The sequence below is a fragment of the Callospermophilus lateralis genome, chromosome 16 (assembly GCF_048772815.1).
Source record: "Callospermophilus lateralis isolate mCalLat2 chromosome 16, mCalLat2.hap1, whole genome shotgun sequence".
In the NCBI taxonomy this organism is placed as follows: domain Eukaryota; kingdom Metazoa; phylum Chordata; class Mammalia; order Rodentia; family Sciuridae; genus Callospermophilus; species Callospermophilus lateralis.
In genome coordinates this window covers 51,828,719-51,900,807 of record NC_135320.1, presented here as the reverse complement: position 1 = coordinate 51,900,807, position 72,089 = coordinate 51,828,719, and the positions used below count along the sequence as shown (strand labels likewise).

Below are 72,089 nucleotides of genomic sequence, written 5' to 3'. Positions count from 1 at the left end.
GTTATTCATGCCTGTAGATTCCTTTGTGTTTCATAATCATATTTACATAATCACAAAAGTAAAAGATGTAAAATGTTAACCATGTTTATCATGTTAAGATGGCCTCAAAAATTGACCAAGTCCTATACGAACTTTTTCTTTAACTTTTATTTTAATTGATGTAGCCTTTCCACCAAAACAGGAAAAGAAGAAGAAGAAGAAGAAGAAGAAGAAGAAGAAGAAGAAGAAGAAGAAGAAGAAGAAGAAGAAGAAGAAGAAGAAGCAGCAGCCATGTAATGGAATTTATCATGTTTTGTCAAACAGGTTTCAATAGCTGTCAATTTTATGAAGTCCCTTAACACATTTTACAGGATGTGCTTTTACTCACTAAATGTTATGGGTCAGTGTGCATATAGACAAAAGAAAAGAAAAAACATACTGCAAAGTGATGCCGGCAAGACTGTATAATGATATGGGGGATACAATATTAATTAAAAAGAGCACAGGAGGGCTGGGGCTGGGACTCAGTGGTAGAGCACTTGCCCAGCATGTGTGAGGCACTGGGTTTGATCCTCAGCACCATATAAAAATAAATTAATTAAATAAAGGTTAAAAAAAGGTTAGAGAAATAATCTAAAAAAAATTTTTTTAGGGGCTGGGGATGTGGCTCAAGCGGTAACGCGCTCGCCTGGCATGAGTGCGGCCCGGGTTCCATCCTCAGCACCACATACAAACAAAGATGTTGTGTCCGCCGAGAACTAAAAAAAAATAAAATATTAAAAAAAATTTTTTTTAAAGTGCAGCACAAACTATAATTTCAATTCTAAATTTAAAAAAAATGTATATTAAATTAAAATCTTAGAGTCAGAAAGTAGAATGGTAGTTTCCAAGGTCTGAGAGGAGGGGTCAATGATGAGTTAATATTTAATAGTAAAGAATTCCTATTTTGTAAAACAAAGAGTTCTGGTGGTGATGGTTGTATAACAATGTTAATGTACTTAATGAACTTTTAAAGGTATATATTCAAATTTAAGAGATTAGAAGAAAATGCAGGAAAACCTCAGGAGTTGTCACTGTGGTAGAATTACATATAATTTATTTTATTTATACTTTTTTATGTTTTCCTAATTTTTTTTTTCTTTTGGAGACAGGGTTTCACTAATTTCCCCAGGCTGGCCTCAAACTTGTGATCCTCCTGCCTCAGCCTCCCAAGCACTGGGATTTCAGGAGTGTGCCACTGAATCCGGCTCCCGGTAAGATTTCATAGAATTAAGAAACTGTATTCCAAGAGAGTCCAGTTTCACTCTCTTCTTGTAAAATGGTTGAATCCCTAGGTGTGGCCACTGTGCCTTTCAGGTTCTTCAACGTGGACTCTCATGTACCTAATCTCTCTGCACTGCTTCCCGTGACCCCATTGATGGTGTAAAGAGTTGTGGTGACAGAGCAGATGTGGTTTCACACCTTGCATCATGATGGCCTTCAGTTCATCATCTCATTGTCCAGTGCTTTAGACATCACTGACTATTCAAGATGTAGCAGTAGACATGAAGGTTTTGTTTTGTTGTTTTGGTTTTTTAAACTCTTTAAGAAATTACTTTGGGAGCCAGATGTGGTAACACACACCTGTAATCCCAGCTACTCAGGAGGCTGGGGCAGGAAGATGGCAAGTCTGCGGCCAGCCTGGGCAACCTTCAGGAGATTGCCTCAAAATAAAATAAGACAAAACGGACTGCAATGTAGCTCAGTGACGGAGCATTTGTCTAGTATGTGTAAGATCAAGGGTTCAATCCCCCGTATGGCCAAAAGAAAAAGAAAAAAGTACAATAATGGACTTCGTCATTATTGGAACCCCAGGAGCTTGTTCATCTCCTTAACTGCCTGTTAGGCCCCATGAGATAGACTCCATCGGCATTATGACTGAGGAGCTGCCAGGTATCCCTGCAGAGCCACTGGGACCTTTCTCCATTGGAAAGTGTGCAAGATCTCTGCTTCTACTTTGGCAATCACAGGAAAATGAATATGATGAAATTTGAATTAGATTATCCAAATGCTTTAGTAAGATGTTTGTAAGGAGTTTTTAACAAGAGGTATGTTCTAAAGGTATTTTCAAAATTAATCCAGTCTCATCTACTTTTTAGCTATGTGGCTTTGAGGTACAGTTTCCACAAATAGGAAGAATACTATTGACCTCATAGGGTCACAGGGAAGCCTAAATTAGCAAATGTACTCAATAACATTAATTCTCTTTCATCAGCTATTGTTTCTTGATCTATTAATTAAGGACATTTTTTTTCTCTATTGATTTTTGTCACCTGGATTTTTTTTTTCCTGTACAGAGGACTGAACCCAAGAGTACACTAAACTACATCCTCAGCCCTGTTTATTTTTTATTTTGAGACAAGATCTCACTAAGTTGCCCAGTCTGGCCTGGAACTTATGATCCTTCTGCCTCCGCCTCTCAAATCACTTGGTCACTTGGATTGTTTATAAAACCTGCAGGTAGTTTCAGATCTTTGAATGAGATCAGTGACTTGCCTCTGGTATCAATGGTGGTTTTCAAGGTGGGTGAGAAGCAGAATCTCTCTGCTTGACCTCCGGAAGATCTGGGAACTCCTTCTAAGTCCTGCCCTTTGTATTCTCACTCCTTGGCATTCTCCATCCTCCTGACTCTCCTCTACCTCCCTCATCCCCAGGTTCTGGGCCCCCTGCCATAGCTCCCAAACTTTCACACCCCCTTAAGGAAAGGGACTATTGCAGGGACAGATGAGGCAAAGTAGGTAGCAGGAAACAGTTTTATTTGGCTGCAGCCAGGCTCAGAGGGCACAGCTTTTGCTGTAATCAATCAATCCCCTGAACCTTGAGTTAAGGTAGTTTCAGAGTTTTATACCCAGCATGTAAGGGGAGGGGCTCAGAGGTTCACAGTCTGCAGAAGTTCACATAAAAGTATCTTTTTCTTTCACTGTTCTGGGCAAGTTAACCCTTCAAGGACAACACCTGAGAAGGGGAGAGCTTCTTCTCCCCTTTCTTTCCTCCCCCTGCCAGCTGTTACCATGGAGCCCAGTTGGTAACTTCTCTTTTATCTTAAAAATGGAGACATCTCTGTGAAGCCCAGCTCAAGGCCAGAGACCTTGTTTACACATTTCTACAAACTACTATACTGAATACGTTTATGAAAAACTAGTAAGGGTGTGTCCAGCACCTAGAATGCTGATTTCTTCCTGGCCAGTGGCCAAGTAAGATAGAGCAACATGAAAAGTGGAAGTTTATCTACATTGAACTCTTTTGTAGAGACTCTTTTGCTGACAGTCCTAAAATCAGCCATGGTGAAGATTTCTGGAGAAGCCCAGTTAAGACTTTTCTGTGGAGAAAGTGGGTGCCACTACAGGAACACTTTCATCCTGATTTGAATGATTATCAACAATCACAATATTAGTAAATCAGGCCAACTATCAAAGATCTCTTTATATGATTGCTAAACTGGGCTCAGTGGTACATACCAGTAACCCTAGTGACTTGGGAGGTTGATAGCAAAGGAAGATACAAGTTTAAGGTCATCCTAGGTAAGTTAGAGAGATTCTGTCCCCAAATAAAAAATAAGAGAATTAGAGATTTAGCTTAGTGGTAGATTGCTCCTGGGTTCAATCCCCAGTACAGTCAATCAATCAATCAACATAAAACCCTACTGCACTTATCCAAATGATTTGTAAGCTAAATTTAAAATCTGGAGAAGGACCAGTTTTTAAAAGTTAATACACAGGAAAACAGAAAATCCATTCCAATAGCCTTTTTCAGACACACCAAAAAATCTGTACATTGACTATGGGGGGGGGGATGGATGGCATGGAATTAGGAAGGAAAATTGGAGGGAACAGTTAGTGCCATGGTATTTAACAACATCAGACCAGAGCTTGGGACAATCTTGGTGGAGAGACCTTCAAGGATCCCTGCCTGTCTGTGCTCTCTGCCCTGGGACTCAAGTGTTAATTGCCACTTTATTGAGAGAATGAGGCTACAGGGCCTTATCCAACCTGTGCCCATCAGATGTTCTTCCTTCTCTGACAGCACAAGCGTGACTATCTTTCTATCAGGCTACACCTTAAGTCTCTGGGTGTGTCAGAACAGCTGACTTTCACTTTATTGACCCCTTGAGGCATATTGTGACAACTAAACATAGATCCCCACTTGCAAGAGGGAAAAGGACCCCAGACTACCACGAGTCAAGCTCACAAGTGCAGAGTCCACATCTTTGTCTTTTTTCTTTTCCCTGACTCTAACTGGGAGGTGGTCAACATTTGTCAGGTACCAACAAACAAACTTAGAAAAGGATTAATACAAAAAACATGGAAAAGTTGGGCCTGGTGGTCAGAAGATGTGAAGAAGTAAGGTGAGAAATTTGAGTTTTGAACTCTAAAATCCAAGCCATATCTGCCCTCCACCTCCAACCAGACACACACACTTCACAGTCGGCTCTACTGGGGATTAGAAGAGCTACCCTATGAGTTTTATAGGGTGGGCACTGTACTTACAAATGTAGTTGGAACTAACTCAGTGACTTCAACATATGTTTTCTATAATTCAGATTCTTAGGATAAAATGTTCTCATGAAATTGCAGATCAGCAGAGAAACTGGTTTATTTTGGATACTATTACTGCAAATGTAAGGATGGATATAGGATTTTGCATTTGTTAAAGCAAAACTCTTGCTTGAGACCCAGGGATCTCTGAAATAAAAGAATTTATTGAGTCATTACAGATGCTGGCCAGGAAAACGGACCAGGTCCTAGAACAAGGTCCCACAGATTTCAGAAGCAAGGCTATGTAGCAGTTGGAAAATCACTGGGCCAAAGCTAAGGGCATTTTTTATAACAAAATTTTGGGTAAGGCAGGAAGAAATTGTTTACATTGAGCCTACATCCGCTGTAGATAAACCCTTGGGATAAGGAGGGCAGTCCATAAGGAGAACTAGTTGTTCTTTCTGGATTGGTTGGGGCTATAAGCAGGACATGGTGGTGCCTAGGGTGGGGATGGGATTTGAGTTAAGGTTTTGCCATATAGTCAGGAATGTAAGACAATCTTTTTTTCTTGGATGTAGCTTGCTAACGGATTTACCTCCTCCATCTCTCCTCTCCCTCATCCTCCAACCCTTGTAATTATATTCAGGACATCTCAAAATTTTTCTCTTTATCATACTAATGCAAAAATGCTTCCTGAGATATTAAACAGGTCTAATAAAAGATGCTGACAGTTTAGGGTCTAGCCTGTAGGCAGTAAGTATAGAATCAGTTTATGTTGAAGGGCAAACTGAGGTTAACCACAAGCTACATGATTTCATGTAGAGACAGAGGAAGTCATATAGGTGTGATTCAAAATTCTGAGTGCAATGTGAAGTTGGGGCACCAGACCAGATGTAAAGGAGAAAGGTGTAAATGTGAAGGGTGAATGATATCTAGCCTGTACAGTTAACATGCAGTTAGGCAGATGCCCCCACAGCGTGATATAATAAAAAAGGTGGGAAGAGTTGGTTCTACCTAAAGGTATAAAGAAAAGGGTGAGAAGAACAGTTGAGTTGTTTTCATCTGCCCAAAAGAATGCAGGGAAAGATTGTCTGGGGGGAAAGTGAGGGTATCCTAAGGTATTGAAGCCAGATTTAAAGTTAGGTAGTCAGTGTAGTTAGGTAAATCAGGCCTGATATCGAGTAAGATCCAAAATGGAGGCCATGTTGAGAATGAATTCCGGGAAAAGCAGAACAACCCTTGGAATGTTAATGAAGTCCAGGAAAAGCCCAAGGTCCAGAGCCCATCCCAAAGAAGTGTTAATGAAACAGCTCCCAGCAAACTTGAAGATGCTGACTCAAAAGTCCTTCCTGCCCAGATTACTTCTTTGGCCCACCTGTGCCCCACCCTTTGGGCCTTCCCACCTACATTCCATCACTGAAAGAACCAGATAAAAAGGGGAGACAACCGCACTTCCATGGATTCCACCTCTTGGGTCCCCTTCTTCCTCCGGGAGAAGTCTTTTCTGCTGTCCTTCAATAAACTTCTATTTTCCACTCTGACCTTGCCTCTGCGTGCTTCTCTGGTGTTATACTTCAACATTGGGGAAGCGGTAACAGTATTGAGAGGGTTTTCTGGAAAAGCCTCTGGGGGAATGAGGGTATCCTAAGGGATTGAGAGAATTCTCTAGAAAAGCTTCAGAAGGTGGATTTCAGCTTCTGGTGAGTATTTAGAGAATGGAAAGATGATCCCCCAAAATAGCAAGCTGTCAGCAAGAGGGGAGTAAGAAATAGAAGGGAAAATAGAGTTCTTGAGAGAACTGTGACTCAACTTTGTCTCTAGGCAGCAGAGGAGAAAAGTGGAGGAGTGATCACCCAGAGGAATTAACAAGGAACAGGTGAGGTAGGATAAGAGCGTGAGGTTCACTGTGGGAATCTCAAGTCCCCAAGAAAGACGAATGGTTGGAAAATGGAGCTGGAAACAAGAGTAGAACAGGAGATAAAGAACCCAAAAGTCAAAAACAGGAAGAAAAGAGGAATCCAGAGCCTGAATTAAATAAGTTAATACAATCTTACAAATACCAGCATTATGATACTTAAGTAACAGTTGGGGCTATGCTACTCAAGTGGCCCAAGAATGGGAAATTCTAGAGCTGAAGTTTTCAGGGAGGAGAATCCCAATGTGATACAGAGAAGGCCACTTCCTATGCACCGAAAAGCTGGGTGGGGAGGTGGGTTCTCCCCACAAGAAGTTGTTTGGAAAAAGGAAGCACACTGGGTACAACTAGGAATGATCTGAAACACTGAGTAAGGAGTAACCACTTACCAATTAGAAAGGACACCTGTTGAAATGCAGGGTCCTGGGACTCCCCACTTCCCTTGCTCCCCTGTTGTTTTGGGACCCCATAAGTGTGTAAAGACCTTAGGGAAGGGACTTAGAAGAGCCTGAGGTAGGGTGGCAGATATTTATCCAACAAGTAGGAAAGTACTATAAAACCCCATAATATTGTGATAAGTGGGCCTTGTCACTATAAAGTTAATTAAGAATACTATTTCTCAACTTCTCTTGGATTTTCTAAAAATATATATGAAATAGAGAAGCTTAGTTTGTGCCCAGCTGACCCCAAACTGAACTGAGCAAGCTCAAATAATCACCAGGCAGTGAGCTAGTGACCTCACCCTGCATCCAAGATAGAATGTGGACCTGCCTGGAAGCCGGTGCCCACTGCCACTTGTGTTAATAGGCTACCTAGGTTTGAGGCAGAGTGACTCACACAGCCATACCCGGAACTTCCTGGAGAATTACTGCTTCCACTCACTATGTGTTTGTGAAAGCCCTAAAGTTTAAGAGTGATTGGACAAAAGATGTGGAGGGGGAAATCCTATTCATGAAATATGAAAAGTAAAAATATTGATAACTTCCCTTTTCCCTTTCTTTGAATATTCTTCTCCATAGAGTGATATCAGTGGGGAAGTGCAAAAGAGTCTTCAGAAAAGTGATTTGGCTATAAATAACATAAAACTGACTTCGGAAGCCAAAGTCTGAGATCACTATATGAGAATACATAGTAATCAAAATCTCCAATGCACAATTCAAAAAAGAGGATTGGGGGCTGAAGATACAGCTCAGTTGGTAGGGTGCTTGCCTCGCATGCACAAGACACTGAGTTCAATCCCCAGCATTGCACACACACACAAATAAAGGATTGGGCTGCAGAATCAGTAGAGAGGAGACTTATCCTGGTAGTTTTACAAACTGTGAGAAACTGCCTATGGGAAAGGGGGTTTGGAGATTGGGAAGAAGGGAAGTCAGTGTAGAGAGGCACCAGCCAGGCGATGGGCAATGCAAGGATACTCCGCTTTAGCACTTGGGGAAGGAATGACTTGGATTCTTCCAATCCCTGTCCCCAGAGGGAATCTGGAAAGAACCTAGAGTGGACAAGCAGCAGCTTCATGTCAGGACCCTCTCTAATGCAATCCCTCTCCAACACTGGCAAGACTCTAGAGGTCTTTAAGGGGCGTGGCGGCGGCAGAGGTGGAAGAAGCCCCTGCGGCTGAACTGCTCAGGCTGGGTCCATGGGAGGCTGTCAGCCCAGATGGGCTCCCCGACTTTGCAGTCCTTAGCAGCAGTAAGGTCTGCAGAGGTTTAAGCGTAGTGGCAGCAGCAATGCGGGCACCTGTGGATGATCCCCTGGTGGTGGTGTGCGACTGGCAAGAGGTACCAAGCGGCATGGCATCTGCAGGGGCAGTTACTCCCATGCTGCCCAAGAGTTAGGAACTTCTTTCCTCCTCTGCTACTGGGAAGCAGCCCAGTGGGGCGGGTGGAGGCTGAAGTTTCCACAATTCACTGGCGGGGGTGGGGGTGGGGGGAGGAATTCTTGAGAAACCGTGGATCATGTTGTAATTGTATGTGTGCCATCCCGCAGTCTTGAATCGAATGTGCAACAAAGGCTGTGAAATGTACCGGGAAGACGCTGCGACTGTAGCTCTGTGGTAAGAATGGAAATCCAGGTTTCAAAAAGCCCGTGATGGATCAGCTTCACCCAGTGCTTTAGCAATTGTGTGTTAAAACAGAAAGAAAGGCATCCTGGGTTGAGGCAGGAGGATTGCAAGTTCCAGGGCAGATTCGGCAACCTACCCGGCTCTAAACAACTTAGCAAGACCTTATCTTAAAATAAAAAATAAAAAGAACTTGGGATATTGCACAGGGGTAAAGCGCCCCTGAGTTGAATCCCCAGTGCCCCTGAAAAAAAGATGGAAATTTGGATCTTCATGGAGGCACAGAATGGTGACCAATTAAATGTCTTAAAATAAAAGCACTTAAGGAAAGAAAGAAGCCAAAGAAAGTTTTTATGCTGCAAATAGATTTCTGGCTGCATAGAAGTTTAAATGGAAGACATTCATGAATGGAGAGGAAATAAATATAGAGACATGAACCATCAGACAGAAAAATGCAAAGAACAATTGCCATAGGCAAATGAGGGATGAGAAAAGGGTTAGGGAAACTTCAGGGGAAATGTGAGTTGGAACCTTGTAGTGAATAAGCAGATTTTTACTTAAGAAAAAAAAAAAAAATACAAAGAAATTGCTGAGGCTGACCTCAAACATGTGATCCTCCTACCTCAGGCTTCCAAGTCTCTGGGATTACAGGTGCTACTATAACCAGCCCTCGTTCTTGAATCACATTGTCTAAAGGCTTCCTTATCCAAAAAAGGAACTTTATAGGCCAAACAGACCATGAAAAATGTCAGGGTCTATCTTGCAGACAGACATTAGTTTACCAAGATAGATAGATCCCTGTTAAATCTGCAAGTTATAGTCAATAGGCTTTTCTGCTGCAAATCCAGTACCAGTTTTTGTTCATTTTATGGTGTTGGGAATCGAACCTAGGGTCTCAAGCATATAAAGCAAGCACTGTACCACTGAGCTATTCCCCCTGCCCTTCATTTACCAGTTTTGAGGGACCATCTATCTTTGACCAAAATACTCCTAGGGAGTTATGAAGTGATATTGTAATATTTTGCACCTTTGTTAAGATGATTCAGGACCAAACAATGATGTTTTTAGTATAAAGATCATCATGGAGATATAAACCAAAATTACTGGGCCAGAATACATATGCTATTGATACCATGCAAGGGCTCACTGCCCAATATACATAAAAGCCAATACTGCCAGGCACGGTGGTGCACACCTTAATCATATCAGATTAGAGCCCACCCTAACAACCTCCTTTTATCTCTCTCTCCTTTTTTTTTTTTTTTTTTTTTTTTGGTGGTGCTGAGCATTGAACCCAGGGCCTTGTGCATGCGAGGCAAGCACTCCACCAACTGAGCTGTATCCCCAGATCGGTATTTGAATCTTAACGAAAAAAAATCTGGCATTGGAAAACGTCTGCCTAAACATATGCCATTTTTATTAAGCATTCCAGAAAATTGTGAATTGGGGAGGGGGGCTGCCTTTTTTTGGTAAAGTTTCATTTTTGTAATGACATAACGTTTGGTAACAGAACCACTGAGACCTCATTTAAAAATTAATCCCTTTTATGACATAACCAGGCCAATTGCTAGAAATGGTGAGTCACTACTCTTGGTCAAAGTTTTTGAGGAACTGGAGTCAGTCAGCAGCCATCTGGAGAGCTCAGCAAGTGGATCTCTCTTCTTTTATTATTGTGATTTTTCTAGTTCTGTTCACACTGTCATTGATCTGTGTTTGTCAAAGATGCTTTGATGGAGAGGCATGCCTGGATTCAGAAGCTCCAGGGCTTCAAGTCACTCTCCCAGTTGTCTTTTCTTTAGTCTGCCTGGCTGAAAAATACTCACACCCTGGGCTACTGCATCCCTTGTTCCCTTCAAAGAGGAAAGAGGGCCCTTCCCACCAACTAGAAAATTCTGGGAAAATGCTGACTGGTCATTTATGTATCCTGCCCCCAAAGAAGCTTATGGTTAACCAGGAGAAAGAAAATCCCAACTCAAAAAATGGGGTGCTAATGGATTTATTAATAAAACAACAAACGTCTCTTTGGAGCCCTCAAAAAAACTAGTTTTAATTTCAAGTTTTTGAGTCTGTGTTTGGCCCTGGTGATCTGGTGGCCTGATTTTCCTGAGTGATCCTTAGTCCATGTAGTTTTTTCAAATGAAGATGATTATCAAGTGCATAACTATAAATGTTTATTATTGCACACTTTCGTACAAACTCATATGAATGAATGAATGAACTCACAAATCTGGAAATCACTTTTCAAATTTTGTGCCCATGTTTTAGAAACCTGGTGTATTACTTTATGTTAGAGCACACTAGATTAAAGGAATCTCTGGACCTTTCTTCTGTCATTTGTCTGTTGACCCACTCGAATGTAATCCTTGTGACCCTGGGATCCTTGTTGACTGTCTAAGTCTGGGATATTGTTGACCTAGCTCAATCAGTGAAGAATGTGTTTGCTTAACAATTGAGAAATCATGTTTTCTAAGTCAAATTCCATTTGAGGTGTGAGGTTGCTGCCTTCCTGATAATTGCCATTCCAATTTTCTTTGAATGAGACCCTTAAGTTTCTAAGGGAAGGTATTTAAACTTTTGTAAAGCTTAATCCTAACTCTGCCCTCTTCTGCCTTCAAACTAAATATGAGGCTCTTGCTCTAATGACTCTTTCTAAGGATCAGTGACAGGAAGAATAGTTGGAAGGAGGACAATGACAATAAAAGTGGAAAACTGGTTGAGGAAGTAAATGTACACAAGAAAATCCACATCTGGGTCAGATGGTAGCAGTGAAAGTGGAAAGCAAGAGATAAATCTGAAAAACACTGTTAAAGAAGCATCTATAAACTTGGTGACTAAATGGATGCACACAGAGAAGAGGAGGAGGAGGAAGTCAAAGATGGTTAAAAGGCTTGTGGTCTGCAGTAGATCCAGAGAAAAGGCTCTGCCATTTACAGAAAGGTAGAGCATGGACCTGAGGTTTTAGGCATGGAGCTTGATGGACATGGGAAATCATGTTCAAGTGGTTGGAAACCCAGGGCCTCTTTTAGTTAATGTTCAGGAATGAAAGTGCAGAGAGGTAGAAATCCAGGCCAAAGGTCAGACATGTGCCTAGCGGCCTCCCAATTGCTACTGGCTTTTTAGCTAACACAGAGCACAAAACCAACTCAGGGACAAGCAACATTCACAAGAGGAGCCACACAATTCAGTAACATAAAGGACTTCCCATGTTTTCTTAACATACTTAGCATATTTTCAGGGCCATACTCATACTTAGCCCTGAAATGTTGAAACTAATCAGCTGAAATACCTCAGAGCAAAGCCTGTCCAAGGAAGGGACATGACCTTTGTCCTTGGAAAAACCCACAGAGCGCTCCTAGGCACATTCCCACCCTGCTAAGTTGTTTATCTACAGGAGAGATCTGCTGCGCCTGATTCAGTCAGGCTAGGTGGGGACCCATAGCAGCCCCCTAGCAGTCACCAATCAGCATGAGACAGGGAAATACCTGGGATGCCAGATGACCCTCCCAGTAGTTTATGATGTTGGGAAACCATGTAGTTCAGCACGTACACCTCTCTTGGCTTAAATCAATCAGTTCAAAGGAATACCCCCTTTGTACTGACCAATCACCCCTAGACAACTTGTTCCCACCAGTGAATGTGCTAATCATGTTTTAGAGTTGTTATTTGATTTTCCCGCGGTGTGTGATGATTTGCTAAAAGAGACTATGATGTATGTGAAGTCCCTGCCCTCTCCAAAAAATGTATAAAAATGCTGCAAACCCCGGGTTCGGGGCCTCTCAGCATCACCAGTTGCTGTGTGTGTGTGCAGAGGACCGAGCTAGCTCGCAATAAACACCTCTTTGCTGCTTACATCGATCTTGGGTCTCTGGTGGTCTTTTGGGGGTCCCGAATTCGAGCTTAACACCACTTACCCTCAACAACATCAAATCATGGTCAATCTTGCTTCATCCTAACCCTGACATCTTCCTGCATTATTATTTTGAAGGAAATTTCAGGCACAAGAACTTTCACCAAAAAAAAATTTCAGTATGAATTTCAAAAGATAAGAACTCTACTAAAAAATAATAAGTCATTCTCATGCCTTAAAAAATGAACCATGGTTTCTGGTATTATCAGCTAAATAGTCAGGTTCAAATTTCCATTTTAAATCAGTTGAGACCACAGATTAGGGTTGGTGGATAGGCTTTTACATTTCTTTTAATCTGGATTTCCTTCTAATCTCCATTTCCCTCCTTGCAATTTATTTCTGAAGAAATGGAGTGGTTTGCCTCACTCTGATTTTCCAGCACTCTGGGGTTTGCTGGCCGCATTCCCTTGGGGTACTTTAACATGTTCCTCTGTCCTCTGTGTGTCTTATAAGTTGGAAGCTGTAATCAGGTTCAAGTTCATTTTAATTTAGATGTTGTGCAGAAATATATCAGTAAATGTGTTGATGGAAGCTATAGCTGTGGTTGGGAGTAGGAGGAAATAATGTAAAATGACAAGGGCCTGAGGACAGACCCTAGAGATAGGCAGAGAAGGAGAAAAAAAGGAAAGACAGGCTGAAAGGCAGACAGACCTGGCCACTCCCGGCCGGCACAGGCACACAAGTGTGACAGCGGGCAGTGCTGCCCACTGGCTTCACACGCTGAAAAAACCACCAGGAACACCACCTCTCTACTCCAGGGGATTCTGGCAATCCTGGAAGAGAAAAGCAAAAATTGGCTCTGGCTCTTGAAACGCAAAAACACTGCGCTGCCAGCTCTTGGAGCACCTAACATCCACATCCCTGAACATCGACCTCATATCCACCAACCTCATGGGGCTCCCCAAGAGCCGGGGTGGCTCTGGAAGCCGCTTGGTCTGGAGAAGTTAAGTGGTGTCCTCCTGACCCTCATCACGGCGATGCCCCCCTCCAGACCCCACAACTGCCTTGGCAAATGCACCCTGACCCACTCATCTGCCGCTTTGGTGGCTGCCCTGCAGAGGGCTCCTGCTTCTGGGTCCCAGCCTTCACTATCGTGTGCTGATGGATCCTTGTCATTGGCCTGCTTCCCCTCCCTACTTGGGGACCTGCTGTTCTCCAAAGCGCTCAATATCCTGCTTCCTATGCGGGAAGTCACTCTTACACTGAGCCATCGCTATGGCTAGTGGACTTTCCCATTCAACAGCACCAGCCCAAAAAAGCAGTAGGTTTCACCACCACATAGATGTACCTGGTCTGAGGCAGGTGAATCAGGCCAGCTCAGTCATTTGGGACCCTGCAATGCCCATTTGGTTACATGGTTCCCCATCAGTTCAAGAAGGAAAGCAAATGTTTCTCCGCCTTGTAGAATCCTAGAAAAAGTGTGATATAGCCACAAAGGTGTCCCTTCAGAAGAAAATGCTGGTCAGGACTTCTGAGCCCTAATAGGAAATTTGTGAGCTGAGAAATAGCTAATTCTGCTCTCCTTCTCTAGCTGCTCAGGCACCCAAAACTCTGCATGACAATCACTGCTTTAGATTGACATCACATGTCTCTGTTCAAGAGAGTACCAATGGATGTTGATTGCCACTTGTCTATACAAAATGTAGATTCAAATAAAGGAGGCCATAACCTCAACCTTAAAAAGTAAGGCTTTTGAGAAATAGAACAAAAAATAGTTATGTTCAGATGGGGCCAGGAGAGCCTGGCATGTGGCCCTGCGAAGGTCTAGGTAGGGCTGCAAAGTAGAAGCATTGGTTGTTAGTAGATGGCCAGAGTGAAGGGAGGCAAGAGATGTGGAAAGAAAGGTCCCTGACATTTTATTGAGCATTGAGCCAGTTTTGGGATGTGTACAAAGATTAATTTCTGAGGATTGAGGGGTTAAAAATGACTGGCCTGTAAACCAGCATATTTCATTATTCCTCTCCCTCTGAGATAAAAACCTGCAGACTGAATGAAGACTTGAAAGGAATGGATGTGAGTGGCAGAAACCCCCTCTGTAATTCTGGCAGCAAAATTCCTGCCAGTGTAGCTCATATCCTCACTGAAAGTCTCCTAACAGATTGCAGCCCCAAACCCTGCCCAGGGTATAGAGTTTGTATCAACCACCAGCTCTTTCTGAGATTTCCAGGGCATTGCTAAAGCTAAACCCTAGGACTGCAATGACTTCAGCCAACGGCCCTCAAAGTTCCCGCAAGCCATTCAGTACCAACTCCTAGAGTAAACTCAGAGGGACACATCTCCACCACCATCCAAATTCTTATCTCCTGAGGGACTTTGCCAGAAACTACTTTCTGCCAAATGGAGGTATTTCAGGTATTTGTAAATAAATACCTGGGTATTTCTGGAACACGAGCTATTTCCCTGTGCCCATTGATCAGACTGGGTTCTCCTGGAGCCCACAGAAAAGCTGCAAAGGTCAGCCCTGGTGAATGGCTGACCTCCTCAATACCACTGCAGGCCTAGGAGCCTCCAGGGACAGCTTGTGGTGGTTGGCCAGACTGGATGGTTAACGGGGGTACTGTGTTGGTGATGTCTACCTTAGGCTTTAAAATAACCCTATGTGGGACTGAATGTCGATCATGGTAGAGCGTGTGCTTAGCATGCACCACGCCCTGGGTTGAATCTCCAGCACCAATAAAATAAAATAGCCATCTAGTATTAACAGAGGCAAATCTAGTTGATCTTACTGTTGAAGAAGGGTATCTTTCACTTCTACACAATTATCAATGCTGTTTATCACCGATGTAGCTTGCCTCTTAGGAAAAAAAAATTGCTTTTTCCTGCTTGCTGTTTTTCTAAAAAATTTTTCTCCCTCCACTCAAATAATAAAAGACAGATGATGGTGAGTGGTGGGGAGATCATGGGAGATAGGATGAGAAAACATGAGAAGAGCTCAATGCAGTGGCACACAGCTGTAGTCCCAGCAACTGGGGGTGGGGGCTGAGGCAGGAGGATCTAAAGTCTGAGGCCAGTCTCAGCAATTTAGCAGGACCCTGCCTCAAAATAAAAAATAAAAAGGACTGAGGCTGTGACTCAGTGGTAGAGCACCACTGGGTTCAATCCTCAGTACCAAAAACAAAAACAAACAAACAACAACAAAAAAAAAAAATGAGGAAAAGATTAAGTGTAACATAAAAAGTTTTCTGCTTTTTATTGTAGTTGAATTATGTGGTAAAAAGTCATAAAAATGTATTACAACATCAAAACTTCTCTGCCCATCTTGATATATCTTAATACTTATACATGATATTAAATTTGTATGTTAATGATCTGTCATCTGCCCCATTTATTTAAAATATAGCTTCCAAATTCAGGGATTTTTATGTGGTTTTGTTTTCTTTGTGAACATTTTTTTTTTTAATCTCATAATCAAAAGTGGAGAGAAACTCAGCACTCATATTTAGAAGTACATTCTCTGAAGCTGGAAGTTGTAAAACTGTTTCCTCTCTTAAAGTATTTGTTTGCTAACCTTAAATCATTAGGCACCCAAGATGGAAAATATCAAGATTCCAACCTTAATGTCAGGAAGATTATCACAGATAAAATCAAGTGACCTTTTTCTGAAAGTCACAAAAGTATGACCACAAATAGATTTTTTTTTTTGCAGCTGCCCTTTATTTGGGAAGACACCATTGAACTTGGTTGATGAAGCTGAAATAAAGGGCAGCCGCAAAAATGAAAAACACACATGTAGCACTTGTTGCCAACTGGTGTTTTAGCACTTGATAGTGCTAACTCACTTAATCTTCATGACAATTCTAGGATGATCCCATTTTATGGATGAGAAAATTGAAGCATAGAGAGATTAAGTAGTTGCTAATTTCTACATGATCTAGGTTATCACCAATGTTGTTTCCCTCCTATTAAAAAAATCACTTTTTACTGCTCACTGTTTTTCTAAATTTATTTTCTCTCTCTAATCAGATAATACAGGCAGGTGATGATGGCATGGGAAGAGATCAGAGGAAGTATTCAATCCCTACCTAAGAAGCAGGAGAGCCAACACAGGAACACAAGCTGCCCAGTTCCAGAGTCGCATTCTGGTCCTAGATGCTACACCTTTAAAAAAAAAATGAGGTCTTCCTCAAGGGTCATAGGTAAACAAGCTACCTGCCTTGGACACACAGTTCATGAGTATTCATATTAGTTAAGAAACTTGCCCCAGACCATGCAGCTTGTGAATTCTTAATGTAACATCAATAACATTTAAAACTGTTTTGAGGTATTTGGAAATAAAATTCTTAGGAAAAAGAAATATTTTATTTTCTAACTTAGTAGAATGTTTAAATCACCAGCTGTGTGAAAGCACAGGCTTAAACCATCATACAATGGCTCGGGATGTGGCTCAGTGGTGGAGAACTTGCCTAGCGTGTACATGCTCTGGGTTCACCAGTACCAGAAGAGGGGGGCAGGAAGCATCATAGGAACAAATATAAGGTGGCGATAGTAGTCTTATGTAGACAACTCTTACCCTTATTAATTTTAGAATCTACTAGGTAATTGAGATTGTGCACACAAAAATTTAAAGGTTTAATATTATTGAAATGTGGTGTGGCGCCATAGCTGATTTACTGGTGGTGTTTCTTGCTTACTCTCTGTGTCTTCCATTAGAGTAACAGCACCCTGGGAACAGTCACCCTCTTTACCTTGTTCACTGCTACGGAGCAATGCTGGCTACACAGCAGGTGCTCAATAAATGAACAGTGAATGAATGAGTGGATTTACCTTGTTGAGATGATGAACTTGATATGCTGAGAATGAGACCAAGTATAATGAAGAAAAGGGTGGAATCTTGAACAAGTCCATGAACTTGAGGAGAAAGAGAAGTCAGAGATCAAATCAAGGAAGTGGAGCATTGTGATGTCAAGGACAGGGAGAAGTCTGGGGTTCAGTGGACAACCTTAGGAAATACTGCAGAGAAACTTAAAAGGGTGAGATTTGGGAAGACACCATTGAACTTGGTCTTTGGAGCTGAAAAAAAAGGGCAGCTGCAAAAGAGAATTTGGAGGGGGGACTCTATTTGTTTAGGAATTAAGGAATAATTAGGACACTAAGCAGGAAGTTTGGCAGTGAATGGAAGGAAAGACATGACAGTGTTAGGCATTTGCTTGCAGAGTGTAAGGACATTGTTAATTCAGTAGAAAAGTCTCATGTTGTCATATTGTCACTGTCTCAAGTGGGGGCTTCCTCTCATTCATCCTTTGTCCTAAGAGAACAAAAGAAGCCTTGAATTTCAAGAGCACCCAGTGATGCTTCTGAGAGCCAGAGCTTTGGAATGAGACTGCCCATGTTCAAATCCCATTTCTTCCGATTAGTAGTTATGTGGCTTATTACTTAATTACTTAAGAAATTACTTAATTTCTTGAGTTTTCTCATCTTGAAAGTAGGGTTTCAGTCACTGAATGTCATGAAGTTTCTTCCACTGATCTAGTAGGGGACTCTGGATACTAGTGGTAAACAGATCTCTGCTGTCATTTCCAAATCAGGAGGCCAACTAATATTTTTAAATTATCTCTTGACTCTACTTTCAGGAAGATGTAGTAGGGATGTATTTTTCCCTGTTGTTTTCATAAAGTAAAACTAAAAACCTGCTGAAAAATGTCAGGAAGAAGGCATAACAGCTATCTAGCACTTTAGGATCCAAAAAACAACCTGGTGATGAGTTTTCTGGGTTTTCTTTTAGCCTCCTATATCCCAGACTTGGAGCTGAAGAATCTGGAAACCCAGAAATGCCAAGAGGAGAAACCAAAATAAAACCCCACAAAGCCTGTCCTTTCTAGCTACCACAGTTTTGGATGTGGTTTGTCCCCCCCAAAAAATTCATGTGCTGGAAACTTGGTCCCAGTGTAGCTGTGCTGAGGTGGTGGGATCTTTAAAAGGTGTGGTCTAGTGGAAGGTAATTAGGTTATGGGGCTCTACCCTCATGAATGAATGAATTAATGCTAGATCTCACGAACAGAACTCATTTAGTACCTGCAGGAGCAAGTTATTATAAAAAAGTGAACCTGGCCCTCCCAACTTTCTCACTTTCTCTCGTACCACACGAACTCTCTACACATGTGCCCACCATGTGATGCCATCTACCATGCTGTGACAAAGCCATGGAGCCCTCACTAGATGTTGGTGCCATGATGACTGAAATTTCCAGCTACCAGAATCATAAGCCAAATAAATTTCTTTTCTTTATGTAATATCAAGCCTTAGTTATTTTGTTATAGCAATACAGAATGAACTAAAGAAAGACATAAGCAACCTCATTCTACTTGGGACCTCATTTTGCTTTGAAACTTAACCTCTGACCTACTGCAGTCCTAAAGTCAGAAAATACCACAGAAAAGCTCTGTGGAAATAGTTCTCAGAAAAGCCACAGATGGTGATCGCCTAAGATAATCCAAGATATCGAAATATCTGAAATTCCAGATGGCCCCCACCTAGGTGTGGTTTCCAATATCTAAACTAGAAGCCCTGCAGCTTGGCACGTACCCCCCCTTGCGACACCCTCACGGTTTAAACCAATCATTTTTAAGTGTGTCAACCCCTTGAACTAACCAATAATCTTTTCCAGATCCTTTCCTGCCACTTGATAAGCTAATCATGTTTTAGAGTTGTTTTATGATTTTCCCGCGGTGTGTGATGATTTGCTAAGAGATGCTATGATGTATGTGGGGTCCCTGCCTCCCCAAAGAGTGTATAAAACTGCTGCAAACCCTGGGCTCGGGGCCTCTCAGCATCACCAGTTGCTGTGTGCACATGGAGCACAGAGCTAGCTCGCAATAAAACACCTCTTTGCTGCTTACATCCATCTGGGTCTCTAGTGGTCTTCTGGGGGTCCCGAATTTGAGCATAACAGTATAAAAAGAGCCAGCTAAAAACAGAAGACTTAACTGAGGCAGGTTTAAGAACACAGGGTCTTGGGTGGGAAAAACAGTCCTCCCAGCACCAGCTCCATCCACATTAAAGGAATCTTGAAATTTTATGTAAATAAACATTACTTTATTAGACTAAATTATTAGTCTGCCTGACATTCCTTGGTTAAAGCCCTGGGACCAGCACACCCCTTCTGGTTGCTCTGGCTCACTGCTGAGCTAACCCATCAGGAACCTGGAGAGACCAACAAACTAAACTTTTCCATTTTGAACCTGACCAACACCAAGGGAATAAAAACAACACAGGGAGATAGTCCAGAAGATTTAGGGCTATTGAATGTGTCATTTTCCTGCTTGGGCATGTGGGTTTGCAGTGCAGTTTACAAAGGTGTGCCTTCTTCCTCTTTTCTGTTGCCTGTTGTTTATTTGAAGAGGGAAAAGATTGGGTGGGGGGCAGAGGAGAACCAAATGGGAAAATGCCTTATTTAAATGCCTTATTTTTTTCTTGTTCTAGTGAAAGTAGAAGAAAAAGCTAAGGAACTGACTCAAATTTGATTAGACTATACCCCCTTAAACAAAAAGGGATTTTAAAAAAATATATCAAAATGACCAAATGGAGAATGACTAGCCACTTCTTTAAAAAGTACATTTTTTCCCCAAATGTATTTTTAATAAAAGGGATTGAGGAAAATGTTTCTTAAAAAGGTGACCTCCTCTAAATTATTTAAAGTATTGTTAAGCTTGAATTTGGGACCCCCAAAAGACCACCAGAGACCAAGATCAATGTAAGCAGTAAAGAGGTGTTGATTGCGAGCCCCGAGCCCAGGGTTTGCAGCAGTTTTATACACTCTTTGGGGAAGGCAGGGACTTCACATACATCATAGTATCTCTTAGCAAATCATCACACAAAGCGGGAAAATCAAACAACTCTAAAACATGATTAGCACATTCACTGGCGGGAACAAGTTGGGTAAGGGTGATTGGCTAGTACAAGAAGGGGATTCCTTTGAACTGATTGGTTTAAACCACGAGGGGTGTACGTGCTGAACTACATGGTTTCCCAACATGTTATCAACCACCATAAACTACTGGGGGGGTCATCTGGCATCCCAGGTATTTCCCTGTCTTTTGCTGACTGAAGGTTGCTAGGGGGTTGCTATGGGTCCCCACCTAGCCTGAGTCAGGGACACCTGGCTCAGCAGATCTCTCCTGTTATTTGTAGATAAACAACTCAGCAGGTGGGTATGTGCCTAGGAGTGCTCTTGGTCTTTCCAAGGACAAGGGTCATGCCCCCTTCCTTGGACAGGCTTTGCTCTGAGGTAGAGGCTGGTTTCTCAGTATCTTTCAGATTCAAATACATTTGGAAACTGAATATATGTTCAGATGACTTTTCAAATCTGATGGTCAAGGCTTCACTACCAACCATCTGTGGATCCATGTTGATACCACCGGTTATCAGTGAGGAGTCCTACTTCCCCACATGATGAAGTTTGAACATTAGAGAAGCACGCCAAGGCTAGCATATAAAGCCGGGTTTATTAAAAAAGGGGTTACACAGACCTCCTGGGAGGGAGATGGAGGCCACAGTTGGTATCCTAGTATCCCAAGAAGCCAGGTGTTCTGCCCTTTTTATGTGTTGTAGGCTTCCTTTGTTCTCCTGCCCTCTTCCCCTAATCTTTCTCCTTCATGCTTACACGTGATGAGACCTTTGACTAGGCCCAGGAATGCTCGGTGGGGTGGCCAAAAGGTGGGGAACAGGTGGGCTGATGGGGGAAGGGCAGGATGGTGCAGCCCTCATAGCTCCCTGTAGGGAGGGGAAATTCCTTGGGCAGGTTATCTTGGCTACAAGTTGCAGCTGGGGCAGGTTCTTGATAAGGGTGGAGGAAAGGCTCTGAAGGAATTAATATTTTAATCCCTCTGCGGACAATCTCTAACTTCCCAGATTCACTCAAAATTGGCCTCCTTGATCCGACCTGACTCGATTTACCTATCTATACAGACTGCCTGTCTAATTCTGGCTTCAATATCTCACATCTTGCTTCAAACTAATTCCATCTAAATATAAATGCAAAATAAATAAATAAATAAAGACACAAAAGTATTAAAAGAAGTTGTGGGAAGAAAGTTTTTTATAATCTTGAAGTTGGCAAAAAATAGAAATAATTAAATCAAAGGATAAACAAATGGCTTTTAATATATGGAAAGATGTTCAAATTCATCCGTAATAAAGATAAATGAAACTATACTGAAGAGGGATGAAAGTACACAAATCCCATGTTCCACTCTACCTTGGAATCCTGTGTAAATACTGGCAAAGCTCCTGCCAATTTTTCAGAGAATATCACATGGCATAATGGCGTACATACTTTATTTGGTATTAAAGGAAAGGCCGACTTCATAAGGTTGGAGCCCTTAAATTCTCTGAATTATGACTTCAAAATTAAGAGAGAAGACAGGGGCTAGAGTTGTGGCTTAGTGGTAGAGCACTTGCCTAGCATATGTGAGGCACTGGGTTCGGTTCTCAGCATCACATCTAAATAAATGAATAAAATAAAAGTTCATCAACATCTAAAAAATATTAAAAACAAAAAAACAGAGAAGATAATCCCACTAAATGAACTCCTATAGAGTTAAAAATACTAAGAATATTTGAATATGATTTACTTCATATTGTATTAAACTACAATGCAAACTGAGAAACATGTCAAATGTATCATTCTTGTATGTTTTTTATATGCTTAGGGGAAAAATTGGAAGGACAGAGACCAAAATGTTAATGGTGGTTAATTGTGGTTACTACACTTTTGTGTTTAGTTCCTCAAAATTTCTGCAATGGCACATGTAACTGGCTGCATAAGGAGAAAAAAAACCCATAATGTTTAAAAAAATGACCTCTTATGAAAAATTATCACATATTCCCTCAAAGCAAGATTCAAACAAAGCTATTTCTAATAACCACATGGAATAGCTTACAAGGAAGGGGTGAGGGCAGTGTCTTTACGCTATGAGATACCTCTCGACTTACTGATCAATTTAGAAAATTAACATCATACAAAATAACTGCAGGAAGAACGAATATAGGATATTGTGAAATAGCTTCTCAGGGGACTGGGGCTGTAGCTCAGCAGTAAAGTGCTTGCCAAGTGTGTGTGAGGCACTGGGTTCAATCCTCAGTACCACATAAATAAATAAATAAATAAATAAAATAAAGGTATTGCGTTCATCTATAACCAAAAATTTTTAAAAAGAGAAACAATAGCTTCTCAGATCATAATTGTTGAGTTCCTAAAGGATCCTTGCAACACCCCCCAAAAGAAATCTTGTGGTTTAAAAAGGGGGGGGGAACCTCTTAAACTTGTTCTCTGAGAAATTCATTATGGAGGCCTGTGTTCAAACACACAGGACATTATTATATAACCAAGCAGCTGGGAAGATTAATCCTGATTAAAAATGAAAGGGAAAACAGCACACCATGGCAGGACTGTTTGATGAGAAAAGGGTGACTCAAAGGAAAACAGTATTTGTGCAGCGGAATAAAGCCAACCCACAGATTTATCAAATAGCAACAGGGACATGCTCGCTCAAATCTGATTTGAAAGGCATTACTTATCTCAAGATATGGCTGCACTAGCAATAATAGCCAGGAGTACATATACAGAATATATGTGTCACGGGCCATTTGTGAAGTGCTTATCTCATACAATTCCTTTGCTGTGACCTTTGATTTATTTGTCTTTCCAGGTATACTTTTCCTTTCTCTCACCCTGCTTTCCATTTGTACCCAAAACCTACTTTTTAAAATGCCATATGCATTGCCCAACTATGACATCTTGGACACCCACTTCCAGTTCAGCCTTCATCCTATTAGTCCCAACCCCAATTAATATTCCCTGGGATGAAATCTTAGTTTTTATTTGCATTTCTCTAATTGCTAGAGATGTTGAACATTTTTTTCATATATTTGTTGATGAATTGTATTTCTTCTGCTGTGAGGTGTCTCATCAGTTCCTTATTCCATTTATTGATTGGGTTATTTGGAATTTTTTTGGTGTTAATTTTTTTTTTAGTTCTTTATATATCCTGAAGATTAATGCTTTATCTGAGGTGCATGAGGTAAAGATTTTCTCCTAATCTGTAGGCTCTCTCTTCACATTATTGATCGTTTCATTTGCTGAGAAGAAGCTTTTTAGTTTGAATCCACCCCATTTATTGATTCATCCCCATTTATTGATTCTTAATTTTACTTCTTGTTCTTTAGGAGTCTTGCTAAGGAAGTCAGATCCTAGGCCAACATGGTGAAGATTTGGGACTATTTTTTCTTCTATTAGATGCAAAGTCTCTGTTCTAGTGCCTGTCTGATCCACTTTGAGTTGAGTTTTGTGCAGGATGAGAAATAGAGGTTTAATTTCATTTTGTTACATGTGGATTTCCAATAATTTTCCCAGCACCATTTGTTAAATAGTGAATGTTTTTTTTCACCTTTGTCTAGTATTAGATAACTGTATTTATATGGGTTTGTCTTTGTGTCTTCTAGTTTGTACCATTGGTCTATGTGACTGTTTTGGTTCCAATACCATGCTGCTTTTGTTATTATACCTCTGTAGTATAGTTTAAGGCCTGGTATTTTGATGCCTCTTGCTTCACTTTTCTTGCCAAGGATTGCTCCAGCTATTCTGGGTCTCATTTTTCCAAATGCATTTCATTATTGGGAGGATGCAAGGGGTCAGGGGCAGGTACACTCAAACATTGCTGATGGAAATGCAAATTGGTACAATCATTATGGAAAGCAGTATGGAGATTCCTCAGAAAATTTGGAATGGAACCACCATTTGACCCAGCTATCCCACTCCTCAGTTTATACCCAAAAGACTTAAAATCAGCATATAATAGTGATGAAGCTTTATAGCAGCTCAACTCAATGGCTAAACTATGGAACCAAATTAGTTGTGCTTTAGCAGATAAATGGATAAAGAAAATGTGGCATACACACACACACACACACACACTCACATACACAATGGAATATTATTTAGCTTTAAAGAAGAATGAAATTATGCATTTGCTGGCAAATGGATGGAGTTGGAGAATATCATTCTACGAAAAATAAGCCAATCCCCCAAAAAACAAGGGGCAAATGTTTTCTCTGATATGCGGATGCTACTTCACAATAAGAGGGTGGGACTAGGGAAGAATAAAGTTACTTTAGGAGTAAAGGGAGGGGAGGGGGTATGGGGAGTAGGAAGGAGAATAGAATGAAACAGACATTAGTACCTGATGTACATATATGACTACATGACTCATGTGATTCTACAACATGAGAAATTATACTCCATTTATGTAAATCAAAATGCATAAATGTACTCTACTGTCATGTATAACTAATTAGAAAAAAGTAAAATAAAAAATTGAAATATTCCCTGGGAGTCCACTACCCCACTAGCATGTTTTTTCAGACCACTAAGATTTTTGGAGTAGCATCACAATCTATGGTAAATTCTGAAGATATAGAGATGAGTAAAATAGTGTCTTGCACTCAAGGTACTTGGCCAAGTGAAGGAGAATGGCATAAACAATAATTCAATATGGTCAGCCTTTGGGGAGAGAGCCTGGCTGTGCTTCCTGAAGCCAGTCTCCCATTGCAGATCACTTATTAATCCAGCACCCACCAATTCTCTTAAACCACTGCTGCCAGCTCAAGTGTCTAGAGAGCAAGCAAGTACTGCAAATGTGTGAATCAGGCTGGGTGCGAGGTTAGCTTATGCTGGGACCTGTGGCCAGTTGGTAAGTACCTATCCTGTCTAAAGGCATTCAACTTCTCTTTTTCAAAAGCCATGCCTGTGTTTAATTTGGATCAGGCTGCCAATTTCTGACTTAAGAATGTAATAACGTTTATTACTACATGCAGGTCATGATTCTAAATAGTTTGCAGGTATTAACTCATGTGCTCCTCACAACTGTTGAGGCTGGTATGACTACCTATTTTACAAATTTGCTGAGGTTAGTTATCAGTGAGTTGAGGCTGGGATTAAACCCAGGCAATCAGGCTTTTTCAGATTCCCACTCTTTCCACCCCTCTCCCCGCTACCTTTTTTTTTTAATATATTATATATTTATATATTAGTTGGGTTCATCCTGACAAAATCATACAAGCATGGAATTTGATTTCAGTTCATGTTCCCCACCTTTTCCCTCCCCTCTTCCCATTCCTTCCTCTACTGATCTTTCTTTTGCTCATCTACCTATTTTTGATTGGTTCTATTTATAAACAAGGTGAAATTCTCTGTGGTGTATTTATATATGCACATAACATGATTTTGAAAAATCGATTTACTCTTTACTCCCCTTTCCTGTCCCTCCTCCCTTTCTCTCAAACTCTTCCTTCTACTCTATTAATCTTCACTCTGTCTTTATAATATCTGAGCCTCCCCTTTCTTTTCTTTATTTTGCTCTAAATTCCACATATGAAAGAAAACATTCAGTTCTGGATTTTCCGAGACTGGCTTACATTAGCATTTCCATCCATTTACTAGCAAATGCCATAATTTTACTCTTCTTTATGGCTGAGTAAAACTCCATTGTCTACATACCACAATTGTGGATAGATGAATGGATTAAGAAGTTGTGGTATATAGATAATGGAGTTTTACTCAGCCACAAAGAAGAATGACTACAGAAAGACTATGTCCACCTATCTATTCATTATTCTATAATCACCTTCCCTGTAGATCACATTTCTCATTTGAAGGATTCTAGGTTTTTTAAATGTAAATTTTTTTATTTATATATGACAGTAGAATGCATTACAATTCTTATTACACATATAGAGCACAATTTTTCATATCTCTGGTTGTATATACATAGTATATTCACACCAATTCGTGTCTTTATACCTATAGTTTGGATAGTAATGATCATCAAATTCCACCATCATTAATTACCCCACACCCCTCCCTTCCCCTTCAACCCCTCTGCCCTCTCTAGAGTTCGTGTATTCATCCCATGCTCCCGCTCCCTATCCCACTATGAATCAGTCTCCTTATATCAAAGAAAACATTCAGCATTTGGTTTTTTGGGATTGGCTAACTTCACTTAGCATTATCTTCTCTAACTCCATCCATTTACCTGCAAATGCCATGATTTTGCTCTTTTATTGCTGAGTAATATTGAAGGATTCTAGTTTTTAATAAATAACTTTGCAATTACCCAAGGTATCTATGTTCACTATAGGAAAAAAATAGGCAAAAATGTCCACATTAGGGTTGGGGATGTGGCTCAAGCAGTAGCACACTCGCCTGGCATGCATGCGGCCTGGGTTCGATCCTCAGCACCACATACAAAGATGTTGTGTCTGCCGAAAACTAAAAATAAATAAGAAAAAGAAATATATGAAAAAAAAATGTCCACATTATTTTAATGTATTCTCCCAACTTCTCTTTCTTCCTCTGACCCATTTCTAATATACTTCCCACTTCTGGGTGTATGTAGTTTCTTATTCAGTCCTCCTTACAGGAACACACAGTAGGATAATGTTCTATTTTCAATAACTGTTCTATTTTCAATAACTGTGTAAAAAAAATGTTTACAGTCTGTGGCTTTTTCTGGACAATCAATTAGGTCAATGTCTTTAGAGAAAGCCAATTCCTGTGAGTTAAAAAACATTCCCAGGGTCACCTAGAGATTTGTTGAAATGAGCAAAAATATAAGTCTTTGATCTTAATTCAAAGTGTTTCACTAGTCCAGAGGATGTGGCCACTTTTTATCCACAAACTTTTCTAAGAATGCTGGATATTACATTCTGTTCTTTTTACTTAAGCTAAAACCAAAAAAAGTAATAAGAGTCTTAACATTCTGCCTCCTGGCTCTTGTATATACTACTTCTTCCACCAGGACCTCAACAAGACCATTCACACCCACTCTCCAAGCCTTGGCTTCTACCCAACCTTTCGGACACTATATTTGCATGCCACCTCTTCTGGGAAACCTTTGACCTTCAAGGCAGTTTTAAGTACCCACTGACCAACACTTGCTATTTCAATTGTCTGTTTCTTCTTCACCTACTTTGTGGTTGGAACTTGTGCAGTGATTACTTTTAAATCTGATTTGTACCTGAAATTAATGCAGTAATACTCATTTCTTTAAACTGTATACCTCTGAGCTTTTAAACTTAGAAGTTTTACGAATCTCAAGAATGGTAAAAATAATGGGCTTTGAGCTTTGACACTGAACTGATGTGGGCTTGCCATCCAGCTTTAGTATTAATGGCTGTGTGACCTACAACTTACTATCTCTGAGATAGTTTTATCATTGGAAAATAAAGACCTACTTTGCAGAACCTGGAGGCTGAGGTAAGAGGACAGAAAGTTCAAGGCCAGCCTGGGCAACTGCACTAGAACTTGTCTCAAAAAAATGAAAAGGGCTAGAATATAGCTCAGTAGTAGAGTGCCCCTGGGTTCAATTACCAGTACCTAAAGGTGGGGGGAACCCTACTTACTGTGAAGATGAAAGCATACAAGTATAAGTACACCACCTGTCTCAAGTTTGTGTTCAAGAAGGATTACCAACTATTACATTTCTCAATAGAAATTTATTTCATCAAAAAGAGAAACATAACATTGCCAATTGACTAGGAACTACTAAAAATTTATTTCTTTTCAATATTTTCTTAGTTGTTGGTGACCTTTATTTTATTTATTTATATGTGGTGCCAAGAATTGAACCCAGTGCCTCACACATGCTAAGCAAGTGGTCTACCACTGAGCCACAACCACAGCCCCTCAAAACTTATTTCTTAATGACCGACAACCCTACTCAAATTTAATCTGTAGCATACACTTAATATTTGTTATTGGTTGCTCTCCACCTATTTAGCATCAAAATACATCTAAAATGGTTTTAAAATGTATCTGACTCTCTCAAATACTAATAAAACCCCAGAGATTTGCAAAGTAAAAAGAAATATTGGCACCATCTCAGGAAGGTTTTAGGCCAGGAAATTAATAGTAGAGTAAATGTTATTGAATAAGACTCCATTTTAATCTCTAAGAGATTGGTAACTTTAATTCATCCAAATCTCTAAGCATTAAATTTAAAACAGCTTAGAAAGTATTTTGAAATTATTTACTTAATAGTAAATTGGCTTCTGAGCTAGTGAAGAATCTAGTAATCCAGTTGAATGTTTAGACCCTCTTTTTAATTCCCTTATACAGGAACCAAGATATTTAGCAGCTGATTGCTGCCAAATTTAACCTGGGAAGACCCTCAGACAATGCTAACAAAGACTCTCTTTAATGAACTCTTCAACCCTGGAGCATTTGCAATCCCAATAGGAAACATGTCCCATTTCTTTGTACTTGTATTTAAAGATAAGCTAAAAGGCTCTCTAAAGCCACAGCATTAAATAAGAGGATGTTCTTTCAGCATCAGTAATCAACCAAGCATAACACACAACACCATGTTAAACATTCCTTCAACTAAACATTTATTAATTTCTACTTGCTCTAAGTAAGAATGGCTTGCTCAGAAGCCACTCTAGTTACTGAGGTGCCAAGACGAATGAAACAATGCATTCTTGTCCTTGAAAAGCTCTCAGTTTGAATTTTATTTACACATTAACTCACAATTTAAGTAGGAACTAATTCATAGCTAGGTCCACAGACTTTGGAGAAACGGGACCAATACACTAGAGACATTAGTTGGGTAGGAGAGAGACAAAACCATGAAAAACAGGAAAACTGAAATGCAGAACAAAGGAAATAGTGGTATAATGGCAGAATCCTTGGAATTAGAGACTTAGTCACACTCCAAATTTATCAATTACCACTAATGTAAACAATGTTGGTTTTTACAACTGGTATGTATTTTATGGAAAGTATTTTATATTTAAAAATTTTTAATTACCAAAAGAGGGTTGGGGATGGGGCTCAGTGGTAATTTGCCCAGCATGTATGAAGTCCTGGGTTTAATCCCTAGCACCCCCCTGCACACACACACACACACACACACACACACACACACACAATACATTAATTACCATTTATTTCATAGGGCTTTTAAGAAGATCAAATGAGAATACACACACAATGTGTTTGTTTACAGTGCTTATCACGGGGAAGCTCAATGTATACAAGTTTTTAAAATATACATCTACTTAATGGATGTTCAATACAATATTAACATAATTAACACTAATACAAATTTTGCCAAAACAGTTTGTTCATGATCATAATACTGAATGACAGACTGATGCAGTAAGGTTAACAATAAGGTCAGAGCTTCCAGACCAACCACACCTAAAATCAAATTAGAGCTCCAGTTCTCAGAGAAGGTGCCCTACCTTACATAAACTGTTTCAGCATCATGATAAACTTTCACACAAGATCATAAAGATTAAACATAAGGGATATAAAGCCTTCTACATAGAAACTGATACTATTCAAAGGTTAAGTTCATCCTTCACGACCTGCAAATAAATGCATTTCCAGCTGTACAGAATACCTGAGTGTCAGATGTTTAGCATATAAATCCCAGTGCTAGTTGAGTCTCTTCCCCTTTCCCTTCCTAAGGGTGATGGAGGAAGGAATATATTCCCTCTCCCCACCCTTTGGCAGGAGCATGGCTCCCTCCTGGGCTCTGACTTCCCAGGGATGGCACAACAGACCCTGTCTGAGCTGGTGGTGCCAATGGTGGTATGTGTGGCAGAATCTTGGCAGTGTTTTGGCACTCCAGTCCCACAGCAACTTCACATCAGTTCTGTGAGCTAACTCAACTCCCAACCAATAATTCTTTTTCTACTTAAACAAACAGTTAGTTGCTATTGTTGCTAAACAAGAACCCTAACTAGAAAATTTCTGTAAAACTAATGAACTAAAAATAAACTCATATCAACATCGTGAAATTGTTCTAATAGCTTTTCCTCCATGATTGAATATACAAAGATAATGGAAGTAATGTATTTTTCTGCTGTAAAGATGGATGGAATATATCAAAATCCACTTGTTGAATTTTCTTTAAATAGTCCTCTAAAGAAACCTGAAAAAAAAAGAATAGCGGTTACTAGGTCATAAAGTAATCAAGTCTTTCAAATCAACTAAAGAAAAAGTACAAGTATTAAGGTTATTTTAGACTTTCAAGATGGTCTTCTACATAATAAGAATTTAAGGGGCTGGGGATGTGGCTCAAGTGGTAGCGCGCTGGCCTGGCATGCGTGCGGCCCGGGTTCGATTCTCAGCACCACATACAAACAAAGATGTTGTGTCCGCCGAGAACTAAAAAATAAATATTAAAAAATTCTCTCTCTCTCTCTCTCTCTCTCTCACTCTCTCTTTAAAAAAAAAAAAGAATTTAAATGGGAATTTAAAAAGGGAGAGAGAAAATAAAGACATCTTCCAATAAGTTATGATTAGGACAATAAAAGTATCACAAAGCTAGTATAAAATGCCAAGCCTCTTCTGCTTATGATAAATAATGTTCTAGTCAAGATGCAAGGATTAGAGGAAATTATGTTCTCCTAGTCTTACACAAAGGATGTTTTAATCATGGTATGTAAAACATCCCCCATCCTGCCCCACAAATGCAATGTGGCAAGAGGGAGATCAAGTTGTCTTTTTAAAAAACTATTTTGTGAAAAGTTTAATGGGTTACCATGTTCTTAATAGAAAATATGATCTTTCAACTACAGAGAATAATCACAGGTCCCTATAAGTGTCATCTATCCTTTCTCCATCACATAAAATTTGACAAAATTTTTCCAGATAGAGGCAGGATAGAAAATGCCAACAACCCAGGTGTAGTTGTGTATATTCATAATTCCAGCAACTCAGGAGGCTGAGGCAGGAGGTTCACAAATTCAAGGATAGCATCAGCAATTCAGCAAGACCTTGTCTCAAAATAATAAAGGGCTGGAGATGTAGCTCAGTGGTAAAGTGGGTTCAATCCCCAGTATCCAACAACAACAACAAAAACAAACCAATAAACAAAACAGCAACATGTGATATTCTTTATTTTTTGGTTTTCTGTCATCTTTTGCTATTTTATAAAATTCTATTTTAATAACTTTTTTTATTAAACAAGAAGCCACTTAATTTTGCACTCCATGATTCTGAAGCACCACTCCCTTCTCAAGTCACATGCCCAGCGCCCCCTAGAGTTCTGCAGCATAGAACATGGATGATACAACACAGGGTTTATGCCTGAAAATTCTTTAAAATATATAGACGGAAAGAAAACTCAAATTATTTTCTTCCTATGCATTTATAAACGTGAGTGTATACATACATATATAGCAGCTACTTTTTTAATGCCCTAATTATATATATATGTACAACAACCAATATGTACATTAAAATGCATAGCTGCCTTGTTTTATATTAACTAAAGACCTGGAAACAAGCTAGAAATTCTCTGACAAAGGAGATAAATTGTTCATATAATGATATATTACAATGTAGTGAAATGAATGTATCATAGCCAGATGTAATATGGAAAAAAAATTTAAAACGCTGTGAGTGTATGTGTATGTGCGTATGTGCGTGTGTGTGTGTGTGTGTGTGTGTCCTAGAAGACAAACAGAAAATGACCCATTTTTATAAAGCTCAGAAATAAAATTAAGAAACATATTGTTTAAGAAAATACAAAATGAGGAAAGTTTTATGGAACAAATGCCAGGGGGTAGTAAGAATAAAATTTAGGATAGTTATCTGAAAGTGGAAGGCAAAAGCAGGGAACGAAATGGGGAAAACAAGTACAATTTTTTTTTTTTTTTTTGGTGAGGGGTGGGATTGAACCCAGGGGCACCTGAGCTACATTCCCAGGATGGTCTCACTAAATTGCTGAGGCTGGCCCTGAACTTTGATCCTCCTTCCTCAGCCTCCCAAGTTTCTGGGATTATAGGCATGGGTCATGGTACTCACCTAAAACAAGTACAATTTAACAGTGCCACTCTAGTTCCTGGATTGACTGGTAAGTTCATGAGTATTTACTGTATTGTGCTTTGTAATACATACAACATACATACATTCATAGATTCATTTGTATATTAAAAATATTAAAAATTATAAAATTTAAAAAAATCCTTAGAGAATATTTTAGTGCACCTATTTCACATGTTCCCTTTTTCTGAAAATATTTTAGTGTTCATCTCAGTGTTCTTGGGGAATTGGTTCCAGAATATATGTTGAGAACTGTGGGACTAAGTTAGTGGTTCTTGGGTCAAGCTGTACTTTACAACTGCTGGGGAACCTTTTAAAAAGTAATAATGCCTTGGCCCAATCTCTTAGGTATTATGATTTAATTGGAAAAGGGTCCAAGCATTATTCTAGTTTTTATTTTTAAATGCCCAAAGTGATTTTAATGGGCAGGAAAAATTGAGAACAAATTTTTTTTTTTTTAATAGAAGTACACAACAAAGTCCATAACCTTTATTGAGCTTACTCAGTATGTTAAACAGCTGGTGGGACTTCCTCCAAATAACTATCAAAAAGGACAATAGAACAATATTAAGATGAAGACATTATTTCTGTATAGGGTGGAACTGTGGGAGTTCTAATGCCTTCTTTTGCATCCTCTCATATTATGCAAACACTAAAATGTTAACATATTGCTTTATAATAAGCAAATCAATAAAGAAAGAAAATGATTTCAAACATACAGACCTAGAAACTTAGGATAAAACTAGCATAGAATACATGAAGGAATAGAAATAAATCTTTAAATACATTTTGGAGGGAAAAGATAGAAGAAAAATGTTTGGTTTTATAGAAAACCTGAGTTCACAATTTTCAAAGATCACAAATATTTGAAGTTTGCTTTCTATGCCATACTTAAGTTTATTCCCAGGAAGACTAGCAATAATGTATGGAAAAATCTAGTTCAGAGCCTGTCCCATGATGGGTTCCAGATAATTGGAAGAAATCATAATGTCTCAGGGCTGGGGCTGGAGCTCAGTGGCAGAGAGCTTGCCTAGCATGCATGAGGCACTGTGTTCAATCCTCAGCACCACATAAAAATAAACATATAAAATAAAGGCATTCTGTCCATCTACAACTACAAAAATAATAATAATAAAAAATTATAAATTCTTTATGTAGAACAATAGTTCTCTATTTTAGAACAACGGTTCCCAAAACTGGTTACATAGAATTATTCTTTAAAAATCACAGAGTCTCCTAGGAAGTGTCCCCTCTTCAATATCAAGAGTTTTATTTAATGAGACCCCAGAAATCCACATTCTAAAAAAGCTCTCCACATTATTCTGATGTGGCCAGCTCAGTTCTGGGCTGTGAACCACTGTTCAGAAACCAATTCTCCAATATGCTCAGTTTGCTATGCAGAAAAAATTAATAGAGTAAGCAATACTTATATAGCTACTAGTAGCAAACAATCCTATCCTATAAGATAGTTTCTCCTATTATTTTCCATTCTATCAGTGGGTAAACTGAGGAACACAAGGATTAAGAAAGTTGAGATCCCATGGCAAGTAAGGGCAAAGCAGATTCAACCCAATGCAGTCTGGCTGTAGTTAGTGCTAATGACAACTCAGCTCACCAACCTCTGGAAGTACAGGAATAACCATCACCAAAAACACCACGTAATTAATAAAGCCCACTATACTGGAGGAAATAAAACCAAAGGCTCCAAATGAAAGAACTGCACTGCAAACCTTGTAAAGTACAAAAGGAAATCACGCACATCTGCTTCACTAATTATACAGCCTTCTCTGCTAATGTACTTACCGTCTGAAGAAAAGCAGGAAATGCTTTCACAGGAACACTTTTGTGAAAGGACCTAGCCTAAAAAGGAAGGGAAAAGAAAACTGGTTTGAAGTATTTTTACAAATACTCTCCTTCTGAAAGTGAACACAAAGCAACACCAGCAGTTTAATAACACAACTAAAGGCCTCTCAAATCCAAAAATAAACAGCTCATTTCCTGCCAATTAGATTAGTTTCCAAAGCATAATGGACTTGAGAGAAAGCAGCTACTACACCATATTAAAAATTCCATCCTTTCTTATGTATTGACCTTGGCATTTTCCAACTAACTTATAACATTTAAAATACTCTGGCCCTTCAGTGCTGTGATAAAGGGTAAACGAAGAAATACTTGCATCAGTAAATTCTAGCACCTCCTTAGCTTAGAGTGACATTATCTCCCATTTAGATGAATAGAAAATCCTCTTAAGTGATTCCACACAGACAAATTAATGTCCTTGGGGCATTTTGCAACTTTTGTACTTCATTTTGTACTTTTTTTTTAACTCAATTCCCTGATAAGTCAAGTATCAACTATTCATCCTGGAATTCAAAGGCCTTCACACCTCACCTCTAATCTCATCTATCCAACTTCACTCCTTACTACTTTGGCTATGAACACGTGGTCTAAGACTGATGCCTATCATTCTGCATTCACCAGGCCCACTCTTATCCCTGTCTTTACTCATAATGTTCTTTACACTAGGAAGAGCACATACTCACCGCCTCTACTTCCTTCACTGTACTTTGGGTTTACCCCCAAAGTCTATTAAAATTGGTCAAAGATAATCCATGCTTGTTCTCTTCAATCTCTCACCACCAATAATACTTTGCTATTCCTTTCTTCCCTAAATTTTCAGTATAGTAACTCAGTTTTCCTGTTTCTTTAACCATTCTACCTTTTCCTTCTTTCTAATAAAGGTTCTTCTCTTTTCACTTTATAAATGGAGGAAGGCCTTAAAGGTTCTCTGCCCATCTCTTGTCTAAATGTATATTCTTCTTGAACCACATCACTCAAATTTAGAGCTTTAACTGTAAGCCTTTCATATGGATGACTCCCAAATCTATTATCTCCAGTCCCAACCTCCTTTTAATGTCACGATCCTGAATTGTTCAATAGCCCATCTCCCAAAATGCCCTCTAATCCCCTTAAATTCAATTATGTGCAGCAGCTAGTCAGAAGTCTAAAGATCAACATGAACCATACCACTGCTTCTTTACTGTGTTTATTTCTGAACGGCACCATTATCATCTATACTTGAACTTTTCATGCAATCTTTGACTTTCCCTCTTCCTGATCTGGTCTCAATCCAATGAGTTGTCAAGTCTCATTGATTCCACTTCAGTTACGTACATGTGTGTATAACATATAAACATCTACTCTCTTTAAATCACCTCTCCTAAGTAAGTCTTCTAACTGATTTCCCAACTTCCAAAATGTGTATTCTCAAATACTGCTGGCAGTTTTCTATTGTGCAACACTAATGCCACTGCTTTACTTGATGATGATGATGAAGGCTAATTCTATTGCACTTATTACATGCCAGGCGCTGTTATCAACTCTTCATGTAAGTCCACTCATTTACTCAAATAATTCTTTGAGCTAGGGGCTAATATGATCCTCTTTTACGGATGAGGAAGCTGAGGCCCATCAAGGTTACAGTCACATGATTAGTAAATGACAGACCATGCTCCTTTGCTTCTCAAAAGCCTCTACAGCTCCCTAACTTTCTGTTCATCCACTGTTCCACACTTACTTTCCAGGACTGGATTTCATATAACCTACAAACCAATAGTTTTCAAACCTAGCTATTTAAAAGAATTTAGAAATTTAGTACCAGTCCAGGTTTACTATACCCATATCCAGGAAGTAAGGCATAGGAGTTGCTATTTCCTAGGCAGGGTACATGTCCACTGACTAGGACTACTCAGTTCCACATACAGGTCCAGGGCTTTCCTGCCTCTGCAAATCTATAGTGTTCTCAGATCTTACCTTAAACTTGGCTAGTCTTAAGTATTTCTCAACTAAAGTCCTATGTATTTTTTTTTAATATTTATTCTTAAGTTTTAGGTGGACACAATATCTTCATTTTACATTTATGTGGTGCTGAGGATCGAACCCAGTGCCTCATGCATGCTAGGCGAGCACTCCACCACTGAGCCACAACACCAGCCCCAAGTCCCATATATTTTATCAATACTTCTGTCATGGCAGAGAACTGGGTTACATTCTTCAAGAAATTTAAAAGCTTAAGACAAAGTCTTTAACCTCGAAGAGTTTTCAATCTAATTATCTATTTAATAAATACATGAATACCTATAATGTACTGGGCACTTTAGATGCTGAAAAATACAGCACAAACCAAAGTCATTTACATTCCATAAAGTAGTGGGGGCAATAAACAAACAAACACACTTTTCATGTCAGAAAGTGAAAAGTGCTAATCTGGGTAAGGGGACTGGGGGTAATGAAAAGGGAGGATGTTATTTTAAATAAGCCGGCCAAGAAATATCTTTCTGATAAGGTGACATGTAAGCACTGACTATGAAGAGTAAGGCAGAGAGGACAGGAAACAGAAAAACAGGAAGTAGAAAGGCCGAGGTGCACATGTAAATGATCAAGTCTTCAGTATCCACAGAAGGCTAACTCTTCAGAAGCCACTGAAATCAAGCAATCATACAGGAGCTTTGGTACGGAATAGCACAGAGATAAAGAACACAGTGTCAAGAAAGACAGAGTAAACAGCATTAAATCCCAAACTGAAGACAAGTTCAAGACTGAGAAGTCTTAGAAGAAAAAATCTTGGAGAATATCTAAAGTGGTATGTAGGAGAAATCAAGAACCAATTCAGGAGCCAAGTTAGAGAATCAAGGGAAGAAAGAAAGTTTCAAAGAGGAAAAAAGGTCATTAAAAAAAAAAAAAAAGGTATTAAAAAGGAAGAAGAGTTAACAAGAACAAGAATTTTAAAGAGTCATTATACCTGTAATCCCAGTAACTTGGGAGGCTGAGGCAGGAGGATCATTAGTCCAAACCCAGCCTCAAAACTTAGCAAGGCCCTAAGCAGTTCAGAAAGACCCTGGTTCCAAATAAAATATTAAAAAGGTTTGGAGGGCTGGGGTTGTGGCTCAGTGGCAGAGCGCTCGCCCAGCATTTATGAGGCACTGGGTTCAGTCCTTAGCACCACATAAAAATACATAAATAAAAAGTTGGGCTGGGACTGGGGCTGGGGCTGGGGCTCAGCAGTATTGCACTTGCCTGGCATGTGTAAGGCACTGGGTTCGATTCTCAACACCGCATATAAATAAATAAAATAAAGGTCTATCAACAACTAAAAAAGAATTTAAAATAAATAAATAAAATAAAGGTATTGTGTCCATCTCCAACTAAATATATATTTATACGTGTGTGTGTGTGTGTGTGTGTGTGTGTGTGTATGTATTCATATATATAAAAAGCAGCGGGGATGTGGCTCAGTGATTAAGCACTCCTGGTTTCAATTCCTGGTAACAAAAACATAAAATAAGGAGCCATTAAATTTGGCAATAAGATTATTTACTAGCAACTGTTTATTAAGTAGAGAGAAGACAAATTATAACAGGATGAGCATGCCTGTGTGGGAAGAGTCTAGGGGTAACAATGAATTACAAACCACTTATTCAACAAGTTTAACTAGGAGAGAAAAAGAAGAAATAAAAGGTTTCACAGGCTACCTGTAAATTTAGTAGCAACAAACCAGAAGATTAAAGGGGCAACTTAACAGGAAACTGAAGCTAAAGAGGAATCACTTCGGCTTGGGAGTTTGAAACCAGGCTGGGCAACATAGTGTGACCGCATCTCAAAAAAAAAAAAAAAAAATCAAAGGGTTGGGGAGCAGGTTATCAGAGACCCAAAGTGAAAACACCAGTGGGGGACTGCTGAGGATGCAAAGTCCTTGGAAGGAAGGACAGAGACACCAGCAGCCATGGCACATGGCAAGATACCCTGTGAACAAAGCAGAGGAAGCCACATACAAAAGTTCAGGCTTGACTTAGTAAAGGGTGCACTCATCTGCTGGCAGAGGGAACATGTATTTTCTTTTTTAAGTGGGTAAAGTTAGCCGGGCTCCGTGACACATGCCTGTAATCCCAGCGGCTTAGGAGGCTGAGACAGGAAGATCGTGAGTTCAAAGTCAACCTCAGCAAAGCGAGGCACTAAGCAATGCAGTGAGACCCTGTTTCTAAATAAAATACCAAATAGGGCTGGGGATATGGCTCAGAGTTGACTGCCCTGAGTTCAATCCCTGGTACCTAAAAAAAAAAAAGGGGGGGGCAACATTTACAATAGTCCCTGAGATAAATTTACTGGGAATTTAATGAAAAATGGAACAAAGACTGACTGCTAAGGTAAAAATACCAAAACAATGTTCTAGAAATAGACACATCTTGAAATGATAATTTCCTAAATGGTTTTCAAAAAAGATGCTACTTACATGCTTTAGGTGTAAGTGTGCCTGGCTGGCGATGTCATATATTACATCCCTTACATTTTTATTTTGGTTCCTCCGTAGAAAGTCCTCTTGTGAGACACCATGCTGTGTATGAAAATATACATTATATTAGAACTCTATAAGCATACTTAAAAATAGCTTAACCCAAGAAAACAGCTGAGGCTGAGGTTGTAATTCACTAATAGAATATATGCTTAGGATATGTGAGGCATGGGGTTTGATCCCCAGAAAAAAAAAAAACAAGGAGACTATAAGTGATAGAACAGTATGGTATATACAATATAATGCCTATTTTCTAAAAACTAAATATCTGTATGTATGCATGTCTGTATGTACAGAGAGAAACACACACACTGCTGGAATATGCAATAAGATGTTAACTAACAATAGTTGTAGGAAGAACAAAATTACATAAGCCAAAAATCAAACACGTAAGAATTTTAAAATCAAAGACAATAAAGAATCTCACACAGAAAAATAAAGTTCTGATAAATAACATTTTAAAATTTGGACTGGGCTGGGGGTGTGGCTCAGTGGTATAGCACTTGCCTAGCATGCATGAGGCTCTGGGTTCAATCCCCAAGACTTAAAAAAAGAAAAAAGACTATTTCCTCTAATAAAATAAAGAACAGGCCAAGGCAAACACTAGGAATAATTACTGTGATTGCTTGGAAGGAAAGGGAATAAAGCATCAATTTGAAGCTACAAAAAAATGAAGTTCTCTAGACCTTCTTACTCAGCTCCTCCAAAGACCTAACACACCTAACAAATTAAATTCTGACTTCATTAACTCTGGGGCAAAATAGAGGAAGAACATTTGCAGGAAGCAATCAGTTTTACTTTCAAATTGGAATAGACTAAGCAAGAACCAAGAGATAACTTCACTCCATGCATTCCTGAGGTAAATTATTAGAATGTGCAAATTACAGCCTCACCTGCATACAAATATCCATAGGAAGGAATACTTTTCTTCTGCTACCATGATAGGGTGTTGCTCTCAAGCAGGTGACAATACCTTGTGCTTTTCCAATGTGACTTGCAGCATGATCTGCATGAAGGTCCTTTATACCTATGATTTTGGAAATGAAACATGGCCATTCTATTCTTTTTAAGTGTGTGACAAATCAATATAGAAACAGCATAGAGAAACAACCTAAATACATTAAAGTAGATGTTTGTCCTATTTTTTATATATGAAAAACAGGCTTTAGGCAGAACAAACTGGGCAAAGGACAAGTTGACCATTTTCCTATTAGCAGGTATCTGTACCAAACTTTAAAATGTTTTCCTCAAACTTCAGCACACCAAGAACACACTTAGAATTTTAATCAGGTATCAAAGAAAAACAGCACAAGTCTTCCATTTTTTCTCTTCTGTGTAATTTCCATATGACCTCATTTAAAATATATACTTTACAAACATTATGCTCTTTGTTTCTTCCTTTCACTGTAACGGCAAACATCACCAGGGGTGCAGGCAGAACAGGCCTAGGAAATTCATTGGGGACTTGTATTTTTTCTTTTAGGGGGACATAAAATATATAACCTTCTTCAAATGAGATAGTATTATCCTCAGGCCAAATAATTTCCTCATTACAAGACATCACTAATTGGGAAAAGTCAGAGGAGAAAAAGAACCATCTAAAAAATGTTTTAAAGAGAAAGGGAGGGGCTGGGGTTGTGGCTCAGCAGTAGAGCTCTCACCTCGTACATGCGAGACCCTGGGTTCGAGCCTCAGCACCACATAAATAAATAAGTGAAATAAAGGTATATTGTCCAACTACAACTAAAAAATACATATTAAAAAAAAGAGAGAGACAGAAAGGGAAAGAAAAATCTCATTAAAACTTTTATAAAGACAATTTTATTTATTTTTCTTCTTCTTTTTAAATGTCGTCAAATATTATTGACTGGGAAGGAAGCATCAGGCTACAGGACTTCTGTTGAGAGCCACAGCCGAAGGGACCCCAGCAAACTTTCAGACTGCCAGCTGATGATTGGCTCACAGCGGCCCCAGCAACATCTAGCTGATTGGCTCCTCTGCGGTGATGCTCATTGGAGATGCTCATTGAGCTGTTTCCCCGCCCTTTCAGACTACCAGCTGATGATTGGCTCACAGCAGCCCCAGCAACATCTAGCCGATTGGCTCCTCTGTGGTGATGCTCATTGGGCTGTTTCCCTGCCCTTTCAGGCCACGGAGCTGCTCATTGGGGGACTTTTTTGGCTCCGCCCATGCAACCCAGCCAATCGGCCTCAAGAGCAGGAGGATTGGGGGAGGTGGAGATGCTGGGGGTTGGGAGAGTGGCTTGTGGGAAGCCGGTGGTGGCAGTTGGGCTCTGAGGGTTTTTCCTGAGGAGCTGTTTTGTTTGGCGTGTGTGGTTCTAAAAATAAAGTTAGTTTCTTTTGACAAGTGGCTCCTGAATTGTGCCCAGCCAGACTGCGGCATTTGGCGGCTCGCACGGGGAGCGACTGAGGGTAAGTAACTGCTCGCCCCTGAGGGCAGGGCAAGAGGATGGGTAGCCATTTTAAGATTCCTCTTTTGTTTTGCTTCATTTTTGTTTTAAGTTGCCTGTCCCTGGAGATGAGTGAGACGGAAGAAAAACCGCTCACATCTGAGGAAAAACTATTTACGTCTGAGGAACAGATAGGGAGAAAGGACGGATGCACATGTCAGGAGGATAGAAAGGCTATAATGAATTTTTGTTGTTCCCTTTTTGTTTCATTCTGTCTTGGTTTTGTTTGGCATAATCTTGTTGGGTTGTATTATAGTAGAAATACGGGATCAGAAATTAGTAAAAAACAAACCAAAAGAGTGTTAAGTAAATTGTTAGAGGAAGGAGGCATCTCAGTAAAATCAAGAACAGTCAGGGCATACGTTGATATAATACAAAAATGTAGCCCATGGCTTTTTAAGGAGGAGTTGTTAAGTATATCACAATGGAACCATCATGGTGAAGATTTAAAAAGAATAGAAAAGAACAGCCCAGGAACTCTGCCAGTTGGCACATTGCCATTGTGGACGTTCGTATCTGGTTTGCTTAGTCCAAAGCCTTCAATTCAGACAAAGGTAGAGGAAGGAGAAGACATATTAATTCAAGTAAAAGAGAAGGTCTCTCAAGTTAGTCAGAAAGAGGAAAAGATTCAAGTAAAAGAGAAGGTCTTTCGAGCTAGTCAGACAGAGGAAGGAAGTTTAGAGCAGAAAAAGCCATCAGGGGAAAAGTTACAACAGGAGACTGCTACTAACACCTTTCTATCACCAGAGGGCATAAGTGTCCAACCAACAGCGCCACCTCTACAGGAGACTGCTGCTAACACCTTTCTATCACCAGAGGATGTAAATGTCCAACTAACAAGGCCACCTCCATATGCTGGGAGGTTCCCAACCCCCGCAGTTGATAGTTGGGATCCTGAGACAGGATCTCAAGTATTAACATGCCCTGTATTTGAAGTAGGAGGGCAGCGAATTTACCATGCTTTAAATTTCAAAACAGTGAAGCAGCTAAAAGAGGCTGTAACAACCTATGGTCCTCAAGCACCCTTCACTGTAAGCTTGGTCGAATCCATTACCAACTTGAACATGACGCCAGCAGATTGGGCTAATATGTGTAAAGCTGTGCTAAATGGAGGACAATACCTGTTATGGAAGGTTGCCAATGAGGAATTTTGCAAGGAGACAGCTAGGCGAAATGCAGCAGCTGGTTATCCTCAGAGAAATCTAGGTATGTTGTTAGGAAAGGGACCTTATGAGGATCAGCAGCAACAAATTGCATATGATCCTGGTGCATATTTACAAATTGCTGTAGATGCAGTTAAGGCATGGAAGACTTTACAAGGACATGGAGGTTTACAAGGTCAATTATCTAAGATAATACAAGGAACTAATGAATCTTACGCTGAATTTGTAGATAGGCTTATTCAAACAGCTACCAGAGTTTTGGGGAATACAGAATAAGCAATGCCATTAATAAAACAACTGGCTTATGACCAAGCGAATCCTTGGTGCAGAGATATCATTAGACCATGGAAACATGAAGATTTAAACACATTTATTAAATTATGTAGAGACATTAATGAACAAGAGCAAGTCATGGCAGCTGCAGTAAAACAGGCTTTAGATGCCAGAGACATTAATGAACAAGGGCAAATTGTGGCAGCTGCAGTAAAACAGGCTTTAGATGCCAGGCCAAGAACATGCTACAATTGTGAACAAACAGGACATTTTAAAAGGAATTGCCCCATAGGAGGAGGGTTTAACAAAACTAGGTATCAAAGGAGTAGAATAGCGGGTATTTGCCCACGAGGCCGTAGAGGGAGACATTGGGCTAATGAATGCCGTTCTCAAACCACCATAGAGGGTACTCCATTATCAAAAAACGAACAAGGACCAAGTGTTTATCCACGATATCGTGGAGAAAGGCATTGGGCTCCATTACCAAAAAATGGACAGGGGGGCCCAATGCTCCGGGGCCCAAAACCACAAATATACAGAGCACTGGAGGAACCCAGCAACCCCATCAGGGTAGTACCCACAGGACTTCCAAATTATAGGAGATGCTATATTAAAAAAGTAAAACTCTCAGCAATTACCAGATTATAAATGATAGCATTCCTGTGAAGTATCTAAAGTGCCTTTGTGAAAGCCTGAGTATTTGGAATAGTTTGTTTGCAAAGGAGAATATACATATAAATGTATCTTTATAGATAACACAAAGAAAAATTTCAGTGCTAAACTGGTTAGACTGTCACATTAGGAAATAGTGAAATCTGAAAAGTGTTTTATTTGAAAAAAGAAATATGAAATGGAAAAACAACTTACCCAATATTTCTAGTGTTAAATAAAGAAGAGAGCTCTGTGTGTTTTCAGCATAATTTTCAAGTTCCTGGATATTACGATATGCTTTGTCATCTAAATTTTTTTCCTACAAAGAAAATGCAAGTAAAGTTTGTTTGTTATCTATATTTTATATAGAAAATTGCTATTTTTATCCTCAAAAACTAAATAAGAGTATCATTTAGCATATTTGTTTAGTAGGCAGTAAGATATTTAAAATAACATTAATTAAAATATTATAGTCCGACACATTCAATACTTACAAATCAGCTCTCGAAATAAAACTCAGGAATCATCTCAGTGAACAAATCTCCACAGACATGGGGTTGGCTTAATTTTTAGTTCCTCTTAAAGCCCAAAGTAATAAAAGACCTTGATTTTCCTGGGTGGGTAGATGGTAACTCTATGTTTAACTTTTGGAAGAACTGCCAAACTGTTTTTCCAAAGCAACTGTACCATTTTACATTCCCACCAGCAATGTATGAAGGGTTCTAATTTCCCCACATTCTCACAAATACTTGTTACTTCTTTTGTATTATATCCATCTCAATGAGTATGATTAGGATTGTTCATTTATTATAGTCATCCTAATCATGTGGGATCTCATGGTGCTTATTTGTGATTTTATATCTTCTTTGGAGAAATATCTACTTGAATACTTTGCCTGCCCCACTTTTTATGCATTTGCAAATTAGTTTTTTACTTTGCCTCTTTTCAAATTGCCTTTTTGAGTTGCAAGAGCTCCTGATACATTCGATATTAGTATATAACTGGAAAATATTGTCATTCTCTGAATTTTCATCTTCTTGAAGTATTTGATTTTGATGAAGTCCAATTTATCTATTTTCCCTTTTCTTGAATTGCCTTTGATATCCTAAATAAAAAAATCATTGCCTAATCTAAAAATACAAAGATTTATACCTATGTTTTCTCCGAGTTTTGTAGTTTCAACTCTAGCATTTAGGTCTCTGATCCACTTTGTTAGTTTTCACGTATAGTGTGAGATAGGGGTACGGATTCTTTCTTTTGCATATGGATAATCAGTTGTCTCAGCACCATTTGTTAAAAAGGCTAATCCCCCCTCCAGGAGTACACACACACACACACACACAAAAAAAAAAGAAGTTATTTTTTTCCCCCACTAAATTGTCTACATGTATGATGACATGTATGGTACATACATGTAGGTACATGTATGATGACACAAAATGGTGTGACTCTACTTTGTGTACAACCAGAGAAATGAAAAATTGTGCTCCATTTTGTGTACTATGAATCAAAACACATTCTGCTGTCATGTATAATTAAAACAAATAAATACATCAATTTAAAAAATTAAAAAAAAATTCACTCTTGTCACTCATCTGACCATAAATAAGTAGGTTTATATCTAGACTCTCATTTCTATTTTATTGATCTATATTCTTTATCAATACAACATAGCTTGGTTACTATAGCTTTATAGCTAAGTTTGAAAATCAGGAAATGTGAGTCTTGCAACTTTGTTCTTTGTCAAGATTGTTTTGGCTACTCTAGGTCCCTTGCACTTTCACATGAATTTTAAGTAGAGTTGTCAATCTATATAAAGCAAAGAAGCTGTAATTTTGACTTTGTCAAATCTATAGGTCAATGTTTGATCTCAGTCCTTTACTTTTAAATATCTTCCATTTCAAATGGCAAATGTTACTTTTCATTAAATAAAAAGGTACCTGTATCTTAAGTTTTCTCATTTTATCTTGTAAAAACAAAAATACCTTAAAAAAGATTTTCGTAATGCCTCTCACTCTGTGGGTTAACTGAGCAATTTCATTCTTAATGCTAAAGTCATCACCCAAAACTCAACTCTAAGAATTTACTACAGGATTCCAATCACTGGAATTGTCAGACTTACTTTCTTCCCTCTGCTATTTGGACACAGATCCATGCATTGGGATGTACATAAAAGTATGCATATGACTACTTGAGTAAATGATATTAAGAAGTTATTAGGGCTGGGGATGTGGCTCAAGCGGTAGCACGCTCGCCTGGCATGCGTGCGGCCCGGGTTCGATCCTCAACACCACATACAAACAAAGATGTTGTGTCTGCCGAAAACTAAAAAATAAATATTAAAAAAAAATTCTCTTTCTCTCTCTCTCTCTCTCTCTCTCTTTCTCTTAAAAAAAAGAAGTTATTAGTAATTTTTAAGGTATGATAATTGTATGGTAGTTATGTTTTTGAAGTCTTTACATTTTTAAGATACATATGTATTTGAAGATAAAATGGTATGTCTGGCATGTACTTTAAAATAATATAGTGAAGGTTAATGGGGGTGGGGGAAGTTGGTAGAATACAGATGCAACAAGACTGGAGATGTGCTAGTAACTATTAAAGCCAGGTGAAAGATACATGAAATTATATTATGGTGTTCTATTTTTGCAAAAGTATGAAAATGCCCAATTAAGAAAACCAAAATAGACAGATGTGGTGGTGCATTCCTATAATTCCAGTGACTAGAGAGGCTAAGGTAAGAGGCTTGAGGAGAATCATAAGTTTGAGGCCAACCTCAGCAACTTAGTGAGACCCTGTCTTGAAGCTTAATTTCGCTGGATACATGATTCTTGGTTGGAACCCTTTTTCTTTCAGCGTTTGAAATATGTTGTTGAGACCCTGTCTTAAAATAATAAATAAAAAGGACTGGGAATGTAGTTTAGTGGTTAAGTGCCCCTGGATTCAAACCCCAGTATCACAAAATAAAAATAAAATAAAATTTAAAAATTAAAAAAAAAACAGAGTGCAGTTGTGCATATACAGGCCTCTCTCTAGATACCTGTCTTTGCCTATGTGTCTCCAGGCGTAAGAACAGAGAGACTAGGGTAGTGGAATATAAGGATGAAGGATAAAAGGATGAAGGATAGATAAAATGACATAGTTCTCTAAAAACTTCCTTCATCTAAAATATTAATACACACATATTTCCTCCCTGAAGAATAAGCTATAGGATTAAAAAGAAAAAACCTTAAGACTTGGACAATTTCAACTTACTCTTTCATCAATGATTTTCATAAGCCATCTTTTAGTCAGATTATGTCTTTTGACGGCCTAAAAGAAAACAAGAGTGTTGTTAAGTTTTTGGAAAGTATTAGAAATGACTTACGCAGATTAGACTAAAAGACAAACCAAATACAAAACTAAGTAGCATTTGTAATAAGTCATCACCAGATAAGATATCAGTGTTAGAGAAGTATCACTAGAAAGCATTTAGAAACATTTCCAATCTCTCTCTTTCTCTGCTTCCCGGCTGCCATGAGATGAGCAGCTTTGCTCAGCCATAACCACAGAGATGTTCTGCCTTACAAGCCCTCACAGCAATAGGGCCAAGTGACTATGAACTAAAACCTGACACCATCACTCACTCAAAGAAAACAGGTGCTCTGCCATGAGGATACTCAAATAGTCCTATGCAGAGGTCTAAGTAGTACAGAACTGAGGCATCCTGTCAACAGCCACATGAGTGACCCAACTTGGAAGTACATCTTCCAGGGCCTCTGTAATGTGCAACCACATAAGACTCTAAGCCAAACACAACCAGTGAAGTTGCTCCTAGATTTTTTTTTCTTTTTTTGGGGGGGGATAGAAAGGGGTTCTGGTGATTGAACCCAGGGGAGCTTTACCACTGAGTTACATCTCAAGTCCTTTTTTAAACTTTGAGACAGGGTCTCACTAAGTTGCTGAGTGCTGGGAGCCACAGCCAATTAATATGATGCATGGCATTTTTGATTGAAAGGTGATGCCAGCTAGCCATTGAGATGATACGATTATGTTAAAAAGTACATTCATATGGATACCGGACTCCTGCTACGGGACTCCTGGAGAGTTCCCATTGGTGGGGAAAGTGCAGTAGGAGGGAATTCCGGGGAGGCGCTTGCGCTAGAGTTCCGGGAAGGAACCAGCAGTACGCCGCGTGGGTGGATCGGGAAGCTTCCCGGGCGGACGTGTTATTGGCGGTTCTTTCAAATAAAGTTTGTTCCTGTTTGAGTGGCTCGTGATTTTGTGCCCAGCCAGACAGCGGCAACTGGTGGCCCTGTACGGGGAGCGCCTGAAGCTTGGAGGTGAGTAAAATTGCTCGCCCCTGAGGGAAGGCGACAGAATGGGTGACCATTTCAAAAAACAATGTGTTCTTCTTTTGATTTATTTTGTTTTTGTTTCAAGCTGCCTATCCCTAGAATTTTCTCAGGCAAACTGGGAAAAATGGTTGGCTCAAGGCTTGAAGTTGTTTGGCCCGGAGAAAGAGAAAATTGATACAACTATTCTTTGCTCCGTTTTTGTTTCATTCTGTTTCGGCTTTGTTTTATGCTACCTTACTGGGTTGCGTTACCTTTATAGTAGATTAGAAACTAGTAAAAAACAAACCGAAAAACTGTTAAGTAAATTGTTAGAGGTCCAAACTGTGGTAGAAAACATGTCAGGTCAAACAAAAGAGAAGGTCTCTCCAGCTAGTCAGACAGAGGAAAATTTGAAGAAAGAAAGCTTAGAGGAAAAACGACCATCAGTTGGGGAGTTACAACAGGAGGCTGCTACTAACTCCGTTCTATCACCAGAGGGCGTAAGAGCTGAGCGGCCCTCAATTCCTGTAGTTAATGCACAAAATCCTAAGGCAAGATCCCAAAGACTAGCATGCCCTGTACTTGAGCAGGCAGGAGGGCAACGAATTCATCGCGCTCTAGATTTCAAAACAGTAAAGCAATTAAAAGAGGCTGTAACAACCTATGGCCCGCAAGCACCCTTCACCATAAGCATGGTTGAATCTATTACCAACTTAGACATGACACCAGCAGATTGGGCTAACATGTGTCGATCTGTGCTAAATGGAGGACAATATTTGTTATGGAAGGTTGCCAATGAGGAATTCTGCATGGAGACAGCTAGGCGAAATACAGCAGCCGGTTACCCTCAAAGAAATCTGGAGATGTTGTTAGGAAAGGGACCTTATGAGGGTCAACGGCAACAAATTGAATATGATCCTGGTGTATACGCACAAATTGCTGCAGATGCAGTTAGGGCATGGAAAACTTTACAGGGGCATGGAGATTTACAAGGACAGTTATCTAAGGTAATACAAGGAACTAACGAACCTTACGCTGAATTTGTAGATAGGCTTATTCAGACAGCTTCTAGGATATTTGGAGATGTAGAACAAGCAATGCCATTTATAAAACAACTGGCTTATGACCAAGCAAATCGTTGCTGCAGAGAGGTCATTAGACCATGGAAACATGAAGATTTAAACACATATATTAAATTATGTAGAGACATTAATGAACAAGGACAAGTCTTAGCAGCAGTACAACAGGCTTTAGATGCCAGGCCAAAAACATGCTACAATTGTGATCAGACAGGACATTTTAAAAGGAATTGCCCCATAGGAGGAGGGTTTAACAAAGCTAGGTATCAAAGGAATAGAATACCAGGTATTTGCCCACGATGCCGTAGAGGGAGACATTGGGCTAATGAATGCCGTTCTCAAACCACCATAGAGGGCACTCCGTTATCAAAAAACGGACAAGGATCAAGTGTTTACCCACGATATCGTGGAGAAAGGCATCAGGCTCCATTGCCAAAAAACGGACTGGAGGGCCCAATGCTCCGGGGCCCAAAACCACAAATATACGGGGCAATGGAGGAACCCAGCAGCACCATCAAGGTAGTGCCCAGGACACATTATCCATTAAATCCCTCATCAGACAAACTAGAGGGAGCGCAGGGCTGGACATCTGCGCCTCCGCAAGAGCAGTACTAACTCCAGAGATGGGAATTCAAATTATTCCCACAGGAGTAAAAGGACCTCTTCCCCAAGGAACGGTAGGCTTATTATTGGGACGCAGTTCTTCCACACTAAAAGGACTTATGATAAGTCCCGGGGTAATTGATCCCGATTATGAAGGTGAAATAAAAATTATAGCTAGTTCTCCAAGAGGCATATCAGTTATCTCACCAGGGGATAGAATAGCACAGTTACTAATAATACCCAGCCTACATGATAAATTTTCTAGTCGTACTGTAGAAAGAGGTACCAGGGGATTGGGCTCCACAGGTGTAGATTGGGCTATGCTGTCTTTAAATTTAGATTCTCGCCCCATGCTAAAACTAAATATTCAAGGATACGACTTTAATGGGCTACTGGACACAGGTGCAGACCTTAGCATCATATCTAGTCAGGAATGGCCAAAACATTGGCCATTACAACAAGCCACTCAAACGCTTCGAGGCCTAGGAGTGGCTACTAATCCCCATAGAAGTGCAATGGTATTAGATTGGAAGGATCCTGAAGGATGTGAGGGAACTATACAGCCATATGTATTGGATCATCTTCCTATAAATTTATGGGGACGAGATGTCCTAGATCAATTAGGTTTAACGTTAACAAATAACATCAATCCTAATGCGCCCACTACTAGAGCTAAACAAGGTTTTAAAAAAGAAAAAAGATTAGGAAAACAAGGACAAAATATAGCAGCACCAATTCAAATAGATCAAGGAACAGACAGACATGGGTTGGATTTTCAGAAAGGGCCACTGAGACAATAAAAATTACTTGGAAATCAGAAAGACCAGTGTGGGTTCCTCAGTGGCCCCTGACTAAAGAAAAGATACAAGTAGCCCATGATCTGGTTAAACAACAATTAGCGAAAGGACATATACAACCTTCCATATCTCCCCATAATACTCCCATTTTTGTTATTAAAAAGAAATCTGGTAAATGGAGATTATTACAAGATTTAAGAGCCATTAATAATGAGATGGTTATTATGGGACCTGCTCAATCAGGGATTCCCCAATTGTCTGCTTTACCAAAAACCTGGTATGTTTTAGCTATAGATATTAAAGATTGTTTTTTTTCAATTCCTATTCATCCTGAGGATAGTCCACATTTTGCATTTACTATCCCTGCACTAAATCATGAAGGTCCTGATCAGAGATATGAATGGAAAGTACTCCCTCAGGGGATGGCTAATAGTCCAACTATGTGTCAAATTTATGTTAACAAAGCAATCCAACCACTTAGAAATCAAAATCCTGAACTACAAATATTTCACTATATGGATGATGTATTATTGGCACATAAAGATAAAAACATATTGCTGGAATGTTATGCCACACTTACAAACTTATTAAAAAATTATAATCTAGAGATAGCAATAGATAAAGTACAATTAAATCTTCCAATTAATTATCTAGGAGTCCTGTTATCCTCAACCATGGTCCGTCCACCAAAAATTCAAATACGAGTAGATCAACTCAAATCACTTAATGACTTTCAAAAGTTATTGGGAGACATAAATTGGATAAGGCCTTATCTAGGCATACCAACAGGAGAGCTAGGACCTTTATTTGATATCCTAAAAGGTCCATCAGATCCAAATTCACCCCGCATGCTAACGCCTGAAGCAAGAAAGGCATTAAAAATCATTGAAACATATATGGAAAATATGCACTTGGATAGAATTGATATAAGTTTGCCTTTATTATTTATTGTACTACCAACAAAAAATATTCCTACAGGAGTATTTTGGCAAAAAGGTCCATTATTGTGGATACATTTATCTTATTCTCCTAATACTATTCTTACTAGATATCCTGAGGCTGTAGGACAATTAATACTCAAAGGAATAAAAGCAGCAAAGGGAGTGTTTGGGATTTCTCCCAATAAAATTATTACTCCATATACTATGGATCAAATTGATGAGTTAGCCAATGAGTTAAATACTTGGGCAATAATCATGTGTAAATCTAATGTTTCATTTGATAATCACTTGCCATCTAATCCTTTGTTGTCTTTTTGGTCTAAGCATCCTGTAGTTTTTCCAAAAATGACAAGAAAGACCCCTATCATGAATGCTCCAAATATATTCACTGATGGGTCAAATAATGGTACAGCAGCAGTAGTTACCCCTGATCAAACTTTTACATTTTTAGTACCCAAACAATCAGCTCAAAAGGTAGAGCTTAATGCAGTATTACAAGCTTTTATGATGTTTAAAGATTCCGTATTTAATTTATTTTCTGATAGTCAATATGTAGTTAATGCTATAGTATCCCTTGAAGATGCAGGTAGGATTTCCCCTTCTTCTACTGTTTTCTCTTTGTTTTCCACTATACAAAGTCTAATCTGGGACAGAAAAGATCCATTCTTTATAGGACATATCAGGGCACATACAGGATTGCCTGGAGCCCTTAGTTTGGGCAATGAATTAGCAGATAAATCTACACATGACATACATATTTTCTCCACAATAGAAAAAGCTATAAATTTTCATAAAAGGTTTCATGTCAATGCTAATACTTTACAAAAACGTTTTAAAATAACTAAAGAACAAGCCAGACATATAATAAAACAATGTCAAAATTGTGTGACATTTTTACCACAAGTTAATCTTGGAGTCAATCCTAGAGGACTGATACCTAACCATATTTGGCAGATGGACGTCACACACTTGCCAGAATTTGGAAAATTAAAATATTTGCATGTTACAGTTGATACTTCTTCTGGATTTTTGATGGGCTCCCTTCATGCCGGAGAAAAAACTAAAGATGTTATAGCTCATTGCTTACAAAATTTTGCCACTGTGGGCGTTCCAAAACAGTTAAAAACAGATAACGGTCCCGGTTATGCTTCTACCTCTTTTAAACAATTCTGCTCATCATTTGGCATTACTCACATAACAGGAATTCCATACAATCCACAGGGACAAGGCATAGTTGAAAGAGCTCATCAAACTATTAAAATGTACTTATTAAAACAAAAGGAGGGAATTGGAAAGGGGTATATATCCCCCAAAGATAAACTTAAAATAACCCTCTTTACTCTAAACTTTTTAAATTTGGATTCATCAGGACTTAGTGCTGCGGAAAGGCATATGTATCCAAAAAATGTGCATAAGCCTAAAGTTCTTTGGAAAGATATTCTAACAGGACAATGGAAAGGTCCTGACCCAGTAATTGTCTGGAGTCGGGGCTCTGTTTGCGTGTTTCCACAGGGAGAACAGCAGCCGATTTGGATTCCAGAAAGACTAACTAAAACGATTTCTACAGATCAAAAAGAAGATAATTTGACTCAAATCCATAACAGCTGATATCCAGAACTCCAGCTTGGCCATTCTTACATCTGCGACTGATTAACCAGGATGCTTTTTTCAATATCTATTTTATTATTGCATTTTTCCATATCATAGGTTCTATTTTATTTTTGAGCTCATACAGACCTAGGTTGATGTTTTTCTGATCAGTTTTATTTTTTAACTGTGGAGTTTTTAACATTGCAATGGAGATTTCACCTAGGTGAAACTACAAGGCCTTTACTATTGTCTTATGTGTTGTATGTTATATGTGCACACTTCTGTTTTGTGTTATGTGTCTATATGTGCGTATGTCCATAGATCATATATGAGGAGTGCTCAAAAAAAAAAAAAAAAAAAAAAATGGATCCAAGTACTTTTTATTATTCACGTAATTTTAATGGTTTAATTTAAATTGGGTAAACAGCTGTTAAAAATTATTTTAATATGTGTACAAATAAGCAGGTTAACAAATCTGTTTGTTTATTTTCATCTTTCCTTTTCATTATATTTAATAATTCTGTTCAAGATAATATAAATTGTTCTAAAAAAAAAAAAAAAAAATGTTTTCTTAGTACCTGTTAAAATGTTACATTTTTTTTTTTTTCTTTCTCTCTTTAACATCATTGTCAGAATTCTTATTTTTCATCCCAGTGCCGGTGAAGACAAAGATGAAACCAAACTACAACTTCTTCGATAATTATCACAACAAACTGTATAAACTGATACATCAATGATCTTGGGAGGAAATGGACATATTGATAGATTCCTCCACTTTGAACTGCTTACAAAACTTGCCTGGACTATGTATCACTTGTATGCACTGTGATCTATCTGTTGATACAACAAATTATGGTAATGCTGGCGTATCTTTGCTGATGTGTCACCAGTGATGCAATTTTCCCTAGGAGTCGTCAATTGATTTGGTGTTGTGGCATTTCTGTATCCTCCTCCCTTCTACTAGTGATGGTCTAATTTTGGGGGCCAACAGAGGTGAGGCAAAGAACCTCACCCCCCCACTGGCACCAAGGCCAAATCTGGGGGCCAACAGAGGTGAGGCAAAGAACCTCACCCCCCCACTGGTGCATAGGCCTATCCACAAGTATGGCTATATGCTGGATCGGTAGTCAGTGACGGGTATGATCCAATTGCAATGGTATCAACCTAAGACAGGAGGCTGACGCCTAAAGGTCAGTTTTCCAATGACGGGTAAGAACCATATGTTAAATTGGACAAACCTAACAGGCACGGTCCCTAGCCACATTACTTGTTGCTTAATTAAACAGAAAGGGGGAGATGCTGGGAGCCACAGCCAATTAATATGATGCATGGCATTTTTGATTGAAAGGTGATGCCAGCTAGCCATTGAGATGATACGATTATGTTAAAAAGTACATTCATATGGATACCGGACTCCTGCTACGGGACTCCTGGAGAGTTCCCATTGGTGGGGAAAGTGCAGTAGGAGGGAATTCCGGGGAGGCGCTTGCGCTAGAGTTCCGGGAAGGAACCAGCAGTACGCCGCGTGGGTGGATCGGGAAGCTTCCCGGGCGGACGTGTTATTGGCGGTTCTTTCAAATAAAGTTTGTTCCTGTTTGAGTGGCTCGTGATTTTGTGCCCAGCCAGACAGCGGCAGCTGAGGCTGGCCCAAAACTTGAAATCCTCCTGGTTCAGCATTCCTGAGTCACCAGGATTTCACGTGTGTACCACTGTGCCTGGCAACAACATTTATTTCTTAAAATATGGAAGTTTAGAAAAATAGACACCTAGTTTCTTATGGTTAGAAGCAAAATTTGACCCTGTGGTAGTTACTTTCCTCTTGCCCATTCCATTCATTGAGAATTCTAATAAGGTTATCAGAAGCAGAGATAAAGATTACATAGGAAGAAAGGGGAGACAGAAAGTTGAAATGTCATCTCACAATTCCCTGTTCCACTTCTTTCCTAAAATGTTAGTCTTACAAAAGACATCAGTGATGGAATGTTTTTTATCTTCCACACCTCCCATTGGAACACAGCTAGATGATCATTTTCTCAAAAGTAAACATAAAACAAATTTATCAAAATTTAAACACCTCTGATAATAGAAATTAAAATAAATTGAGGCATCTAAAAAAACCACTTCCAAGATAATATTTCTAATACTTTTCTAATAAATGTCTTGCCACCCCCATACTATTAGTAATTTAACAATTCCACTTTCAAATAAAAACAAGAATTAAATACTGAACATCTCTATTTGTGAAACACTTTGATGTCTATATTTACACATTATATACAAGTTTTCCCCCGTAGGATACAGATTTTATTTAGCAAAACTAACCACTTCTCTAAAAATGAAAAGAGTAACTAAAACTCCAATGAAAATACTCTTTAGGGAAAACTGTTATATTACCAAGTAATATACTCCAACGGCAAAGAACCCACCTTGTACCCAGATAGTAGTCTTAAAATAACTCCCAACAAAGAAATCACAGTTCAAGAGAAATGTGTGCTTCCAGAGTTGGGACAGGGAAGGTTCAAGATAATCCCAGAATATCTTATTGTGGCAGAAAATAAGAAAGTGCTAAAAAAAAAAAAAAAAAAAAAAAAAAAAAGATGGAGGGATGTTATAAGGATAGAGATGCCAATTTGAAGGGGCTCCCACTCTGGGAGAGCTCTGGGAAATCTGAACACCAGAATGATTAAATCCACTAATGAATTATAAACCACTGCAACAAAAACACATAAACACACACACACACACACACACACACACACACACCAGTAATTAATAAGAAAACAATTAAATATAGGAGAGTAAGAGTTCATATCCATTGCCAATTGATAGATGTAAACAGAGTGCTGGAGTTGAAAAATTATCTTTTTGGAATTTTTTGTTGTGCTTCAGTTTTGCAATACTAGGAATTTAACTTGGGGCCCTGCACATAGTAGGCAAGCTCTCTACCACTGAGATATATATATATCCCAGTCCTCCCACCATTTTTTTTTTTTTTTGTCATTTAGTTTTTATTCATGATCATAAACTTAACTCTGCAATACAGCTAGACTTGGGAGGAAAATAAAATATGTAACCTAAAGAACTGCAGCGAGAGCACAAACATTATGGGATACTACAAGCAGATGGGGTAGATGGGGTACTCTACAAAGCTACAGAAGGAATGGTTTGGTGGTTAAGATAAACAGAAGTCCAATGTGTTAGAATTGTGCACAGTCAGCATTGGTAATCTTCTTACTGGTCTTGCCATTCCTGGATCCAAAATGCTCCATGGTTTCCACAATGTTCATGCCCTCTCTCATCCTCCCAAAGACCACAAACTTGCCATCCAACCACTCAGTCTTGGCAGTGCAGATAAAAAAAACTGGGCACCATTTGTGTTTGGCCTAGGGCTTGTATGCTTCAGGATGAAGTTCTCATCATCAAACTTCTTCCCATAGATGGACTTGCCACCAGTGCCATTGAGGCATGTGAAGTTACCACCCTGGCACATAAATTCTGGAATAATTCTGTGAAAGCAGGAACCCTTATAACCAAATCCTTTCTCTCCAGTACTCAGAGCATGAAAATTTTCTGCTATCTTTGGAATTTTGTCTGCAAACAGCTCAAAGGAGACTCGACCCAAGGGCTCATCTTTGATGGCAATGTCAAAGAACACAATGGAGTTGACTGGTGGGAGTCTCCCCGGCTCCAAAGATGACGCTGACTGCACTTCTCTTCCAGTACTAACTTTCCCATCCCCTGAGATAGCGGCGGGAAGAGCCGCCCAATGATGAGCCCTGCTGACCCTCATGATCCTTACCCACCAATCAGAAAGTGCCCCGTGCCAACTGTTAAACCACCCCGGGCTCTATAAACGTGCAAAGCTGTTCCTCAATAAACGGGCACTCTCCGACGATGAGCCTTGTCCAGTCTTTCTTTCATTGACCATGGCTGAGAGAATGACCACAGGCAATAGCAGCATGTAAAAGTGCTATCCCAGCCTTTTTAAGTTTTATTTTGAGACAAGGTCTTGCTAACTTACCCAGCTGGTCTTGAACTTGCAATCCTCCAGCCTCAACTCAGATTACAGGTGTGTGCCACTATACCGAGCTGAGAAATTATCATTTTGCAACCATAATGATAAAGATTGAATATATAAGAACCACCAATGACAACTAAGTTTAGGGGAAAATTTTTGAGGAGGAGCAGGATATTTGCAGAGTTTTAAAGTATCTCTTCAAAGTTGGCTATTTAAGTTGCAAAGAGGATTATAATTAGAGTAAGAAAAACAGAAAACATCTTGACTGGGTAATCAAAACTAACAATGCCAGTAAAGGAAAAAATGGACAAAGTATCCTTCCAAATATGATCCCTTGAGAAGGACCTATCACCTATTAAGTTCCAGTCAAGAATCTATAACCTAAATATAATAATAAGAAAACATTACACAAATCCAAAATGAGTATTCTGGGAGGAAAAATAGTGGGAAGGCTATATTTAAAAAACATCAATGTCAGGATGGGGATGTAGCTCAGTGGTAAAGCACTTGCCTAGAACACACAAGGTCCTGGGTTCAATTCCCAAGTCAATGTCATAAAAGACAAAAGATACAGGCTAGTGCAATGGCTCATGCCAAAATCCCAGCTACTTGGGAGGCTAAAGCAAGAGAATCACAAGCTCAAAGCCATCCTGAGCAACTTAGTTAGCCCCTATCTCAAAAAAACAAAACAAAACAAAACCTGAGCAAAGCTTAGTGGTAAAGCATTCCTGGGTTCAATCCCCAGTACTGCTAGAGAAAGAGGTGGTCGGGGGGAGCAAAGAGAGATATATAACAACTAAATACTTGACCCTAGATTGGTTCTTATACTGGAAAAATGCTATACTGGACCTTATTAGGTCAACTAACAAAATTGTAATATGAATGGGAAATTAGACAAAAGTGTTATATAAGGGAATATCCACATTCTTAGGAAATACTGAAATGATTTAGGTTAGTGTCATAATGTAAATAACTTAAATTTTGAGTCAGGAAAATGAAATTATGAACATGAATATATATACACATTCACATATATGTGAATATACAGAAGTGGGAGAGAGGGAAGAGAGAGGAGGAAGGAAAAGAGAATGCTCATCAATGATTTTAAAATGAGATTAAAATGTTAATATAGGTAAAGGATATAAAGATGTTCATTGTACTATTTTCAATTTTGTAACCTTTCTGAAAGTTTGAAATTACTCCCAAGTAAGTTTTTAAACATTTTTTGCCAGATCAACACTAAGTATAACATAAATATAGCAGTGAAACATTAAGTCTTAGGGATATTCTATACTTCAACTAAGACTCATCATATACAATTGATTCTAGAAAGTCAATGGCAGCATGCTCATCAATGCACATGAATGTAACAAAAGTCTAAGTATAAAGAATGGGGCCAACAATGCCTGGTGGGAGCCTGATAGAAGCTAAAAGGGCTGTGTGTGTGAAGTTGGTTCCAAAATGTTCTGAGCACTACGATATTCTCTCAGGACTTCCCATGGGTTTCTTTCCCAAATTCCAGAAGTCAGTCAATCAGAGGCAGAGAATATTCAACAAGAACAACTGCTCTGGACACCACCTGCTTCTTTCAAATATCATTAGACTCCTGTTCTTGTTTTAGTTTATATGTATCTGAGTGGGTTAGACATATTTGATCTTTATTACTACACCATTTAGTGCTATTCCTGACATGTCAGAGTACTCAATAAATATTTAATCAATGAAAAGTCAAACTCCTATTTAGGATGAAGCTATAACAGTTGCAATTCCATGACCACAAAATATGGTTCTAATTCTGAAAAAATTTAGAGATCATGGTAAAAGAATGAATATTGAAAAAAAGAGCTGAATAAAGTATCAACTTTGGAAAATAAAGCCAAACTAAATAAAAATCTTGATTCTAAACATAAATTCAAACTACAACTCATATTCATACACAGAGAAATGGAGTACCCAATCTAGAATGTATAAGAATTTATAAGTATTCAACTATTTTATACCCTGAAAAATATCAATGGAACAATATAACAGAAAAGTGTTGGAAGTCATGTATGAATTATGGGTTTGTCTGAGCCATCACAAGGCAGGGGGGTTGCTTTTCTGAGAACTCTTGGTGTGAATCCACCAGTTGTAGATTGCTCAAATTAAAGCTGACACTTTACCTTAGCTCACAGCCCTAGGTTCAAACGCAGCCCCCACCTCCCCTAAAGTGGATATAACTTCCCTAGCCCCAAACAACTTGTTTTTCCCATCTTTATCTTGTTTTCCTTAAGAAGCCTGCCACACTCAAATCTTTTGATGTATTTTCCCTTAAATAAATAATTTGGGCCTTTTTTTTTGTTCGATTTCAGTTCCTGTCAGGGCTGGAAGACCCACCAGACCCCAGCTCTCCGGACAACATAATATCATTGCCTCCCCTCTAAAAAGGACCTGACAATCTTCAAAGAACCAATGAGAAGTTTTACTAGATCACAATGAGCACACAGTTCAACAGACTGGTGAGAGGCAGAGAATATTCAACAAGAACAATTGCTCTGGACACCACCTGCTTCTTTCAAATATTCATATTAACCTTACGATAGGTCACTTTGGAAAGTCAGCCAACATTAATCATCATAATTTAAGCACCTTGTGTTGGAGATATAGCTCAGTGGTAGAGCACTGCTTGACATGTTTAAGACCCTGGGTTTGATCCCCAGCATCACATAATAAATAAATAAATAAATAACAAGTGCTTATTAAAATTTGACAAATTATTGATCCAAAATTGATGCATACATAAGCTTACTGCAATTCAGATGTATCATCTGTTTTTTTAAGAGACACTAAGGAAAGATAAATTTGCATTAAAGGAATTTCTGATCTTCTACTGTATTTCCTGAAAAAGGCCACAAACCTTTGATGCAGTCAACATAAACCTGCACTGCAGTCAGGTTTGTGTGTAAAATAATCAATAGGGTTTCTGGAATTTAGAGGAACTTTTCTTTCTACTGGGTAATCTGGTTGACCTTGAAGTGGGACAAATAGAGGTAGTAAACAACTAGTCTAATACTCACAGCTTCCCATCCACTCTTTCTTCTGAGTCCCCGGTGTGGGGGTCTGGCTTTCCATCTTTACTGGGGCTCTGTGAAGTCAATCTGGAGCCCAGAAACCAGGCCTGTCTCTGCTGGTGCACAGACCTGAGAAGAGGTGTGTACCACTGTCAGGTCTGTTGATGGCTCCTGTTACAGAAACCCTGTTCTGGCACTTATCATATTACAATAAGGACACAGATCAGTGACAAAAGACATCTAATTCCCTTCCTCTGTGCATAATTTATGCATGTTTCTAAATTATGCCTGTTTATGAATGAGGAATCCATATACTTGCTTTAATATAAAGCCATTTACTCTATACATCTAGCAATACAAGTAATATTCTAGTCCATAGTATCCATTCTCTTAACACCTAACAATTAGTGAGCAATTTTATTAAACTGGACAAGGTAGTTTTAGGTTTGTGTTTGGGATATGCTGAGAGCAAGTCTCTCTTCACAAAAAAATTAACACTATTGTTCTAGAGCACAGAATGTGCATTAAAACACTGGTACAAGGAGCTGTTGGGCAGACAGAACAGAAAATTTATCTGCCACTGCATCAGAATTCGCAAGGATTAAATTCTACAAACAAATATGGAAACGCCTATGCAATTTATAATATAGAGAGACCACATTCTTTTTTCCTTTAATAAATAAGTACAGCAAAAACTTGTGCAAATTATCAGTGAATGATTTTAAATACTTCTACCAAGAAAAAATAAATAAAAAATAAATTCTTCTGCCAAAACTAACACAGATCTAAATATTACATGGGCCTAAGAAAATTTTCAGGATTCTACTATCATCACTTCTACCGAAACTGTATCCAAAGTAGACTCATAAATTCTTATGAATCAAAAGCAATAATTTCTTTTTTTACCTTCCACAGTTCAATGGCCACTGGCTGATGTGGTGGATTGTCATGGTATATTTCTTCCACAGTTTTTTTCCAAAACTGCATTCGCATCAGTCCAATTGCTTTTTCAGAGACTGAGTCCTTGATCTGTAAATAAGGTTAAAAACTTTAATAAATACACTGTCAACACTCTGAAAGTACAGTATTTATTTAAAAAACAAACAAACAAAAAAAAAAAAACCCTGCATATGTAGACAGAATGATTGAGCAAATGGTGGAGGGTGGATTTCTTGGCAAAGTTTAGGGTTCAGATCCCGGTGGCATGTAGTAAGCACAGCAATACAGCAGCAAAGGTAATCCTTTTTAAAGGTGACCAAGAGGGGCTGGGGTGTGACTCAGAGAGGTAGAGCACTTGCCTAGTATGTGTGAGGCACTAGGTTCAATCCTCAGCAACACATAAAAATAAAAAATAAATTAAAAAAGGTATTAAAAAAGGTGACCAAAAGATGATGTCCCTCTTTGCTCAGGATCCTCCAATGGCTGCCCATCTCATTCAGAGTAAAGGTCAAGTGACTGCAGTCATCTCCAAGACCCCAACTTTCATCCTCACCTTCTGTGCCCTCCTTTCCCTGCTATCCACACTGGCTTTCTATTCTTTGTATCAGATGTGCACATGCCTTGGAGCCTTTATACTTGCTGCTCTTTCTGCCTAGAACACCCTGCCTACCTACTATATAATACACTCCCTCACTTCCTGCAATTTTTTGCTCTAATACCTCCTTCTCAGTGAGGTTTTTCCTGACCACTACATAAAATAGGAAACCTTGCTATGCTCAGTTTCCTTCTCTCCCCCTTGTCCTGCTTTACTGTTCCCCACAGAACTTGTCTCCTCTGATATATTATACATTTATTTGTTCATTGAATGCAGGAACTTTGCAAATTTTATTCAATGCTATACCCCAAGGACCTAAAATAGTATCTAGCATATTTTAGAAAATTAATTCTTGTTGAATCAGTGAACAAACAAGTACATACAAAAAAGTAGCAAGATGCTTCTAAGAAGTGACAGAGGATTCAGAGAGAACACTAAGGGTTTATTAAAAATGGAATTTAATCACTGATAAATTGTCCTGGAAGACCACAGTGTGACTGTTTATAGCTAAACTGTGACTGACTTAACATGCTGATATGCAGTTTAAACTTGAGAAAGGACAACCCAAGACATCCAGGAATACTTCAGAGAAAAAAAAATATATATATAGCCAGTCTCATAAACACTACAGATTCATAGTTGTGAATCTCAGTTTTACCTTGGTGCCATACTCACATCCTTTTATTCATTCCTTGTTCATTTCCTATAATATTCATCAGAGAAACTGTACCAAACTTGCCATTCTTTTCAAGTCTCCAGTACTTTCCTGCTCCTTTACTCTCAATATCTGAACTCTCCATTCAATTTACTGAGTAGACAAATGCCATTCTACTTAAACTCCTTCATTTCCACTCCTCATTTCAATTTGTTTTTTATCAGTACACATACATACTCTACATTTGAAAAAAAAAAAAAGAAGTCTCCTTCCTTTGAAACTTTTAAGACAAAAATGAGTAAGCATGCTCTAAAGTCTGGGTTTGCTAAAATTTCTTTCATCCTCACTTCACATTAAATTTATAATATTAATTTTAAAAGTGTTTTAAAATCTAGGCATGAGGGCACATACCTGTAATACCAGCTACTTGGGAGCCTAAGGCAGGAGGATTGCAAGTTTAAGGCCAGCCTAGGCAACTTGACTAGAACTTGTCTCAAAAATAAATATTAAAAGGGGGTGATGGGCTGGGGATATAACTAGACACTTGCCTAGCATGCACAGGCCCTGGGTTAAATTCCTAATAGAGACCAAAAGAAAAAAAAAAAAAAAGAGGGCAGAGATGTTAGCTCAGTGGTAAAGTGCCCCTGGGTTCAAAACCCAGTATGTCTGTGTCCCTCTCTCTCTCTCACTCTTTTTCTCACTCACACACACATACACACACACACACACACAGCTGAAAAATTTCCATATATATGTAGATTATGTAATTGGAGAGAATAAGCAGTAATGTTCTGATTAACTTAACAGATAAATGTGCAATGTTAATTGCATAGTTTTGTAATATCCTCAGAAAATAAATTTAAAATTCCAGGATTTATTTGTTTTATTTGTTTTCTACAAATATAATTTGTAGAAAAATTAAGTTTATCAGCTAGTTTTATTTTTGGTATTGAATTAAACCTAAATAGTTAATAAAAAAAGAAAGTACCATCAGAGATCTAAAATACATCTAATATAATAATTACAACTATATTTCTTTAATATAGTTATATTTGTTTAGTATTAAACATATCACCATCTTGCAAATAACAGTTTAAGGTATTTTAATACCAGCCTGAGCCAGTTCCACATTGAAGGCTCTCAATGCAAAAGCAGAACTTCGGGATTCGGCAGGGAGCAGTAGGGAACATAAATAACTTTCATAATCTCGTTTCCTGTAACAAATAGAAAAAAAAAAAAAAAGGTAGTTACTCTTCACTTTTCAAACTACACACAAATACGGGCGAAAATTAACTGAAATCAATGAGGCTTTCATTCAGAACAGGTCTGACCTTTCTTATCTTGTCAATTATTTCTAATTATAAAAAAAAATATACCTGCTCCCAATTTCAGGACAGTTAAAAAGAAATTTCAATTTATTATTATTAAAGTAGTACTTATAATTTTAATTGTTTCAGAGTCACTTTGCTTGTAGTAAGAATTTGAATGAGCTATAAAAGAAGAAATCAAGAAAATACTTTATGCAGTATTGGTATAAATTCAGAGTTCTTAATATAGAGATAAATAAATCTGAAAAATAAGACATGGAAACCAATATAGGACTGTGTGTGCACAATTTTCCAGCAGCATTTGCTTAAAGAACCTTGAAGCAATATCCTCTCATACTCCCAGCATCAGTGAACATACCAAGCACCTGGAACTTGTTCCTAAAACCGTACTCCACTGAAAGAACCTAGGGGTCCTTAGAAGAACAACTGACTCAGGGCTTAGGTAGGAAAATAAAGGAGGCCTGAAACATCTTCTTGAGCAGAAAGATACTTTTAAAGAAAGGGGGAGATGTGACAAAAGAGCACAGAAACTGGCTTGGCCTAGTGTGCAATAACTTGAATATCAAAAAGAATAGACAGCTGGAGTAATGGTATATTCAGGAGGCTAAGGCAAGAGGATCACTTGAGCCCAGGAACTCAAGGTCAGTCTGGGTATCATAGCAAGATGATATAGAAAAAAATAATAAAATAATGGCTAGGGATGTAGCTCAGTGGTTAAGCATTTACTTAGTTCACAGGAGGCCCTGGGGTTAAAGTTTCAGCACAGAAAACAAAAACAAAAACAAAACATTGAAACACATGTATTTTTAAAATTCCCTTGCCTAATCAAATCCAAGGTAGTTTAGTTTATTCTAGTATCAGAAGCCCTTGTGACCAAGTACTTTTAAGACATGATACCACTTAGAATGCTGACTAGTAAAAGCAAGGCCCTGGGTTCATCCCTAGCAGGGGTGGAAAAACAAAACAAAACATAAAAAAACGAAACCTTTATGCCAATGTGGGTGGGTGGAGTGGTAAGCCACTGGTCTCTATAGTCAGACCTGGATTACAAGGCAGGCTTAACCCACCTCCACAAATATTAAATAAAGAGCCATTCTTAACTGCCAACCCTTTCCCAGAGCTACTAGAAGAAACAAAACACTTCAAGTCTCTGACTTCATGATGCTATTCTAGTGAACCTCTTTCAAATTCCCCTAAACCCCATTTCCGTCAGATAATAATGACTTACACTGCACTTAAAGTGCCCTTAATTATGTGCCAGGCACTGTTCTAAATGCTTTCTCACAACCCTAAATGGTAGGTCTACATTTGTCCACCACAATTTATAACGGGAATTAAACAATTACCTATAAACTACTTTTATTAATGCACATCGGCATAGAAAGAACACAATGTAAATTATTGTAAAAATTAACAGCTAGCTGTTATGTGAATAAAAAGGGGGATGCATGCAAAACACGAATGTCGGTTAAAATCAAGGTTCTGGCAAGGTGATAGGTGTGGGCAGGCGAAGAAATTTTGCCACGATTTAGTAGTGGCCCATGTGAATGTCCCTGTCGCCTCGCTCCCTCCACGCGCGCGCACTCGGACGCACCACAACGCACACAGCCCAGAGAGACACAAGGAAGGCGTTGGTCCCCTAGCTGGGGCAGGACACTAGCCCCAGCGGCGACCACCTGACCCCAAGGGCAGCTCTACGACCTGCCGCAGGGGCAGGCCGGGCTGGCTCACCGCAGCAACTCCAGGCAGTAGTGGTCAGTGCCCGAGACGCCCGGCCCACTGGTTGCCACCACGCTCCTCCGGGTCACCGCGGGCCCCGGGAGCCGCCGCACGCACGCCCACATACTACGGGGCCCCGGCCCGCTGCGGCACAGACTAGGGATGCTAAGCTGCAGCGGGCGCCAGCCACAGCCCACCGTGGAGGCCGCCATGACACTGACGCCGCGTGCCCTTCGACCCCGCGCCGGCGGCTCGCAGCGACGCCCCCTATAGGTCCAGAGGCCGCCTAGCAGCCGGGGAGGGCAGCCTAGCGTCTCGGCTCAGAGAGGAGCCAGGTGGCGCTGTGGTCCTCTGCATCTGGGCCACCGCGCTCCCAGCGCAGGTTCCGGGGAAAGCCCAGCCCAAGTCCGGCCGATTCCTCCGGGCTACCCCTCCCACATCCACCCAGGGAACCCCCTTATTCCTCCTCACAGCACCTGAGTTGTGAAGGATGCCTTCTTCTTAAAGGAGCTACCTTGCCCTGTTCTCAACAGGGGAGCTCCTTTTTTTTTTTTTTTGTCTTTCCACATTTTATTGGTGCACTATAGTTGTACATAATGATGGGGTTTGTTGTTATGTATTTTTGCGTGCACACAATATAACAATATAATTTGGCCAATATCACTCTCCAACACTCCCCTCCGGCCACCCGTGGTCTCTTTCCTTTTCTGATCTCCCTTGGATTTTAATGAGCTTCTCACCACCCCCACACCTTACTTTTCCTTTTCCCTCTCTCCATATATGAGAGAAAACATACGACCCTTGATTTTCTGAGTTTGGCCAACCGGTGCACTCTTGGCACTTTGAGAGCTGCAGCACCTTCTGGGAGGGACTGTCCTGCACATTGCTAGATAGAAGTTTGCCGTTCCGAATGGCCGGGTATGGTGACCTCCAGAAGACCACAAACATTCCCAGAGGTTTCGGGCAGCGATGCCCTGGTTGGGAACCACTGGTCACCTTTCTCAGGGAGAACACTAATGGTCACTACCTTTTTTTTTTTTTTTTTTTTAATTAATTTTTATTGTAGGTTGTTCAAAACATTACATAGTTCTTGATATATCATATTTCACACTTTGATTCAAGTGGGATATGAACTCCCATTTTTACCCCATATACAGATTGCAGAATCACATCAGTTGCACAACCATTGATTTACATATTGTCATTCTGGTGTCTGTTGTATTCTGCTGCCTTTCCTATCCTCTACTATCCCCCCTCCCCTCTCCCCTCCCCTCTTCTCTCTCTACCCCCTCTACTGTAATTCATTTCTCCCCCTTATATTTTTCCTCCTTTCCCCTCACTTCCTCTTGTATGTAATTTTGTATACCCCTGAGGGTCTCCTTCCATTTACATGCAATTTCCCTTCTCTCTCCCTTTCCCTCCCACCTCTCATCCCTGTTTAATGTTAATCTTCTTCTCATGCTCTTCTTCCCTACTCTGTTCTTAGTTACTCTCCTTATATCAAAGAAGACATTTGGCATTTGTTTTTAAGGGATTGGCTAGCTTCACTTAGCATAATCTGCTCTAATGCCATCCATTTCCCTCCAAATTCTATGATTTTGTCATTTCTTAATGCAGAGTAATACTCCATTGTGTATAAATGCCACATTTTTTTTTATCCATTCGTCTATTGAAGGGCATCTAGGTTGGTTCCACAGTCTTGCTATTGTGAATTGTGCTGCTATGAACATGGATGTAGCAGTGTCCCTATAGTGTGCTCTTTTTAGGTCTTTAGGGAATAGACCGAGTTGGGGATGGTCACTACCTTTTAGCTCACCTGCTTGTTGATTGCCTCTCCCACTGCACTCCCTGAGGGTGGTTTCATCATTTTGTTTCCTGCTTTATCCCCAACGCCAGTCCTTTGAACATTATAGAAACTGATTTGCCTCAGTTCACTTAAAGGTAAGGTCAGGTATGGTTCAAGTATTCAAAATGTCTGTATTATTTTAAATTGGTGTTTGGTGAGGGAAAAAAAAAGAGGGGCAGGCTACAAGCCACAGTCTGCTTTTCTGGGCCCCCAAGGTCCAACATTTAACTCCAAGAAGTCCGAAAATTCTCAATTTAAACCTTAGGTCCTTATGAAGATGTGTGTATAGAGGTAGAAAGATCAAGTATATTTTTATAGTTTCCTAGCTTGATTTATAACTGTTAAATATTTGTTCACATGGTACATGGACCTCCTTTGGTACTCTTACCCTCAGACCCCTCAATTTTTAGTTAAGTCAAATTGCCATCACTGGTCTGACCCAAACCACCAGCTGCCTATACCTTGATCCCAGGGACTTCTCCCCGCTCCAGTTTGCAATGCAAACTGTTCTGTGTTGCATTGCAGCCAGACTGGTTCTTTCTAAAATGTGCATCTGATCGTTGCTCTTTCCTACTTGACAACCTTTACTGTGTGTGGGATACAGTCCCTTTATGGTGTGGCCTCTATTTATCCTCAGTCTCAATTCTGCCCATTTGCATTTGTGACTGTAGCTTAATGTTTGTTTAAACCAAAGGACAGCACCTTGTTCCCTGGACCTAAGAACCCCTTTCCCTAACTTTTGATTTCCTCTTTGAAATTGCTTCTCTTAGGCCTATCCACTAGCCCTGCTCCAGCCCTTTTTGCAATAATGTCCTCTCTTCTCTCTGAGCTTGTCCTTTAGCTCTGACAGATACATGCCACTGTTTTCAATACCACAATTTAAATCTACTCCGCTAAAAAAAAAAAAAAAAAAAAATTACCCATCCACATTTTCATTTTGATCTCCTGCCAGTTTTTTTTCCCCATCTTGACATCTTGTTATTATTTCAAAGTCTACATGTCTGAAAACCAAATCAAACGAACTTTCCTCCTTGTCTCTTTATTTGAACAGTGTCCCCCCTCTCACAATCAGTGGAAACACTTCTGAATCATCTTTGCATCTTTCCTGTTCTGTATCTAGTATAATCTATCTTCATGCACATATATGCATGAAGATTCTCCACCTAATTTTTTTAAACAATATTACTTTTTGTTGGATATGCGATATACTTAATAATTTTGCATCCATGGCAGCATAGCTGGTACAAAAGTACCTGGATTCAGATCCTGGCTCCACCTCCTATTGCTTCATGACCTTGGGTGAATTAGGTAATTGTGCCTCGGTTTTCTCACCTATAAAATGGAAATAATGATAGAATCAACCTCACAAGATTACTATGATAATTAAGTAAATTAACACATCTAAAGTAACTGAGAAAGCACCCAGCCCATAATAAGCACTCATCCAAAATCAGCTATGTAGGGAAAACATTATGAAAGGCTTTTCAAATGAAGAAAAAAAGTTGTTGGTTTTCTTCAATAGAAAACCAGACAGAGTCCTGCATATTTGCCTCTGTGGTGTATGTGTATTGTCTTTGAGCTATTTTACAGGTTTATTTGTTGTTGTTGTTTGTTTGTTCTTGTGGTACTGGGGATTAAACCCATATTTTACAGTTTTGGAAATAAAAATTATTCTTGCTCATAAGTATGCAAATTATGCTCAATGGAAATTCAGTTGGTTATTATTCTATGACTATTGACCAGTTTTACCAGTTTAAGCAGATTAATTTATGCATCCCTGACTGCCTATGTATGTCTGGTACCTTGGGTACTCCTTTGAACTAGTTGTAACATCTTACTGGTTCCCTCATTAATTAGTTAATGAATTGAATGAAATGTTTGACTGTAATGCATTCATCTTATATCTGTATGAGAGTCACGATTTCATAGCATTTAAAAATTATTAACAGCTATCTTTCGCTATTCCATTTTACTTCTGTTATCCAGTTTCATATATTTCTGAAGAACCTGTTTTGCTTATTTCCTAATTAGTCTAGGCCAAAGAGTCTACGTTGAAAAATACAACCATTTCTCATCATCAGATATGAATATTAAAGATGTTATGAGCCCAAAGAGATATTAAATCTGAAGGCAAATCTGTTATTCAGCTTTCAGTTTCCATAACAAATACCTAGAATAAACCAACCTAAAAGGAGGAAAACTTGACAGGTGTGTTGGTACATATCTGTAATTCCAGCTACTCGGGAGGTTGAGGCAGGAGGGTCAGAAGTTTGAAGTCAATCTGGGCAACTTAGCAGGACACTATCTCAAAAAATAAAAAACATTGGGAATATCTTAGTGGTAAAGCGCCCCTGGGTTCAATCCCCAGTACCACAGGGGAAAAAAAGAGGAGGATAATTTTATTTTGGCTTATGGTTTAAGTCCATGTTCACCTGGCCCTGTTGCTTTTGGGTGTGTGGCAACACAGTATATCATGGCAGAACACATGGTAAAAGAAGCATATTCACTTCAAGCCATCCAAGAAGCAAAGAGAAGAATATCCCCTTCAAAGAAGAGGCATGCCTTCCTCTAATTAGGCCCCATCTGCTGAAGGGTGTAATGCTTCACAGCAGTGCCATAGGCTGATGACCAAACCCTCAACACATGGATCTTTGGTAGACATCCATGTGTCAGCAGGCTTATAGCAGCAGGCTTCCAATTAATGTCTACAGAGGAAAAAATTAAGAACTTTTAAAATTATACCAGGAAGAATAGATTATTGCCAACTAACATTAATTGAAATCTAGTATTACAAAAATTTGAGTGATTTTTTTTTTCTTATACGTACTACTACTACAGGTCTGTTCTGTTTTGTTTTTGTGGCACTGGATTCACATCCCCAGGCTTTCTATATTTTTATTTTGAGACACGGTCTCGATAAATTGTCTAGGCTGGCCTCAAACTTGCGCCCCGCAGCTTCAGTCTACCAAGTCAGTGGGATTACAGGTGTGTGTTGCCACACCTAACTCTGCTACAGGCTTATTAAATAATTGTGAGTATGTGAATTTATTTCTTTGTCTAATTCCTTAGTGTCAAAACTATTGTTTTGAAATATGAATACACTTTTATTCATTTATAACCAAGGCTGAAGCTCTGTGCTTATCCAAAAAATAATGTAAACATAAATGACCACAGAAGCATAATTTGTTAACTTGGCCTTTTGCTGAGTTATTTGCTCATTGAGTTCCCTTCAAGTATATGACTCTATCCATAAAGATATAAGGGATCTGTGTGGTTGTCAATGAAACATAGTAACATTTCTTTCCAAGTGTTAGCCCAATAAAGATTGTTCTTTGGTTGATTGCTACATTGTGAGTTATGCCATACAGCATGTTAGTTATGTCTTATTATTCCAACCTTTACTTCACCCTTTGTGTTTACCATGGCCTTTTGTTAAAAAGTGAACTCCATTGATTATGTTAATTGTCAGGTTGGCCCTCAGCTTTCATATGACACCTTGTGTGTCTAAAGGATCTGAGAATCTACATCAGATCACAGCTGGTTAAACTTCCTGGACAAGAATTCTCTCTAATCCAAGGCTCTCAGGGATCAACTAATTTCTTCATTCATTTCATTTTATTACTTATTTTCCATGGAAAAGTATATATATGAAATCTGGAAAACACAGACAAATCTAGAGAAACATCATGCTAAAACCTGTAATTCAAACAATTACTATTCATATTTTTAAATTTTCTTCCATCTTTTTCCTGTGAATCGGTTTTTTGCTTGTTTTATATATTGACTTGGCCTAACATTGCCATAAACATTTCCTTATGCTATTATTCCATTCGTTTAAAAGTATGTGCAGTGGCACATACCTGTAATCCCAGCAATTTGGGAGGCTAATATAGGAAGATTGCAAGTTCAAAGCCAGCCTCAGCAACTTAGCAAGAACTGTCTCAAATTAAAAAATTAAAAGGGTTGGGGATGTATCTCAGTGGTAGATCACCCCTGGGTTCAAGCCTCAGTACCACAATAAATAAATAGATAGATAAATTTATTGAGAGTTTTCTATGTGCCTAAACTCGACCAAGTGCTAGATTGCCAGGATAAATAAATAGAAATATCCCCATATCCTTCCTCAAAGAGCATAATATCTGGTGGTAGATAAAGACATTAAACAAATAAAAATCATCACAAGAGGCAGGGGGTCTAGCTGTGGTAGAACACCTACTTACCTTGCCTACACACACACCAAAAAAATAAAAATAAAATACAGAAAATGTCATCACAAATAAACATATAAATACAAAATACCATAACTGCCATTGTATTCAGAAGAGTATAAATTTAGCTGTTTAAATAAAGATACAAAATAACTGATTTAAACAAGATAGACTCTCAAGTAGCAATTTAGGTATAAGCAATCTAGAGTTGCATGGCTATCCCAAGGTCATGAAAGTTGTGCAGCTTAGGAAACCTCAGTTTTTGCCCCAGGCAACCTGGACAGTTGTCTCCCTACTGATACTAATGTTATCATCTCCATTTTAAAACAAAGTATGGAAAGAGTGAGTAGTTTTTACCCAACAGTACACACTTAGTAATTGGCAGAGGCAGAATCTACACTCAGGAAGACCTCTCCAGAAACTGATTCATCTCTATTTTTTCCTACCAGGCAAAGAGTGCATTGGAAGAAGAATATTCTACAAAAGGGAACTTCATTTACAAAAATCCTGAGTTAGTAAAGGATTCAGAGCCCTCAAGAACACAGTAAAAGCTGTGTACCCGGAGCTGAGTACGCAGAAGGATAGACCATGAGACCCTGGTGAGGTAAGCAAGAATCAAATGATATGGGGGTCCTGTAGGACCAGTTGAGATTTGGGGCATTTATATTAAATAAATTGGGAAGCCATTTGAGAAATTAAAGAATTAAAGCAGTGTTTGACATAATCTAGCTAGATTTTATTTTTTTAAATTTAATTTAATTTTATTATTATTTTTTTTTAATGCTGGGGATTGAACCCAAGGCCTCATGCATGCTGGGCAAGTACTCCACCACTAAGCTACATCCCCAGCCCCTCTAGCTTAGGTTTGAAAAGACATTTCTGGCTTTTGCTTGGGGAATAGCTTGAAAGCAGGGAGACCATATAGGAACTTATTGCTGGAGACCCCAGACAGAACTGTTGGTGACTTAGATGAGTATGATTGTGAAGATGGAGAAAATTGGGTGGATTTCAGACATATTGGTAGACCTAGGGCCAGTAGAATTGTTGATGCACGGGAGAGGCGGGGAAGGGGAAGGCCTGATTCCTCCTTTTGGAGGAGCCCCTTTCCTTCATGTCTAGTCTCTTCTAGAGGAGCCTAGCACCATCCTTGGTCCAAAGTGATACATTTGATTAATGAATTTAAGCTCGGTGTTACCACTTCCATCACCAGTAATTGTCCCAGGACAGTGCATATGTCCCTGATCTGGCCAATGAAACTTGAGGAAAAACTCCATTATCATATTTTCATCAC

The 72,089-nt window shown here is 39.1% G+C and overlaps 1 protein-coding gene and 1 pseudogene across 3 annotated transcripts; both read right to left on the bottom strand.

The window, feature by feature from the left end:
* Positions 1 to 29,300: 29,300 nt before the first annotated feature.
* Positions 29,301 to 64,972, bottom strand: Ndufaf6 (NADH:ubiquinone oxidoreductase complex assembly factor 6). Of its 3 annotated transcripts, XM_076835641.1 has the most exons (9): positions 64,757 to 64,972; positions 62,812 to 62,911; positions 60,415 to 60,537; positions 46,370 to 46,426; positions 43,331 to 43,433; positions 39,451 to 39,584; positions 38,498 to 38,599; positions 34,012 to 34,068; positions 29,301 to 30,310 (listed from the first exon to the last, which is right to left on the bottom strand). In XM_076835641.1, the coding sequence occupies exons 1-9, from the start codon at positions 64,954 to 64,956 to the stop codon at positions 30,182 to 30,184; spliced, it is 1,005 nt and encodes a 334-aa protein (XP_076691756.1). In that variant the 5' UTR covers positions 64,957 to 64,972; the 3' UTR covers positions 29,301 to 30,181. The 3 variants fall into 3 exon arrangements, with proteins under 3 accessions (XP_076691756.1, XP_076691757.1, XP_076691758.1); XM_076835642.1 differs by lacking the exon at positions 64,757 to 64,972 and having other exon boundaries at positions 62,808 to 62,906; XM_076835643.1 differs by lacking the exons at positions 62,812 to 62,911; positions 64,757 to 64,972 and adding an exon at positions 59,515 to 59,637 and having other exon boundaries at positions 60,415 to 60,484.
* LOC143382319 (peptidyl-prolyl cis-trans isomerase A pseudogene) lies at positions 55,638 to 56,230 on the bottom strand (annotated as a pseudogene).
* Positions 64,973 to 72,089: the final 7,117 nt, after the last annotated feature.

What these genes read in the sequence shown, in the direction of transcription:
- Ndufaf6 (XM_076835641.1), bottom strand. Translation starts at nt 64,956, where the DNA reads ATGGCGGCCTCCACGGTGGGCTGTGGCTGGCGCCCGCTGCAGCTTAGC. An exon ending in TGGCCATTGAACTGTGGAAG is followed by an intron (nt 46,427 to 60,414) that starts GTAAAAAAAGAA and finishes GTTTTCTTTTAG; the next exon opens with GCCGTCAAAAGACATAATCT. An exon ending in CTATGGATATTTGTATGCAG is followed by an intron (nt 38,600 to 39,450) that starts GTGAGGCTGTAA and finishes TTTCATACACAG; the next exon opens with CATGGTGTCTCACAAGAGGA.